General features: G+C 33.2%; 5 protein-coding genes across 11 annotated transcripts; 3 read left to right on the top strand and 2 right to left on the bottom strand.

The window, feature by feature from the left end:
• Positions 1-5,596: 5,596 nt before the first annotated feature.
• LOC144561971 (uncharacterized) lies at positions 5,597-6,237 on the bottom strand. The gene is made up of 2 exons (XM_078311080.1): positions 6,042-6,237; positions 5,597-5,870 (listed from the first exon to the last, which is right to left on the bottom strand). Exons 1-2 carry the CDS (start codon positions 6,158-6,160, stop codon positions 5,660-5,662), a joined length of 330 nt encoding a protein of 109 aa, XP_078167206.1. The 5' UTR covers positions 6,161-6,237; the 3' UTR covers positions 5,597-5,659.
• Positions 6,238-24,730: 18,493 nt separating this feature from the next.
• On the bottom strand, positions 24,731-31,314 carry LOC144561700 (putative triglyceride lipase). Of its 7 annotated transcripts, none has more exons than XM_078310761.1 (19): positions 30,898-30,979; positions 30,417-30,475; positions 30,201-30,290; positions 29,785-29,852; positions 29,596-29,650; positions 29,426-29,495; positions 29,266-29,347; positions 29,068-29,132; positions 27,958-28,995; positions 27,673-27,735; positions 27,543-27,589; positions 27,393-27,438; positions 26,567-26,646; positions 26,278-26,394; positions 26,098-26,179; positions 25,845-25,973; positions 25,429-25,509; positions 25,226-25,351; positions 24,731-25,062 (listed from the first exon to the last, which is right to left on the bottom strand). In XM_078310761.1, exons 5-19 carry the CDS (start codon positions 29,619-29,621, stop codon positions 25,012-25,014), a joined length of 2,103 nt encoding a protein of 700 aa, XP_078166887.1. In that variant the 5' UTR covers positions 29,622-29,650; positions 29,785-29,852; positions 30,201-30,290; positions 30,417-30,475; positions 30,898-30,979; the 3' UTR covers positions 24,731-25,011. The 7 variants fall into 7 exon arrangements, with proteins under 7 accessions (XP_078166887.1, XP_078166888.1, XP_078166882.1 ...); XM_078310762.1 differs by having other exon boundaries at positions 29,785-29,878; XM_078310756.1 differs by lacking the exon at positions 29,596-29,650 and having other exon boundaries at positions 24,731-25,064; positions 25,845-25,970; positions 30,201-30,282; positions 30,898-31,314.
• A 10,257-nt stretch (positions 31,315-41,571) lies between these two features.
• BAM1 (beta-amylase 1) lies at positions 41,572-44,997 on the top strand. The gene is made up of 5 exons (XM_078310643.1): positions 41,572-42,441; positions 42,749-42,959; positions 43,053-43,163; positions 43,834-44,366; positions 44,475-44,997. Exons 1-5 carry the CDS (start codon positions 41,858-41,860, stop codon positions 44,737-44,739), a joined length of 1,704 nt encoding a protein of 567 aa, XP_078166769.1. The 5' UTR covers positions 41,572-41,857; the 3' UTR covers positions 44,740-44,997.
• Positions 44,998-50,557: 5,560 nt separating this feature from the next.
• On the top strand, positions 50,558-52,159 carry LOC144561420 (putative serine/threonine-protein kinase-like protein CCR3). Its single transcript, XM_078310383.1, has one exon. It carries the CDS (start codon positions 50,558-50,560, stop codon positions 52,004-52,006), a length of 1,449 nt encoding a protein of 482 aa, XP_078166509.1. The 3' UTR covers positions 52,007-52,159.
• A 9,498-nt stretch (positions 52,160-61,657) lies between these two features.
• On the top strand, positions 61,658-63,580 carry LOC144562350 (putative F-box protein At2g16290). The gene is made up of 2 exons (XM_078311563.1): positions 61,658-61,778; positions 62,379-63,580. Exon 2 carries the CDS (start codon positions 62,437-62,439, stop codon positions 63,487-63,489), a length of 1,053 nt encoding a protein of 350 aa, XP_078167689.1. The 5' UTR covers positions 61,658-61,778; positions 62,379-62,436; the 3' UTR covers positions 63,490-63,580.
• Positions 63,581-72,089: the final 8,509 nt, after the last annotated feature.

The following is a 72,089-nucleotide window of genomic DNA, read 5'->3' on the forward strand; positions in this document are numbered from 1 at the left end:
AAAATAGGGATCAATTGACCTCATTTTTTTTTTTAATTTGTAACTTATTTTCTATGTAATTTATAGTAAACTATAACAAATAATATAAAATGACCTCTATTTATAATAAATTTTTTTTCATATAATTGATCATCCTCTACGTTTGACATCTATAATTTGAAAGTCTGACCCCGCTTCTGTCTTCCGAGGTAACAAAATATTTTTGTTTGAAATCATAGCCGTCCGATCAAAATTCGAATCAATCCAGTCTGAGATGGAGCGGACCGCGCAGGAATTCACATCCTTTGAGATATTTCATATTTTGCATGATTATTTGGAAAATCTCTGTTACACTTAGGGGCACCTCTAATTGCTCAAAAACTAAAATTAAATTGCAATTGAAAGTAAATAGATGAGTTTAGAGAAATTTGACACGCGGGATGATAACGGAGTTCGGCAAAACAAAGGCCTACGTCTCCGGGGCTTCGCAACCTTGTGTGGTGCGCCTTTCTATTACCCAATACGAAAGGATTACAACTTGTGAACCGTTGAGCCCTTACACACCAAGCGGGAAGTCAAACGGCCAACTCAAAGAGATGAGAACAATGTCTCGATTGTCTAGAAACACAAGAGAAACACTCAATAGATCACTCTAACCTAATCTATATCAAGATTAGTGAAGTAGGTTTGAGGTTGCTTGAGGGATTTTGAAGTTTTAAGCTTTCACAACAATGGAGTAGACTAAGCTCTCAGAAAATCGCTTTTAAAATGATTAGGGTCGGCTCAGATATTTGGGAAGAGATCCCATCACTCTATTTATAGTGTCAGCTCAAAAATGAGCTATTTGACATAAAACGTTACCAACGTTTAATTCAAATGCGATTTTAGGGTTTTAATTTTCTGACAGCTTAGCAAAACGTTATAACGTTTGTAAAACGTTATGGCGTTTTAACCTGTAAAAACTTGATCAAAATAGAAGTTATTTGAAGCTTAGATATACTTGAAACGTTACAACGTTTTATAAACGTTGCAACGTTTAATTTGAATTTTCAATCTTTGATACAGCTGTACTTAAAATTCTGACATCCATAAAACGTTACAACGTTTCATGTTGGTACTGTACAGCTGTGCTTCAGTAGTTCTGTAGCTATTAAACGTTACAACGTTTGTATAACGTTATAATGTTATAACTTGTTTCTTCTTTTGATCAGTTTGTTGTTTCTGACCAGTATAAAACGTTACAACGTTTTGAAAACGTTACCAACGTTTTATCCCAGTTTAATCAACCTCACACATACTTTACTAAGTTTCTGATTTTACAATTTGTATTCTTGATAAAAGTATTCGTGATTTCTTCAGTCCAAGCATATTATACTGCAGTTCTTACTCTTCTTGGACCTACATAATCTCAAAATAGAAGAAATCGTAAAATTCAATAATTGTATATTTTTGCAAATTAGTCAAATAGACGTAAAAGATTATTGTACGAACAACAATCTCAACGGGTCAAATTTTTTCTACACGAATCTTAAAGCTCAAATAATACTGGACCCCTGCGTTATCCGAGTAGGGCTGGCAAAAAAGCTCGTGGCTTGTGGCCCACTTAGTATCAGCCCGTGACTTGATCGGTAACAACTCGTTCGTTAGTGGACCGAGCTAAAATTAGCTCGCTCGCTACATACTCGAGCCATAATTAATGAGTTTGAGTTTCGCCTGGCTCGGCACGAGCCAGCTCGGTTATTAACGAGCTATTTAATACACATAGTTTAATAGTTTAATCATATCTTTTCACTTCATGTTGGGGATACTATGCTATGTATGTTATAGCCAGTGTTATGATAATTGCACTTTGGATTGTGCTTAATTTGATTAGTAATTTTGTATGGAATATGCGTGAATTAATTATAAGCAATTAAGTTAATTTGTTTGAATTTGTTTGATTAGATATGAATGAATTTATTATGTGAACTATGCTGGTATGAATTTAGACATTTAATATTTTTGTATGTATGAATTTAACTACAAACTTAATTTATGATAGTTGATTTGTTTAATTGCATTTGAATTAAAAACATTCCTCAATAATTAGTCATATAAATATTATCTTGTTTTAGTCATAATTGATAAGACATGCTATGAAAATTTAAGATATAGTTAAAAGAATAATATACAAATTAATCTACCAAACTAGTAAATAACTAGTTCGACTAGCACGGACAAGTCACAAGTCAATCTCGAGTAATAGTTTCAGCTCGAAATCTAAAATCTGAACTCGCTCGTTCAACTTGATCTACAAATAAACTGATTACGAGTGAGACCTAACTCGCTCTTTAGCAGTTAGTTGCCGCCCCTAATCCTGAGTAGGCACCGGACACGTCAGTCACGCAAAATATGAGATATCTCATAGGACACGCACTCACCGCGCAGGGGTCCGCTTTAATAGTTGTTGGAGAACGGTCCAGATTCAAACAGAAATATTTTGTTACCTCAGGTGTTACGAATTCATATGGAGCAACAGGTGGGGGCCTCTCTTGAATTGATTGTATAATATATTGATAAGAATTAAGAAATTTTAAGTCTTTCTTTATATTCGATCAGGATTGTACATTTGTACTTTATGGTGGATTTGCGTTATTCGAAGTCGTGCAAATATACAGTGAATTAGGATCCCACATATAAAGCTCTGAAACTCACTTGGGTAATAAAGCGTGAATGTCATTGACTCGCCACACAATAATAACCTTTCCTTTGCCACTGAGAATCAATGATTGTCCAACGAACCATTAAATAAGGTTTTGTCGTAAATAGATTTGGATTCATGCATTGACTCTCTGCACCTGCTTCTTTGACTAATATAATAAATACCATTACCGCCCCCGTATGAACCTCAGCATTATTCCTAATTAAGCTATCGTATAAATTAATACTTCACAATAAAAAAAATGTGAACTCCGAGTACACGTTAACTGGATGTTTTGACCATGCATTACCAAATTGTACTTCTGTAGTACTGTACTCAGGGGTTGGAACAAGAAAATTTAATTAGTTAAGAGAACTCAAATAAAAAAAAAACATAATTATTAATTTATAGTTAGTGTGATTTGAACTCTAAAATTTTTCAAGCATAAAATAGTCTTAACTATTAGACTACAAGCACACATCTAACATATATAAAAACTTTAAAGAAATAAAAAATCAATTAAATTTCAATATACGTAATTAAAATTTTCAAAATTATAATTAAGGTGGCTTAGCACCTCTGAATATAGTGTGGATCCATCCCTGTCTGTACTTTCTTTTAGATTAATGTAAAAAATAATGTAAATAAAAATACGTCTAGCTATTACGAAAAAATAATTAATTAAGCACATAACTTAAATACTAAATCTTTTTTATTCATGAATAATCTGTTGGAACTTTATTTGAAAACTCAAAATTCCAACTCAATATTTTCTATTTGATTCAAATATCAATTTGTAATATTTCTAAACTTGAGGGTTCAAATGTAAATCTTATATCTAATCATTTTCAATTCCGTGAATTACTCTGAATTGATTCATAATTAATAAGAATTATAATTAGTCCAAACGTTTAGTCTTTGATTGATTATCCATTAATATTCTCATTAATTGTCATATATTTGGATCCGTTTCCTTTCTTACATTTAATTCTTATTTAATACATTAAATCTCTATCTTTATTATAAATAAAGCAATCTCCTGTTTGATTGGTAGGGGTAAAACTCATTTTCATTTTGCTGATCACACCCTTTCTCCTCTGTTAGATATTCATAAAATAAAATCTCTTTGATTCATTTCTCCCACGGAATAAACTTCTTTGATTTATTCTCCATTTTGATTGTGTATCAATCAAATTAAATTATATCTGATCTATGCTGGATATTGTGGAGTTATCGTCAGTTGCTTCCATAGCATGTCTAAGGAGCAACAACTCCGGATTATCTTGGTTGCGGTTCCATCTTGCACGATGAGACGTAATATGCTTAAGGAAAGTGTTTTGTACACAATCTGGATAACTCTATTTCAATTTGATTTATTTTAATTAATTTCTAACTATCCGAATATTATGAAAATTTACGCCAACATAATCATTGTTCATTTTCTTTTTGTCAAGTGATCATTATGCTTCTAAATACACAGAGAAAATACTATGGACAGAATAAAAAAATTGAGATTCGAAGTCCGAGTAAGTTACTATAGTGTAATTTTATTTGATAAGAAAATCTTAAATGTTTAAAAAAAAAATGAAGTACTTGTTAAAATTATAAATATAAAGAACAAAATTGTTTACTTTTAACTTATAAGGATGACTTAGTCATTCCTAATCAATACATAAATCTATCCTTATACTATAACTAATTATAATATTTTCTTTTACAGCAATCATTCACTTGAAGAACATATTATTTGTGGAGATGGAATAGTAGAGCAGTTTATTAGAAAAAAAATCATATGATTGATTATTCAAACGTTGAAAATACGAGTTCTTCTCACTGACTTTATAGTTTATGTAAAACTTTCAAAAAAAGAAAAAGAAAGAAAGTACATATTACGTCTATATGCCAGCAGTATCCGCATAAGAATAAGATAGTATTCGCGAGGATAAGAGTGTTTTTTATAGATACTTCTATTGGCAATACTGATACACTCAGAATATCATGTTTTTTTTATTGATATACCCTCGACAATATATAATATATTTTTTTATCTCAATGAATACTATTCCATTGCTGTAGTATATCGTGATCATGACAACGAGACAGGATTTGCAAGGGGAAAAAAAATAGAAAATAAATGAGGCACGGAAAAAAAAATATATTGGTAATTAATGCATACTAGTCACGAGTAATTGTGCTACCTTACTAGAAGTCTACTTAATTTCCCATGGAATTTCCATAGCACATTATATAAAAAGGAAGCTAATTAAATGCCTTGTATGGGACACTTAATATATTAATCTCTTTGGTATTAGTAAACAAACATATAACGAAAATAACTATCTCTATTTCACAATCAAATTCGTCTCTCTTTCTCATGCACATCTAATTTATCATTTCTTTTCAAGAATATCTTAGAGTAGCAATCGAGTATAAATTAGTGAAAAAAACCAGAAAGAAAATAATAGATCAAGGACAAATGGACAATCAATAGAACCGGATCATCTGTCTGTGAGCAGGATTCTGTCCCTAAAATTACTAACACATGAATCCAAAATTGATTTTGATATTTAAATATTAGATACAGTTTTGCCTTAAAATTCATCTCGAATCCAGATTTTAAGAACAAGCATATTCTGCCCACAAGAGAACACCAAGGCTGAAGGATCAAGACAATTAATTAAGCTTATTATTATTTGATATATATATATTTCTAAAGATCAATATTTTTGACAAATAATCTAACCCTATTTATTAATTCAATGCCTAGTTCTTAACGTTTGGGTTGATCGACATTACGTTGTTAAATTGTTAATATGGTTAATTAATATAAGAACGAGAGAGAAGCTGTTAATGCTGTGCAGAGATATATATCATAAACTAATTATATTACTGTTTAAACTGACTACTAAACAGAGACAAATTAACATCAGGCATGCATGCACAGTGCTCTTGGCTAGTTCTAAAAATGTTGAATACAAATTAACAAAAAAAAAAAAAAACCTAAGAAGGATCAAACTTGTAGTGTTTATCTACTGCCACAGAAACTTCCCAAGTGCAACTAAGCCCCTTGGGAAATATTACAAGATCACCAGCACCAATCTCCACAAATTCATTTGAGCCTTTGACATGCGCTTTGATCTTGCCTCTCAAGAAATAGCATGTCTGTTGTGCATCAAATTTCACTGGAAACTTTCCTGGTGGACACCCCCATCTGATGTCAAAAGAAAAAAAAAATGTATATATAGAGAATAAAGAAGATCAATGCTCTACTACTACTGGTAAAAGAATTAAAAACACACATACAAGATTTCTATATTATCTATATATTTTTTTCAAAGTAAATTGATATAAAAATTAGAGGAATTATATATGGGTAACTTACTTTGGCCAGGACTTGATACCTAGCTGTTGTAGCCGAGCCTGAGAAGGATTTCTTTCCACTGAAATTGAAAGACTTGGTGCATCAGTATCCATGGCATCTGTGTTTGAGCTGGAACCCATGGATGAAAACAAGAAACTAGGGATATGTTCAGAGAGAGAGAGAGAGAGAGAGAGAGAGAATAGAGAGAGAGAGAGAGAGAGAGGAACTGTGGATAAGGGCAAAAAGGAGAGGTTGAATTCTTTAATGAGAATATAAGAAGAATCTTTCCTGCATTGAATGTAATAAATTTTGTTCAAAAGTTTGATGGCGCAATAATAAATTGCGGTGCCGGCCTCCTCAAATTTTTCATGAAGTTATAACTAGGGCTACAAACGAATCAAATCGAATCAAACTTAAATCAGTTCAAATTTGAGTTCAAACTAATTTCGAACTTTAACTGGTTCGAAATTGAAGTATGGTTTCGAACTAAAAAAGAAAAGTTCGAGTTTGACTCGGTGCGATTTGAATCAGTTTCGAACTGAACTAGTTCGAAATTGAAACATAGTTTAGAACTAAAAAAAGAAGAGTTTCGAACAGAGTCAAACTCAGTTCGAGTTTGATTCGAACCAATTTTAAACCGAACTGGGTTTGATTTATTTCAAAACCGAGCTAGTTTGATGTGTTAAAACTGAATTTTTTTTTTTTTTTTTTTTGAATCGAACTCAATCAAATCACAAGTTTTTGTGCACCTCTAGCTGTAACAATAATAATACCTCTATTTGGAAATAAAATATTTAAAATTTATATGTAAATAAAATATGAATGTATGTGTTTAAAGCTATTGGTAAGATAAATGTGTTCAGAGCTTAGGTCCCATTTGCTTTCACAGTTTAATATATTTCTGAAAAAAATTAATTGTTATAGACTATATTTGGTCTTGCTAGCTACTTGAAATCAGTGCATTGACAAAACTGTAAAAATTTATGGTCACAAAAATATAGGAAATCATAATTTTTGTTCTACCGAGACCATAAATTTGATAAATATTAATTACCTACAAATCAATTTTTAAGATATTATTATTATACTAAACAAATATATGTTTGTGAAAGCAAGACAAAATTAAAAAGTACGTACTATTCTGATCATTATGTAAATAAATACATTTTAAATTATATTATTATATTAAAATAGTTTCTAAATTACTTATAATATTAAAATACATTTTTGCCAAGTACTCGGCAAAAAGTTATCCCAATTTATATTTTTCTCTCGAAGATAGTTTCATCCTACATTTATTAATTATATATATAATTCATTTTGTTATAAAATAAATATAAACAAGCATAAGATGAATAAACAAAATAGAGAGGAAAAGATGACAATATCTTTATTCATATATTTCTCATGTGTGTACAATACAAGATTACAAAGCCTCTATTTATAGGCTACAAATTGTAAATGAAAGCCATACAAATAATAAATGGAGAAATGAATTCCAATAGTAGTGGGCATCAATATGCATGAAGTAGTGGAGAAATAAATTGAGGATTAATATGAGAGTTACAAAATGAATGACATCCACACATTTAATATATATTCATAACACATTTATTTAATTTTTTGACATATGGCATCATGGTTAATTTAAAATCTAAACTATAACGAGTGAGGCTATGATAATTTGTATATTATGAAACGATCCATGCTATGAATTTATATATTTATTTTCATATTTTGAATTGTGAATCTGAGCTAAATATGATACTTTTATGAAAATCTACTTGGAAACATCATTTTACATTTTCTTTAATTTGTTGACCATTTTTTTTAGATAAGTTAAATAATCATTACTTTTGGTGTATGTATTTTTTTTAAGAGTAAGGCTTGCATGTTATGAATAGCATAAGGTCATCCGTGCTACGGTTTTAAAAACTTATAATATAAATTTTAAATTTCGATTTAAGTAGCTCAGTAAATTGGTTATATAATGAACTTGTAGAATATCAATTTTTACTATTTTTTATATTTTTTTATTATTTTTTACAATTTATAAAAGATGATAAATAATAGTCTAAAATATTGACAATTTTCCTTTATTTTTAAGTAATTTTTTTTTTGCCATAAATCATAAAAAACCGTAAAAACATTTCAAAAATAATAAAAATTGATATTTTACAAGTTCATTATATAACAAATTTACTGAGCTACTTAAATCAAAGTTGAAAATTTATATGACATATTTTTGAAATTGTAGTACAGATGATGACCTTATGTTATCGATAGCATCCAATTTTTTTTCTTTAATACGTAAGAAAAAAAAATATCGCGATATGTCTACACCTCCGAGAAATAAGAAGAAGAAAACAACGAGGGAGAAATTGAGTTTAAAAGCTTGAATAACTCAAAGTTTAAAACTTAAATGTCAAAATAAAACCGTTAGATGTGATCTATGTTATTTTTTCTATGTGTCCATAAAAATTTATCACATTTTGATTTTGATTTTATGTGAATCAATAAGTTAAATAATCAACGTCTAGAAATTATCCACATTAGTATGCAGTTTTACAAGCTCAAGATGACAACCAAAACAAAATTGAAATGTCATAATTTTTTACACGTGCATAGATAAAATGATGTAGTTCATATCCAACGGTTTTATTTTAAATTTCAAGATTTAAATTTTGAGTTATTAAAGTTTTTAAAAATAGAGATATGATGAAGGCACGGAAATAAATCTGCCCTGAAATCCCAATCTGAACCGTTAGTATTTCTCGAGATTTGTGCATGAAAAATTAATTTTTTTTTAGATCTGTGCAGAAAATATTTGAAGGATTCATATTAGAATTTCAGGATCCTGTAATCCCTTTCGGAATTACAACAGATTCGGATTCTGAAGGCACAACAAATAGAGGCATTTCAACCCTCCACATAATTTATTACGAGGCAAACTGAACCTGGTGTTCATTGAGATTATCAACATGTGACCATTTGACTTAGTCTTAGCGGTGACATGACGACAAAAATTATGTTTCACGTACCTCTCTTGTCCGATTGAAATGGAGGTTTCCAGTTTGAAAAGTAATTAATTAAGTCACCAAATTTTATTTCTCAAAACATATTATGTACAACATGAATCTTACTTGGCATTTATTTACTAAAATGTTTAGCGTATATACGATGATTTATTTGTTGCAATAAATAATTATACGTGAAATATATATGATAAAAATCAATCTTGTTTAAAAAGAAAAGACTTGAATTGTTTATTTTTATAAACAAAATAGTGGCTTTAAATGTCTACTAATATTATCATTAACAAAAAAAATATATTACAACAAGTCAAATAATCCACCTTCCTATATCTAAACTCATCTATTCTCATAAAATCACATAAACTATTATAATCTATGTTGCATGGATACGGGTACGGGTATCGTATCGGACACGACACAGGTACAGCGACACGACAATTCTCAAAAATAAAGGATACGACACGGCTATTATATATTATTTTAATTATATTATTAATTCATCACTTGTATTATATAAAATAAATATAAAAAATTCTGAATAAGTATGCAATATAAGTTATATATATAATAAGCTAATACATAATTACAACAAAGTTGTTCTATTCCAGTGGTAAAGGCGCGGCTTTGGATCCTTTCGAACCTGGGTTCGAATCCCGCTGAAGCCACTTAATTTTGCCAATTTCGTGGCAGCTCACACAAAAAATGAAATGGACTCGGTTCACGCGCGGTTCACAGCATAAATCAGATGCTCTTGAGGCGTATCCCCTCCGTATCAGAAATTTCCAGCCGTATCGGCATGGGTCAACAAGGTGTCGGAGACCGTGTCAAGAGGATAGGGACACGCCAGCTGGCGTGTCTGATACGTATCGTACGCGTGTCAGAGGCGTGTCGGTGTTGTATACGTGTCGGACACATGTACGATGGCTTCCTAGGAGTGTCAGGGTAACATAGATTATAATAAACTAATCCTACTTATATGTACTCTTAAACACCCTATTACCTCTTTACCTCCATCTCTCTATGGTCGGATCGGCTTTTGTCTGATTACGGCTGTACTCTGATGATCGGAATTGTTCACTGTCGCGCTTTGATTGAAATAGAGTAAAGACTCTACACTTCGAGCTCCGATGATACCGTACAATCGGCTCTGCTCGGCTCGATTCCCTCCTCTCTCTCATTCTCCTCTCTGCATGAGGAGATAAAGACGAGAGAGAAAGGGAGTATCGCTATGTTAGAGGTGAAGACTAGAAGAGACAGAAGGAAACGCAATAAGAGGCGTGGAGGAAAAAAAGAAAATGATAATAGCTAGGGTTTACTTTATTGTTTCTCCGAAAAAAAATTAAATTGTTATTGAGATATACATGCAACTTCTGTAAATATAAATTTAAAAGCTGAAACAAACTTAATTTGTTCTTCTTCTTTTCTTCTTTTCTTCTTTTCTTCTTTTCTTCTTTACACTACAATTTGAAGTTGCTAAGAAATCTTTGACTTCCTGAGTGGAACGGAAGTGAAGCGAGCCAATTCCTATTAAGGAAATTTAAAATATTATATACATATTTATCTCTCTTTCTTTTCAAATTTTAATATCCTAATAAATAAATAAGGATCAATTCAGTGAAATTTAATGAAGAGCCTACTTAAATTGTGCTCTACAACCTAAAAAGAAAAAAGAAAAAAAGAAAAGAAAAAGGATGAACCAAATTACTCAAAAAAATTATATAATCAGGTAATAAAATTTAAAAGTAAAAAAAAAAAAAATACACACACGCAAACACGAAATAAAGTTATTTTTCTCAAATCTTAATTTTCTTTTGTTCTCCACCCTCTCCTTTTGAAAGGAGTCAAAGGACAATACTTCAACAAAACAACGGTCAAATGGAGAAAGGAATTGGCGTTCTGTCCCCTCATTTTAGGCGAATAGGACACGTGTAATGAGGGGACAGAAAGAGACGAGGGATCAATCAGACGGCAGGAAGCGGGACCATATCCTCCGTCCTTTTCTCTGATGTTGCGATCAGACAGTTGGCATCGCCTCACACGTGAGCCTCATGCTCTTTCCTGTTGTACCCCCATATATCTCCATTACATTATCGACACGTGTCGTTGCAGTACATGGAATCAAAAATCCAACCAACCACATAAAAAATGAATTCGTATCCTCAGGTTACCTGACTGAGTAGAATTGAATTGGACGGTCCTAAAATGGATCGACACGAATGTTAAAGCATAAATATTCTTGCCCCTCTGTCATCTCGAATCCCGACCGGCTGAAAGTAAATCTGAACCGTCCGTTTCAATTGTCTTGAATCAGGTACCTGGGAGGATACGGATCTATAAAAAATTAGGGAATCATTCAGGTGAGAATTTATTTGTTTCCTGTTCAACAAGTAATTATTTCAAATTGGAAATGTCAGTGCCTTGTCTTTAACACTCAGGTTCAAAGATTGAAAATTTAATTTCGTCAATAATATAATAATCAAAGTGATGATTTCCTGATGTTGAAAATAATAATTTGATAAGTTCTAAAATTAGTAATTAATATGAGGAGGGATTAAGTTACAATATTTTTTGAGTTACAATAAGTTACAACAAGTATTTTTTACATTTTGAAAGTCCAAATCGTTAGATGTGATCTCTACAATAAAATGTGCTTGGAGACCAAATTTTACATTTTTTTTGAATTTTTTTACTATTTATTAAGATGGGTACAAAATTCAATGATTTGAATTTGACTAGTTTTTGTACCCATCTTAATAAATAGTAAAAAAATTTCAAAAAAATGTAAAATTTGGTCTCCAAGTACATTTTATTGTAGAGATCACATAAATTGTTGTAACTTGTTGTAACTCAAAAATTGTTGTAACTTGATCCCTCCTCAATTAATATATATTACGGATATAATTTGAAATAATTTATTATTTTTAATACAAATAATACACAGAAATGATATATATTTTTGTTTTCTTAAATTGATATTTGATTTTATGTAAACATACATATAGCTGGAAGAGAATACATGTATTTGAATTGTTCAAGCCGAGAAGTATTATATAAACATATAACAATACTTTTAGGGCTATACAAATTTTCAAATTCGTCCATAACTCGCTGATTAATAGCTTGCTTGCTTCAATCCCAAGTCGATTGAAACCTCATACCTCCTTTATAATATATTTTTATTCAATTTTCTTTTAGATAGAAAGATAGAAGTTAAGCATTCTCATTTTAATTTAATGTCTATCAGTGTGGGAGGTTGTATATTTGAAATCTGAATGAGAGATTCTTTATGAATATTGAAAACAGCTGGGTAGCTTGACTTCTAACTTTAATTAAAAAAAAAAAACTTTAATTTAATATATATAAAGAATATTCTATTTTAGTTTTGAACCCACAATCTCGCACTAGAAGATATTTGCCCATTGCAATTAAATTAAATATTGGTTCTTTTTTTATTATCCAAATTACTTCTCTTATGATCTTCAAATAAATGTTTACAACCATTTAATATGCAAATTGCAAGTTTAGACCAGACTAATTAAATTATACACCAAATGAGGTTTTTGCAGGGGGTGGGCCTAGTAAGGACCATCCAAGCGACCAAGGGGAGGGTAATTTGTTCTCCCCCCACCCGGATTTTGAATTTTATGGAGATCTATAAATTCGGATCAATTTTGTCTCTTTCTGAAAATCTGTCTATTTTTTTTTTAATGCATACATGTCTCATTTAGTTGATTACAAAATTTTAGAAAGTAAATTCAGAAACAATTAGTTCTAATTAAATTAGTCGTTTTTCCAAATTATAATTGGAATTATTTGTCAATAATATATTTGCAGGAATAATTATCCTCAAATCAAAATAGAGGTTGACTAGTCTACTTATATAAGCACATGAGGGCATATGCTTATAAGTCATTTTTGTGTTTTTAAAATTAAAAAAGTTGATTTAAACCGCTCAACGTGTTTTCTATATTAAAATATACTTGGAGACTAAATTTCACATTGTTTGGAAAATTTTTACTAACTTTAGGATTTTTGAAAATCTATGTTTTTATATTTATATATATTTTTTAAAATAAAAAAAAGTAACAAATTTTCAAAAATAATGTAAAATTTAGTCTCTAAGCACATTTTAATATGGAGAACACGTTGAGCGCTTCAAATCAATTTTTAATATGTCGTCATATACTTATATGAGTAGAGTAGCCAACCTTATCAAAATATTATTTGCAAATTATTTGAAAATATATAAATAAATGTTATTTGCAAAATGTATTCCTGAATATCCTTGTCATGTTCTCTAATTTGAATTGCACGTTTTTCTAATTAACAGGTGGTGCAGTGCAATTGACAGAGACATCTGAATAATTTTCCTTTAGAAAACAGTTAGCAGTACCAAAAAGTAATTTTGTCTATCATCATTCATTACCAAACGGTCGGTGTGATTTTGATTAAAGAAAAGGTTAATGTTTATCATGTTTTGTCCACCATTTGTCTACCGCCTTATTCAAAACTACTTTATAATGTTTTTGAACTGTTGAACTCTAACTACCTTCCTTTTATAAATCGTCTCTCCATTTTTTCCAAAATAAATTATCGATCTTCACCAAAACAAAAACTGGCTAGATCTGATCTCTCTGCTCCCTCCGCCTTACTCTCTCTCATTTCCTCTCCTCCCAACTCCGTTGAAGTGGTGAGAGACATACTCAAAGGCAATCAAAGAGAAGGATCTCCACCGACGGCCTTCCCTTGATGGCCTCCTCTTCGACGGGTCTCCACTGACAGCCTCCTCTCCACGGCCTCCCCTTGACAGCCTCCTCTCCGACGGGTCTCTACCGATAGCCTTCTCTCCGATGGCCTCCCCTCGACGGCCTCCTCTCCGACGGGTCTCACATCCACCTCTCGCTTGATCTATCTAACACGATTGAGATAGAACCAGCGGTGACCACATCTGACCTGATTTCTCGCGACCTGCACTGACGGTATTGGTGCATATTGAAATGTTTTCATATTGTACTGTTAGTTTTGTGAAATTGTACATTTTGCAATATGTTATGAAAGTTTCTTGATGTTTGAAAATTTGAATGACATTTTTTTATAAGATTTGTTATTTAAGTTACAGCATTGAATGATGAATTTTACATGATTGGTGCAAGTGAAATGTATGTATAGATTTTTGTTGAACAGATGATGGATGTATGTATAGATTTAGAAATTTTACAGTATACATGGTATTAATTTATGGTTTATATTTTGAAATTTTACAGTATACATGATTCTTTGCAGGTTGTAGTTTAAGCTGAAATGTAGTATTTTTTACATTTTATCTTACAGTATACATGGTATTATTTTATGATTTAGATTTAGAAATTTTACAGTATACAAGATTCAATTGAAAATTTTACAGTATACAAGATTCAATTGAAAATTTTATTGTATACAAGATTCAATTTTATAGTATACAAGATTCAATCGAAAATTTTAATGTATACAAGATTCAATTTTACAGTATACAAGATTCAACCCAGTGCAGACGCTAATAACTAACTCTAACTGCCAATAACCGCTAATAACTAACTCTAACTGCCAATAACTTCCTATAACTGTAATTTCCGAAAGTACAGTTTGAAAATACATTTTTTTTCTCGTTGCAATCTTTTTCTAACTATCATGGAACCACTTCAAATAGTTGCTGGATATTTTGTGATTAACTGATATATTTTATGTGATATATTGTATAATTATACAGCATGTAGAAGTAATTTTACAGTATTCGCACAAGTTAAAGCTGTGGACAAATGGTAGACAAAAAGCTGTGAACAATTAGACGCTTCCCTATTCATTAGTCAATTGCATTATGTAAGCCTATATATAAAGGGGATTAAATTAATTTAAACAGGCGCTTTAATTTGACCATTTGATATGCATGTTCAATGTACCAGCTCATTTTATTTTGACCATGTTCAAAAGTTAAAAGCGAATTATAAATCATACTTAGAAAAAAGATTTTTATGAAACCAACATATATATATATATATTTATAAAAATCATAAGAACTAAAATGCCATTTTGATTTCAATTTTTTTTTCTTGGACCGAAATGACAATTCGGTCTCAAGTATTTTATAATTTTTCAACGTATTTTTTTCTCGAAATCTGTGAAAACGCTTGGGACTGAAATGACAATTCGGTCCCAAAAAAAAGGGAACCGATCGAAATAACATTTTGGTTCTTATTGTTTTTGTAAAAAAAAATAAGTAATCATGTTGGTTTCATAAAAATATTTTTTTCTAATTATGGTTTATAAAAAAAATTCTAAAGCGAAGCCGTAAAATAAAATACATCATTATTTTCAACATAAATATATTTTTCATTTTACTGAAAAGATGAAAAAAAAATATATCATTATAAAAAAAAAAAATCTGGATTCTTGTAGCTCCGCCAAACTGTAGCAACCAACAAATTGAGGCATTTGGATGAAGAGATAAAATTTTCTTATAAGGCTGTGTTCTAGAACGGAGGAGAAAATTTCTCATTAAAAAAAAGAAAGGGGAGAGATCGGAAGTAAGAATTACCTCCGCACAATAATTTTACACTATGATTTGGGAGTAACGATTGTTGTCAAAAATCAATACAATGCTGAGCTTTTCTTCCCTCGGAACAATGTTCGTTCACCTTTGCTCCCTCTCTAATTTTTCTCTTTTGAAGCAGGTGAAACCATCAGGCAAAAACAGTCTAGGATGAGGCTTTCTCCGCACAATGATTATCTCTTTCCTTTTTCTTCACATTCCTCCATCTGAAGCATAGTCTACCGAATTTTTTATTAATATCCAAATTTAATATTAAATTTCAAAAAAATAACCGCATCAGCAACGTTTCTCGAAATATACCCTTTCCGGAAATTTTTTTTCCGGAAACAGAGGCTACTTCCGGAAATTTTTTTTCCGGAAACAGGCTATTCCCGGAATTTTTTTTTCCGGAAACAGGCTATTTTCGGAAATTTTTTTTCCGGAAATATAGGCTGACTACAAATGGCGCTGGCTCGTCCCCGTCCCCATCACACCCCATCACATTTCAGCGTTTTTCAAGGTATTTTTTTTTAATTAATTTAATTAATTTAATTTTAAATGGTTTAAAATAATGTCCAAATAATTTAGGAAATACCGAATGGTCTAGAATAATTTAGAAAATACCAAAATGGTTTAGAATAATTTAGAAAATACCGAAATAGTCTAGAATTGTTTAGAAATTACCGAAATGGTGTAGAATAATTTAAAAAATACCAAAATGGTGTAGAATAATTTAGAAAAATACCGAAAAAGTGTAGAATAATTTAGAAAAATACCCAAATAGTGTAGAATAATTTAGAAAAATACCCAAATAGTGTAGAATAATTTAGAAAATACCAAAATAGTGTAGAATAATTTAGAAAATACCGAAATAGTCTATAATTGTTTAGAAATTACCGAAATGGTGTAGAATAATTTAAAAAATACCAACATAGTCTAGAATAATTTAGAAAATACCAAATGGTGTAGAAAATTACCTTAGTAATATAGAAAATTGTTCGATTAATTTACCTTAGATTTGCAATAGCAAACTCACGGCCTCTCCATAATTTGTTGTACTTGGGGGTTACCTTATCATATTTCATCATGACGATATCTCGAATATGATTTATAGAAGAGCACACGTCCCTTCTAATGGTCTTATCAATTGCAAGGGCAACCATCTCTGTTGTAAGCTGACAATGATCAGTACGTGTTGCCGATACTGTGCACGTATGGGAAAGTGCTTGTTTGGTAATAATCCAAGATTCTGAAAGACCGTTCTGCTTTGCGGACACCTTAAATTTACAAAAAGCATCTCTGCACCCCACCTCGTAACGTCTAGGTTCGCTCCTAATAACCCTGCACTCACAATTATTTTCAAGATGAAACTCATTGATTGCTATCTTTAGAGCCGTTTTCGACTCATAAAATACACCTTTAGCCAATGGATTATCTGTCATTTTTTTGAGCTGCCGAAAAAATCAACATCCGCAGGCCGAAAACCGGATATGTCATTGAAACTGTCAACCGGATGTGTCATATTTTCCCGACCAGTAATCGGGTACTGTGATTGACGGGACTGTGGTTGTGACTGATTGGGCTGTCCGATATCATCATCGGAACCCGACGACTCACCGGAGAGCATCTCATCTCCACTCGCCAAACTATCAGAATCAATTGCATCCACAGGTACATGCGAATAATCGCGTACATGTCTCCGGACCGCACTGGAACTGGGTCGGGATCTCATTGGTATATCCACAGAGTGCCGACCGGTACTAGGTCGGGATCTAACTGGTATTGGGTCTTGATCCACATGATTCTGACTGCTACTGGGTCGGGATATAACTGGTTGATCCACAGAGTTGCTACCGGTACTGGGTCCGGGTCTCATTCTTACATCCACAGAGTACCGACCGGTGCTAGGTTGGGATCTAACTGGTATTTGGTCGGGTTCCACAGGATTCTGACTGGTACAGTTCGGTTCCAATTCTACATATAACTCCATAATCTTGAACCTTTGTGAAAAAGACGACACAATTCCTAAAATCATTTCGAATGATTGTTGGTCCATTACCGGTACTAATTGATAGTCACGTTGTCCATCGGTGGACATATTAAACCTGGCTTGAATTTCCAGATTTGCTTGACTAGCATTGTACCCAACAAATTTATAAATCTCATTCTGAAGATAATCAAAATTGTGGTTCACGGTTAGCGGTAATGAGTATTTAGCTCGGGTACTGTAATAGACCCCGTCATCATTATATTGGATTTCCCCTCCAGTATAAATTTTCGCACAAATAGTTGTCATTTTTAATTTCGATTGGTCTGGCAATTTCAAAAATAACAACATATAATTAATTAAAAATTGTGTTGCCATTGGTAAAAATATTCTAGACAATTTTCAATAATTATTCTACACTATTTTGGAATTTCATAAATTAATAGGGCAACATTCTAAACTATATTGGAATTTTTTAAATTATTATAAACCATTTTGGAAGGTTGTAAATAATTCTAAATTTTCTGGACAATATTATAAAAAATAAATTTTTTTTTTGGAATGAAGTAATTAATTATAAATTAAATTAAATTAAAATTACCTCAATCGAAAACCGGTCGATCTGACTGTTAGAGCTCCGTAAGGAATCCGAAAAGCAAAAAGTTCCTAAAACAATTCTAAATCATTTCAGAATTAATAAAATTATTTTAGAATTAATAAAACTTTTAAATTTATTCTGCACCATTTTTTATTTTTTTCAATTAATATGACAATATTCAGAATTTAAATAATTTTAAATTAAATAGTTACATATTTAAATAATTACAAATTAAATACTTCTAAATTTAAATTATAAATAAAATAAATTTAAATTACAAATAAATTAAATTTAAATTATAAATAAATGAAATTAAAATTATAAATTAATGAAATTAAAATTATAAATTACTTAAATGTAAAATATAAATAAATTAAATTAGAAATATTAATTAAATTTAAATTATAAATAAATTAAAACTTACTGTGAGAAAGCGGGTGATGTGAAAGCGACGACACTCTGCGAATTTATAAACTAAATTCAATGCATTTCCGGAAATTCCGTCTATTTCCGGAAAAAAATTTTCCGGATTCGGAAACCGGAAATTTTTTTTCCGGAAACAGAGACAGTTTCCGGAAAATTTTTTTCCGGATTTAGCCGGTTTCCAGAAATTTTTTTTCCGGAAATAGGGGCTGTTTCCGGAAAATTTTTTTCCGGAAAGGGTACATTTCGAAAAATGATGGTCTGGCAGGTATTTTTTGAAATTTAATATTAAACTTGGATATTAATAAAAAATTCGGCATAGTCTAAGTATCCTCCATCTCTCCAAATTAAATTGTACCAAAATCAGCAATTTTTATCACGAGTATATAGTAACATTACACAGAAAACACTAATAGAAAGGGAAAATAAAAAATTAAAGGTATATATTGTATGCAGCAGTTAATTAGCACAGTAATAAGAATTGAAATTTTTTTTTTTACTTGTATTGCTTTTAAACAAGAACAATTGATCACCATTCAACGTCTTTTTCCTACCTGAACATATTGATCATCTTGTATCAGATAAGTATATGAACATATTGATTGTTTTTAAATTAGGGTTGTAAAGGCTTGATTGTTGTTGTTGATTACCGTAAACTACTTTATAAATGTAAAATACAATTAATTGATTAGTGCAAATAAATACCACAATTGACTGCAATTTTATTAAAATCCTTCATATGTTATGAATCCGTGATTTTTATTGATAGAAAAATTGAAAAACAAAATATTAAAAACGAGAATGGGTTCGTGAAAATTTTAAAAACAGGAAAGGGTACACGGCTCATGGCGTCCTTGAGAGACACCATGCCAAATTCAAGTCCGACGAATTTTTTTTTTTTTTTTGAAAAACCAGGGACGCCATGCCATTTTTAATCCCCATGGGACGCCATGCCCCCATTAGGTCCCTTAAATCCTCTCATTTTCATATTTTGCATGGATAAAAAGAAGACGTATTCGATTACCAATATTTTCTAAGGATATAAGTTTATAGGTATATGCAATTCGGACCGATTTTTTTATTTTTATCCAAAATTTAAATTAAATTTCAAAACTTAACCGGTTTGATTGTCATTTTCTAATTCTACCCAAACCGGTTAACCGTTAACCGGACCAAATTTCCGGTTAACGGTTAACCGGACCCTTTGAAATGGTTCGGTTTACCGTTAACCGGACCCAAACCATGGGTCCGGTTAACGATTAACCGGATTTGTTGGTCCGCTTAACCGTTAACCGAACCGAATTTTTTTTTTTTTTTTTTTTTTTTTTTTTTTTTTTTTTAAACAGAAAATTAAAAAAAAAATTTCTATTGAAAATAAACATGAAAATTCGTATTTAGATTTATCAAATTTACACCAAAAATTTCCACCAAAAATTTACATATTTAGATTTATTAAATATTCGTATTTAGATTTATCAAATTCGTATTGAAAACCACCATGAAAATTTCTATTGAAAATAAACATGAAAATTCGTATTTAGATTTATCAAATTTACACCAAAAATTTCTATTTAAAATTATAGAAAAATACACATACACATACACATACATACACATATACATATACATAAATAATATACGGTTACCAATTTTTTTTTTTTTACTTTTTTTTAAAACAGAAAATTTTAAATTTTTTTATTTTTCTATTGAAAATATACATGAAAATTCGTATTTAGATTTATTAAAATTTTTTTATTTTTCTATTGAAAATATACATGGAAATTTTTGGTGTAAATTTGATAAATCTAAATACGAATTTTCATGTTTATTTTCAATAGAAATTTTTTTTTTTAAATTTTCTGTTTTAAAAAAAAAAAAAAAAAAAAAAAAAAAAAAAATTCGGTTCGGTTAACGGTTAAGCGGACCAACAAATCCGGTTAATCGTTAACCGGACCCATGGTTTGGGTCCGGTTAATCGTTAACCGGACCCATGGTTTGGGTCCGGTTAACGGTAAACCGAACCATTTCAAAGGGTCCGGTTAACCGTTAACCGGAAATTTGGTCCGGTTAACGGTTAACCGGTTTGGGTAGAATTAGAAAATGACAATCAAACCGGTTAAGTTTTGAAATTTAATTTAAATTTTGGATAAAAATAAAAAAATCGGCAATTCGGACGACCAATTCATAGAAAATCATGAGTAAAGAACTTATGAAAATATGTGATAATAGATTGGTTAGTTGTACTTGAGGATAGAAAGTTTTCTCAGTCCAAATTCTTTACTTTGTTCCATTATGATTTCCATACAATTTTTGTATTAAAGAAAATTAGTTCATTTTATTTATCTACTTTTTGAGTTTTACTGAATGGAAGAGGGTAAAGGGATCTAATTGGGGCATGGCGTCTCATGGGGACTAAAAATGGCATGGTGTCCCATGAGGAATAAATATAGCATGGCGTCCTTGGTTTTTCAAATATATATATATATTTTTTTTTTCTGTCGGACTTGAATTTGGCATGGCGTCCCTGAGGGACGCCATGGACCGTGTACCCCTTCCTGTTTTTAAAATTTTCACGGACCCATTCTCGTTTTTAATATTTTGTTTTTCAATTTTCCTATCAATAAAAATCACGGGATATGAATAATTAATCTGAGCCGTTCGATTACAAGAATTGATATCTATTTAATTATTATATTCATAATCTACTATCAAAATTCCTCTAAATCATTTCCTTTAAATGCAATATACTTTATAAGAAAATAGCCAATAAACTGAGCAAATCCAATAGCCAATTAATCAGATAAATTTCATACACAGTTCCTTACCATGCATTAAATCTTAAAAAGATCAAACTAACAAAAACCTAATTCTTAGATATCGGAATCGTCGAAGTCATCTTCAAACGAATTGAACAAATTAATCAAGTTTAATACTTGAGGAATATAATTGGGTTCAGGAAATGAATCGCTACAATTACTATCCGAATCATCATCGCCATCAATTTGTATTATTGGAGTTGGTGGACTCTCAGTCTCTCTTTCTCTTCTCCAGGAATTCAGATCCCATGCTGCTCCTTTTCTGTGCAATTTGCTGCTTGAATGCCTGCTAGCCTACAACCGAAATTTTTATTTATACCATAATAATAATAATAATAAAAAATCAAACCACTCTGATTTTGAGAGAATTCCACATCTAGGCCCTCAAACCAACCTGTGACTCCATTGATAGAGGAGAGGCGAGGGTGCATATTGACTTGGCAGTAGGGGCAGACCCACCTTGAGCCAAAGGGGGACAACCGCCCCCCTCAGGATTTTGAAATTCAGTGAAAAAATACGAGTTCAGTATCACTTTGGTCCTCCCTGAAAATTCTTTTGCTCTTCTCTAGAACTGAAAATCTCGCCAGACCAGTTCAAAAGTATTGTTAATGAAAAATTGTGTTATTTTTATATAAAATTTATAAGTTTACGGGTTGTTTTTTAATATGTAAAATGATATTATTTTGTTCTTTTTATTATGTAAAAGTATGTTATTTATATTATTTTTTATTATGTTGATTGTTTTTTATGTAGTATCCGATAGTTAATGGATTTGAACCCTATAAGTTATTTGAATCCGATTCTTGCCCCTTCCTGACAGAAATCCTATGTCCGCCCTTGCTTGGTTGCCCCCCTAAAAATAAAAAAAATGCACTGTCATATTAAATATGTTTAAGTTTTGAGGGACCTCCAAACTAATCTGCGTCCCCCATGGATGAGCCTGCAAATTGGCTTGGCAATCCGTGTAAATGTGAGATTTCTTATAATTTAAGGTGTTTTGTTTTTTTGTTTTTATAAATAAAAATTTCGGTAAAAGAGATTCCAAGATAATAAACTGAAAAAAGATATATATTTAAAACTATTAAAAGTATATAAAACAAAGGCGAAAATGTCATTATAATGTTGGATAGTCTTTTTCAAAAATAATGTTGGATAGTTCTTTCCATGTTTTAAAAAAAAAAAAATCTGTAAAGATAATATGCTCTAGAATTACTGTTTTAACCTTTTTTTTGGTGTAAAATAAAAGGTGACGAGTCTTTTTTTAAAACCCATTTTAATACCGCCGTGTGATATCAAGACGTACCGATTCAAGTTGTGGAAGACGAGGAAAGCTCAGGCATGTAGAAGAGAGCTTTTTTTGCTTGGATATGTACAAAATTAAGTCAAAATTAGATAATTAGATTTTTTTTTTTTAGAGATAGAAAGATATATATCTACCTTTTCAAATTCTATTTTAATATCTAGAAAGAATTATCTCCTCTTTCATATTTTGAACCCTCTTACTCAGATCAAAGATCAAAGACTTGTACTTATTGCAACTATACTTCAAAAATTGTTTTCATTTTAATGTATTTAATGGTTTGCAAACTTTTGTTTTAAGTAAAGATTGGAGGTCAAGTCACTCAACTATATATTTAATATTCACAAAAAAATATCTTTTTAAGATTTTGAATCTGCGACTTTTTACACGAAAAATATTACCTTTGCCACTAGATCAAAAAATGATTCTCCACTTGCTGTATTTTATGTTGCTTTGTATTATTTATCATGTTAGGCATATGTTTTATCTGTGCTTATATAGGAGATGTAATACAAGAGTTAGGCACCAACCAATCTTGTAAATAAAAGTATGCGGTTGTTGGACAGATATGATACCGTCAAGCGATTAGTCGGAAATAATTGACCATAATCGAAAATAATCAGTTGACTAGTTAAAAAAATCCATAACAATTTGATCTCCACGTACCAACAACTAATCATCTGATTAATCGGCCTAAACGGAAGTTTTTTACAACACTGGTACCAACAACATGGTACCTATTACCTACCTCCAACAAATCGGTTACAATAAAATCGATGATTTTAAATCCCACTTTTACAAAACAGAAAAAAAAAAAAAAAAATCTAACCGGAGAGGGCTGATTGCCGGATAGCATATCAAGTAGGATTTCTTCGTCGTAGTCAGAAGTCTCCTGCTCTCCATTTCAAAATTCTTAATCAAACCTACTAATTTTCTCTTTGAAATATAAATAGCTTCTTTGTTATTAAAGAAATGCTAAACAAGGCTACAATGGTGTTCTTATTTCTTTTTATCCAAATCTATATATATACATGAAAGCCCATTTTTAGAAAATTAGAAAATGGTCTGAGTCGATTTTAGTCTTTTAATTTTGGTTCTTTTCTTCGCCGATGGCATAAATTAACATGTTAGTATTTTATTTTTGTAAAAGTGTAATTTTATTATTTTTGAAGTCATTTCTCCGTATAATTATTTTGAAAGATATTTTGTGTACAATTTCGTAATACTAAGAACTAATCTTTAGTCTAATGACAAAGACATATAGTCTCTGATGTGAAAAGTCATGAATTCGAAACCGAATAAAAAAAAATCAATTGTTGTAATAACATGGGTATGAGAACTATTTTTCTATTCTTGTTGATAACTATTTTTAATTTATATGATGTAACATAATAGAATGAGATGATTTTGTAAATATTTTTTTTCTTTAATACAAATGTTAGTAGTGTAATACCATCTAACTTCAAAAAAGAAAAACACGAGTATAAAGTTTGAAGAATTGATCTCCATCTTTCTTTCACAAAAAAAAAAAAAAACCCCTCATAATTTGCTAAATGGGTAAATTACTAAATCCAGATAATTTGCTGTCAGACACGTCTTTGGTACTATATACAAATGAGATAAACCCAGCTATTTCGATAGTTATGTTACAGTCAACTAGCTGAGTCTGAATCAAACCAAATAATCATATCAGAACAAGCCGAGCTAACTCAGCTAGTTAACAGATTGTTCTTAATTTTTTTTTGTCAATTTGAAACTATTACCTACACAGAGATTATATGTCAAGAAAGAATTTCATATTCTTCTTGCAACGAATTTCATTTTCTAATAATGAGCACAAAAGTCGAAAAGTAATTCCATCTTTCGCTTGCAACAAGATGAGAAGCAAACTGGATCAAACTTAAATTCGCTAATAACAAATCAAATCAAAATATTCATGAGAACATTAACCTGAAACTAAATAAAAAAATAAGCTGGGAGAAGAACGATCACAAGGACTGTAGCAGTTTTAAAATAGCAATGCCAATTTGCCTGACAGTTGATTTTAACAAGGAAAAATGAAAAAAAAAAGTTTCTAAAATTAAAGTGAAAGGTACATAAAAGAACTCTCATAATTATGAGAGGCCATTGTAAACTATTGTCTATCATAATAACTTTTCGTAAGCAGTTTCCCAACAGGGAATGTGCAAAGTATATGTACACATTCTAACTTTCTGAAATTTGTATTTTTCTCATTGTTATATCGAGCTAAGTATGAGTAATCAGCATCAACAATCATTAGATTTATCGTTCACTGTGCGCGGTAATTTGACCTTACGCTCTGCAAATGATGAAATGGACACTGAATTAGTTGAAACTATACCATTATTATTTATTTATGTAGAAATAGTGGTACTATGGCCAATAGGCAAAGAGTTTCTAAGTGATATGGTACGGATCAACATTTCAGTCACCGTGCACAGAAAATAAGAAATATCAAACCTCTAGAAGTGTGACATAGTAAAAATCTTCCATGTGTTGCATAAGAGCAGATCCATCTCGAAGAGAGAGGAGAAGATTTATCTCGGTTTGTAGAATTTTCTCCACTAATTGTTTCTCCCCTTTCATCTGATTACATCAGAGTTTAATTAGCTTCCATATGAAACCATACTTAGCAATTAATCTATCAATACTCATGGGCTTACAAATTCACTAAGAAGCGCATCAGGTGTGGATTCTCCTATCACATCACCTTGAGATCCATCCACTAGTATTTCTTTGTTTTGCTGCAATAGAATCAACACTGAATAAATTGATAGTAACACAAATTCACAAGTTACTAGTTACTAGTTAAAATTCATTTAAAAAAAATAAAATACAATTTTACATTTAATCCTAGAAAATATAGGTCAAAAACATGAACATGTACAAAATCGCTCCCAACTTTTCTTGATTAGATGCCTAAACTGCCCCCTCCCTTGTCACTACTTAGAAAGGTGGGCTACATATACAATTTTTATTCGGGAAGAAATATTCTCATTTTGGAGGGTTGTACATGATATTGATAGTTTTCAGGGGCATGAATCAGTTTTAATTGAAAGAATATACAGTAGATACGCACCAGAGTTTCTTTGACATTTCCAGTAGAAAGATACAAGGGTTTTGCCACATGGCAGTAACCCATTAGTCGGGGTACTGTTGGAATTATATCTCTGTGATTTACTATTCTCCAGCTATCTTTTACTTTCTGCTCAAAAACAGATCAAACAAAGAACATAAACAATACAAAATATGTTGCATTGGTATTTGTGACCATTTCTGTAATTTCCTACGTATGGTTTTATCTGCAAGCTTAATATATAACGAATAATTACCGCATTGTAAACCTCAGCAAATCTCCTATTTCCAACTCTAGGAGATCCAAAGTTGTACATTGTAACCGAGACTACACCATCCCTATATCCATTTGAAATTAAGTTATATATATCTTCTATTGGAAGTAAGACAATAACAAAAAGATGAAATACTAAACTCTTCAATAAGATTTAGTTTACCTGGCCATCTGGCTAGATGAGAGCTCAAGTGCAAGCAGTGTAGACAAGGCACCGCCTAAACTATGCCCTGTGATATAGACCTGCCACTTTGGTATCTCTACAACTCCGCAACAATCACTGAACAATTAGAAAGAAAAAGCTGACCAAAAGTACGTCTTTTCTCTGCTTTTGTATTGGCTAAGCTTGCTAATTGTTTAACTAAATAGCTAAACCTAAATAAAGGCCAGTGAATCATAAATTGGTTCGGCGAGTTTTTAACTATGAACTGTGAGCAAATTAATGTACTTACCAATATCCTATGGAAAATTTAAGGAGAGTAATGATGCGATTCCTGACAGAGTCATATGCGTCCAAAAATCCACTGTGAACCTAACACCCACAAGAAAAATACAGAAAAGACAGGTTATGATATACTTCTAAAACTAGAGGGGTATTTGTTGCAGTGTCCTATCCAATGCCCCTAAATCTAAAAAAGGAAAAAAAAAAAAAAAAATGAAGGGTTGAAATTCGTATCCACTAAGCTTCCTCATTATACAAGGCAAAAAAGATCAGTTTGGTGGTTTTATCTTGTTTTTATTTAGGAGGCCCTCTCCTCCTCTCCCAAGTACCAGATAAAAACCTTTACCTGAATTTCTTTCTTAATCTAGCTCCTTCCCCTCTATAAAACAATTATATTTTTAATCTTTATTAGTATTACTTTCACATCTCATCTAGCCAGACGACACAAGCAAATTGTACCAAATAGATCATCATACTTCAATAAAAAAAATGTAGTATAGAAGAAAATCTCATGTGCTCTTGTTTTTTCTGCTAGCTCCAAGGAATTCCTTCTTTATTTGTGTTGTTTTGTCTTTTGAAGAGACGATACCAGGATGCCAGACAAATGAGCAAAGGAGTGGAGAGGGAACTGATTATGATGACTGGATAATGGATCAATAGGAGATGGGTATAGAAATTGAACGCTTGACAGCTTGAACTAGAAAAATTTATACTGGATCTAAACAAGGACACCCCAAATTCAGAACTGATATCAGTGGTAACTAAAGGCTATAGTAAGGTAGCACCACATACTTCCTCTTTGAAATTATTCATTTACTATAGACTCAAAATTTTACCAGGACTTGTTCATTAGCATCTCCACCAAGTCTTTCAGGGTTTAACCTGCATTAAAATTCTTAAACAATGTAAAATCTTTTCATTTTTATTCCTTTAAGTTAGTACATTGAAATAAAAAGAGCCCTTGAAATCAAGAATATTAGGCATGCCTTTTTGGCAGAAGCAAAAGATCAGTTTGCAAATCCTTCCACTTTGTCTGAAAGATATCGGGAAGTCGATTAGTTTTCAATTCAAGCATCATGATGTGACAATAAAAGGTTTCTTTAAATTTTGGCTAACCTGTTCAGTTCCTCTAAAAGCTACAACTAGTCTCCTCCTGGAAGAATCACGCCAAATTGCAACCTGCATTTTCTTATGATCTGTTAGTTCAAACTATCAACCAAAGGAATATTACTGGTAGCAAACCAACTAGCGCAATACAAACTATCAACAATTAAAGTGAAGGTCTCTTATCCAGTATAAACATGTTTAGGAAACATCATCCCATCAGAAATATGACTACATTTTAGAACTTCCAGTAACATCCATACAAGAATCAAATTTTAAAAATTAAGTATAACTTGCCTGGGTATCAGTGGAAATATTGTCAAGAAAACAAATCTTCTCAAAATCTGATTTAATAAAACTGGAACGGCCAAGTGACATGGCAAGCATGGCCCATGCCTCCATTGCACTCTCAGCCTTGGAAAACAGCTGCCTCATCTCTTCGGCCCTTTTAGAATCCAAACCAATTTCTTCAAGTTCATCTTCAGCCCTTTTAGAATCCAAACCATTTTCTTCAAGTTCTCCAACATTACTTTTACCATCTGTAAGCATTTCTTCTGGTTTTCTTTCTTCATGTTTATCCTCCTTTTTTAATTTAGAAAGGCTCATGGTGAGAACCATCAATGTTCCAAGTATAGTCTCAGTCTGACTGATCACATCTGACGACACCTTTTTAATATCTAGAAATGGAGGAGGGCCAGTGTCCATTTTTTTAATTTGCTCATTACTCTCCTTGTTTTCTCCACTCTGGTCTGCCTCTCTATTCTCATTGTCTTTCTTGCCTTCTTTATTTTCTTCTTTATTTTCTAAAATTTCATGGCTGGCAAGTCCTGATTCCACATACTCCTTCTGAGCATTCTGGAGTGACTGCATGCTTAGTGTGTTAAGCAAGTCAAATCCATAACCCATCTTGAACTCGGGAAGAGTTAATCCAAGCCGTTGGTTTGCCATTTGTCCTAAAATCCCACTAAATGATTTCCAAAAGTCTTCATCTGATTGTGCTGAAGAACTTTCCACCAAAATCTCAGTTTTATTAGATTTCTCAACATCCTTGATTTCATCAGTTTTTTCATTAACTTCCACTGTGGCATCCATTTTATCAACATTTTCAACTTTATCAGAATCTTCAGATTTTGTGGGCTTGGGAAGGTACGTATATGCTAAAGAATTGAGCTGGCCGAATGCAGACTGCACAAATTGGCTCGCATTTATGGCATCAGAGCCGAGCACCGTTTTTAAAGCAGCCCCTAAGCTGCTTTTTGAGATGAAATCAGATATGAAAGGAAGTTGCCACCATTGTTTGTCTCTTTCAATTTCATCATAGGTCTTATATTTCACCTGATATATTAAATTAAATAAAATTAAATTCAGCTAACATGAAATTCTCTAACAAATAAAGAAAATATTTACCTCTAATTGGATTGTGCCGCCACCTGGATTACCCTCCAGCTCAACTGCAAGCTCATGCACTTCTCCTGATATATCAAATACAAACAGACTAAATATATTAGATACATTCAAGGAATTTACTAGTTTATTATTTTTCAAGTACTTGAGTTCTTGATAAATGTTTCTTAAAAAAAAAAAAGTTAGAAATAATACACTCACCATCACAAAGTAATTCCAAATTCACCATGGCTTTCCCCATAAGCTTGTGTGGGGTCACAAGATTCGCATCCCAAACTTCAACCTGAAATTGTTTTTTTTGTCCTTTAAAATACATGCATAAAAGGGAAAGTCAAGAATTTAATTGTTACAAGAATTACACCTGTAAAATATTTGTTCTCAATTTGTTGATATTTAAGGTAAAGTCTTCATTCCATACTGGCTCCTTGGTCCTGCATTCACAAAATAAAAATAAATGTCTTTCATTTTAGTTCTAAGTCGTTCCATAATAGCAAAGAGATAGGTGTAAATTTTATGCTTGGCAACACACACTTTTTTGTAAATATAAAAGAAATCATAAACCATTCAAACAGGTAGGTTCCAGCCCCTTAAGGACAAAAGATGAGCCAATTTAGTTTGATAGCTTGTATCGAAGATAATGTGCTCTGGCCTTGTTCAAATAATAATAATAATAATAATAAATAAAAATAACGTCTGCATAAGATAAGTGAAGACTCTTACGCCCATTTAATCTTGCTCTTCGCTACTGTATCTTCTATTTGTAGAACTACATATGGGTCACTTGTTCCCTAGAAATTTTGATTGAAGAATACATCTGACATTTTATATCATGGGATGAAGATTTTAAGATATCACACTTTTTGAATGACACAAATGATATACTACATTCCTCATTAGTATAGATATTGTTGTTTTATCTTATGATGACATGCTTTCTTATGGAATTAAATACACTTATTTTTATCGTGATGATGTGTACTTCTCATAAATTAAAGCTTCAGGATTCAGCAGTAAAACCTTCTGAACTAAATTCCCGAAAAAAAAATGTTTTGAACTCTAAATTAAAGGAAAATAAAATAGGGAACAATTTTTTGTGACATAAGTTCCTATCAGTGTTGCAAAAGCAAAATCCATACCCATGGATCCATTATGGGAAGACTAACACCTTTCTTTATCTTTATAAACAGCTGTCCATCATAAACTTCACGAAGAAATTCCCTGTAAATCTAGCATTGAAGTTCAGTAAAGATTTATGAACAACTTCACAGTTTGTCAAACGGGTCAATGTCAAACATCAATATTGGAACTAAATATAGAACCAACGATAATCCATGATATCTTTTGAGACTTACTCAGAGAGAAACACCGTCTGGCAGTCAACTGTATCAATTTCACGCCATCCGATCTTTTCCTGGAAGAAAATATTCAATGAATATTATGTTTCCCATTCAGGCATGTCTACAAGTCTATGTTTACATAATCCAGACTGTTAGCATACATGAATTAGTACTGTGTACATATATGTAATTAAGCTCCCACAAAAACATGTTTATGCAGAGTACGGTATGCATAAAATAAATTTCAGAAAACAATGGTTCATACAAATGGAAGACCACAATTTGCCATAATTCCTTGGAATAATTAATAAAAGAAGTGGCCCTTTTAGTTTTCACACCTGACCTGATCCAACCTGATCCAGGAGGCACCAAAACAGAAGCTCTCTGGATCAGATCAGATAAGTCAGCAAAAATCAACCCTTATGATAACACAATCCAATAGCATATTCATTCTCATTTCATAATATTATTTCTCTAGCATGAATGAGGCACTGACAGGAGGGCTGTTGTAGGCCTCAAATGCGAACCCGGCCAGAACCACCGCCAGATTTATATCAAACAGCGGGCGCGCATCATCATCCCGAGATATTCTCCTCCCATTCTCTGATTGTAGAGGAATCATAGACTGGTTCCCGTCTGCTCTCACGATCCATCTCAGAATCCTACCCCGCTTGGAACCAAAAGAGAGGGAAATCGGAAGACTCCGCTGGGAGAAGCTCAGAGGGAGAGAGAGAGGGTTGAAAGGCAAGCCAGCAAGGAGCGTTGGTTGAGCTCCGGCAGTGATCATGGAGAATTGTAACCGTTGATATATGTTGTTTAGAATTGTAACCGTTGCTTGGTGGGAGAAGAGGGGAGCCTCTGGAAAGGAGGGAGGGAAAGAGGGATAAGGAAGCGAGAAGCTTCTATTTTTCCCTGGCTGGAGCGGGAGATTTGTAGACGGGCCTTAACTGGGCCCATGTGGTACAATTTTATATTGCAGAGATATGGACGAGGCCGAGAGGTCCAGATCCATCTTTCTAGACGGTCGTCGAAACCGCATGTACCGCTGGTGTTTGCAAAAGGTCTGGTCTGGACCGATTCAAACTCTCCGGTCCACGGGTCTCTCCGGTTTCAATCGGTTCAGATTAGATGGTCTAAATTTGGAGAGGATAGCTTAAATCCGTGCTAAGGACTATGGTCTAGACCCATACGAGTTGATCCGCTCCATGGTTCGATTTGATCTGGTCCACGGGTCTAACATTTTTTTTTAACTTTAAAATTTGAAATTATCAATCTCCAAAAAAATCCCAGCTGTTTTGACCACGGTCCAGTCCGATTTTTCTCCGGTATAGTATGGTTTAGGCAAGGTCTAGTGTGGTTTTGACCACAGGTTAGCACGGTTTGACCATGGGATAACACTAGTTAGTACGGTTTTGACCACGAGTTAGCACTGTTTTGCACAGCTTAGCACGGTCCAGTCTGAGTTTAATCCTGTATGGTCCGGTCCGGTCCGGTCGATGAGTTTAGAACCGCCCGAATTAGTTTGGGTCTAGTAGAAAAAACACACCAAAAACCATGCAAAAATCCTCTTTATTCTCGATCCGGGTATTGACCACGGTCCGGATCGGTTCCACAGTTGGTCCGGTCCGGTCTTGGACCGGCCGGGTTTTTTCAAAACACTATAATATTTCAGTTTAGTTCCAGACCTTCCGATCAGAGTCCAGATTAATTCGGTTAATGCACGGATTCCTTTAATATTCGTGCAGATTCTAATCAGACGGTCCGGATCTAAGTAGAAATATTCTGTTACCTCACATGATATGATTTAAAGTACAGGAGGATCCCGATCTGTTCAGAATAGCTGAAAAGCATGATCTTACTTTATCTAAAATTTACCGTTATTTAAGAATTGGAAAATTTAATAATCTGCAGATCCGATGCATTTATTTAAGATCTGAACTGAGCTGGAGCCTAACTCGATCCTCAATTAACGAGTTCAAGTAGTAGTCTAGCTCGGTCATCTAGATACCAATTTGTGAATTTGTATGAATTTATGTGAAACTTAATAATTATTTTAAAACTTATTGATAAAACTTGCAAAAGCAACTCAATTCAAGTTGGTTCAAAAAATTTATAAAATTTATTTTTATCTTAAAACAAGATTAAGTTAAATCCAACAAACTAGATCGTGACGAGTTCAAGTTGAATATAACTCATGATGAACCACCTTGTTGCCACCCTAGTTTGACTAAATTACTTTTGGATTTCTGGTCATTCGGTTTGCATCGGATCTACACAACTCGGTTCGGTTCGGATTGGATTTTAAGTTAGCCGATTTTCAATCGACACGCATTTAAAATCATCATGATTTCATATCAGTCGGATTTAATTAAAATGGTACGGTAGCAGCACGCACTGCATGTTTGTATGAAAAATATTTTTTTTAAGCTTATTAGATATAGATACGAGTATGAATATAGATAAAAACTATTTCGTACTTATTATTCTCTAGAGTAATTATATAAAATAAAATTATATAATAATATTTGATTAATAATTAGAGATGATAAAAATTATTTTGTGATATTTTATATGATAATATTTGAGCAATAATTAATAATATATTTTTGTTATTTAGTGTATATTTTTTGTTATAAAAAAATATTAAACATATTATTTTTATTTACATATTTATTATTTAGTTAAATAATTGAATTTGTCTTAAAAGATATTTATGTACACTTTTTTTTTATTCCTCTTATTTGGTAATTAGTTGGAATTTGTCTTTCTAAAATGAAATCAGTTATCAATTTCTATTTCAAAACATTTTTACACTGGATGATATGTTAAAACTGTAGCGAGAAAAGAGTAGATCTGGTCGTAGAGAGGTGGAGAGGGAATATGAAGATTAGAAAAATAGTGAGAATAAAAGTGTAGATGTATATTAATAGAAGAACACGGTGATTTAGAGGAATTAAAAAGAACAAAATAGTAGATTTAGAATTATGCGTTACTTAATGTGTTGTAAATAATATTTTTTTATTAATAAAATTGTTAGTAAGTATTTTAAATTACTAACTTAAAAAATAATATATATATATTCGAGTCTTATCTCTTTTACTTAAATAAATTCTGTTAGTTTTGTCATACATGTAAAAAAAAAAATCATAATATTAAAATCGATCTGCTGTCGGATCATATTTATCTGAAATCATCAACATTTGCACATGTAAATAACGTCAAAGCTCTTATAAATAAGACCGATTTTTTTATTTTTATCCAAAATTTAAATTGAATTTCAAAAATGAACCGAACCGCATTTCAAATTTTAAAACTACCCAAACCGCTAAACGGTTAACCGGACCCTAGGTTCGGTTAACGGTTTAGCGGACCAAGGGTTCGGTTAACCGTTTAGCGAACCCTTGGTTCGGTTAACCGTTTAGCGGACCAACAGTATGGGTTCGGCTCTATAAATATCAGTCCGACGGAGAGATGAAACCAAAAAAAAAAAATTGTTGTTTGAGAGACGAACAGAAGAAAAGGAAAAAAAAAAAACCGCTGTTTGAGATACGAACTGAAGAAAAGAAGAAAAAAGAAGGTAATTGTAATTTATCAAATTAAAAAATATAATGGGCAAACCCCATAAACAGCTGACGTCCTCCAAAGTAACTGTAATTTATCAAATTAAAAAATATAAATTTCTTCATTTGAATTGTCAGTAAATTATCACAAAGAACAGATTTATTTGAAATGATTTCGAAGTTAATACCTGTCATCTCTCCGAAGGGAAGATGAAAGGTGTGTGTCTCGGGACGCCACCGCTCCACAAGTCCGTGTATCAGCGCCGCATCGATTTTTTTGTGAGGCATGCATGCGATCTGGTATAAACCCAATCAAATCAAGAATGGCGCGTATGCAGCGTGGTACGCGGTCATGCAACGGTAGTGCTTCACGTTTATAACCTCTTTTTTCTACATTACCGAAAATAAAAATTAGAAATTAAAACAAGATGATATTTCTGAACAAGTCAGAAAAAAAGAAATAAGTAATTGCTTACCTCCTCGGAAGCCTGACACACCCTGTGACTGGTATGCGGTATCCACAACAGATCACTAAAAGTATCCCGCGCCATAGGTACTTCATCATTGATTTCGTCGGCCATGCTACAAAATAATTCAAAGTTAATTCATTATTTCCAAAAATTTTAAACTAATCTAAAACGTTTTGGATGTTTCTAATTATTTCTAAACCAATTTAGATTACCTAAATTTTCTAAATCGTTTCGTAACCAATTTGCAATTTTATAAACTATTTTACACCATTTTGAAACTTTTCTAAATTATTCTACACTATTTTTGAAGTTTCTAAATTATCCGGGTACAACTTTAAAATTTTCGAAATTATTCTACACTATTTTCGAACTTCCTAACTTATTCAACACTATTTTGAAACTTTTCTAAATTATTCTACACTATTTTGCAACTTTCTAAATTATTCGGGCTACTATTTTAAAATTTTCTAAACCGTTTTGAAATTTTCTAAATTGAACTAAACCATTTCTAAACAATCTAAACAGTATTTCAAAACAATCTAAACAATATCCGGGCACCACTTTAAAAAATCTAAACAACATTTTCAAAACAATCTAAATCATTTCTAAACAATCTAAACAATCTTAAACAATATTCCAAATAATTATAAACAATCTAAACAACATTTCAAAACAATCTAAACCATTTCTAAACAATCTAAATAATCTTAAACAATATTCCAAATAATTCTAAACAATCTAAACAATATTTCAAATAAATCTAAACAATATTCGGGCACCACTTTAAACAATCTAAACAACATTTTCAAAACAATCTAAATCATTTCTAAACAATCTAAACAATCTTAAACAATATTCCAAATAATTCTAAACAATCTAAACAACATTTTCAAAACAATCTAAATCATTTCTAAACAATCTAAACAATCTTAAACAATATTCCAAATAATTCTAAACAATCTAAACAATATTTGAAATAAATCTAAACAATATTCGGGCACCACTTTAAACAATCTAAACAATATTACAATATTTCAAAACAATTTAAACCATTTCTAAACAAGCTAAACAATCTTAAACAATATTCTAAATAATTCTAAACAATCTAAACAATCTAAACAACATTTCAAAACAATCTAAACATTTCTAAACAATCTAAATAATCTAAACAATCGAAACAATATTTCAAAATAATCTAAACCCTTTCTAAACAATATCTAATCAACATTATATAAACTATTTTAACATTATTTAAATAATAAAAAAAAAAACCTGATACAATCTTCACTTCTTCTCCTTTGAGTCTCTGACTCTTCGATGCTCTCTCTCAAACTCAAAATGCTGCCTCTCTCTCAAACTCAAAATGTTGGGTTTATGAAAGAAACAAAAAAAAAAAAAAAAAATTCAAAATGCCTCTCCACGCGTCCACTCCCTGTCTCTCGCCCCCCACGTGTCCACGCCCCGTCTCTCGCCCCCCACGCGCCAAAAAAATATAAAAAAGTTTCCGCTAAACCGTTAACCGGACACTCTTTCCGCTAACCGGCTAACCGAACCACCTCTTTCCGCTAAATGGCTAACCGAACCAAATATTTCCGCTAAACCGTTAACCGGACCGAAACCATATTTCCGGTTAACGGTTAACCGGACTATTTTAAATGTTCCGGTTCACGGTTAACCGGAAATTTGGTCCGGTTAACTGTGAACCGGTTTGGGTAGTTTTAAAAATTGATGGCCGGTTTGGTTACTTTTTAAAATTCAATTTTTTTTTTGGATAGAAATAAAAAATTCGGTAGATGCGCACGAATATTAATACAAATCAGACGTTTTTGCCTCACTGGCATGATCAATATCTAGAGTGGAAATCTATATCTAAAGTGGAAAACATGCCATGCTGTGACTAATATAGTGTGACTTTGGTTTTGTGCTGTATCGTGATCAAAATATCAAGGAATGGTCACGCTGTGTCTAAACATGTTGTGACAAAACATGATTCACGTGATCATTTAATCATAATTTATATTATTTTATTTAAGATTCACTATTTAGTCAAGATCTACCAATTCTAATTACACGTGACTCGCGTGACCACGTGCCATGCCAAGTTTTTATAAGATGATCACAACACGCAAATAGTCACAGCATAGAACTCGCAAGTCACGGCATGTAACCAACACACATGTCGTGCCGTTCCGTATCATTCCATTCCATAACTATACCGTTTCGTAACAGAGTCGGCTCTGCCACGTCATTTTCCCCACTCTATCTATATCTCTTTCTTAATTCCTTCTTTGAACCAAACAGATGACACATTTGGTGCCAATTTATGATCCAAATTGATGGCCTTACAGGTTTCCAGCCAATTGGCAAATACAAGACCACACCTGTTTGATTAATCCCTATTGGATTACATTGAAATTTGAAACAAAACAAACTTCTGATGTGATGTTTACGGCTCAATAATTCAATTGATGCTTCATCAAGTTGTCCAACATGATGTGTAGAATTCATATTGAAATCTAAACTTTTTTTGGAAGAAAATTGTTCGTGTTAATATCTTTATAAAATTTGAACAATAATCTGTACTAGATAAGGTAAATATAAAATATAAAACGAAATATGAATATGAAATATAAAATGAATTTATTTAGTATCAAGTCAAGCGGTTCAAATATAAGAGATTTTAAGTTAATTTTAATATATTTATTTTTCAACATTTTTGACTGCTTGACTTAGTACTAAAATAATTCAAAAATATATAAATTTTTCATGTAAATATATCACTCATACAATAAATTAGGTTGAACGGTTTGAATTCATCGTTGAAATCTATCCAATTAATTTCGAAGTTATCATATGACACATATATTATACTAGTCGAACTCTTTATAAAATTCTAAAAAATTCAATTTTAATCTTATACTAAGATCTAAATCTGGGAATTTTTTTTTATATACCATAATTAAAATTTTTTTTTATGAAACCAACATTATTAATTTCTTTTTAAAAAACTATAAGAATTGAAATGTCATTTCAGTTCCGAATTTTTTTTTTTGGACCAAAATGGCAATTTGGTCCCAGGTATATTCACAATTTTTCAATTTTTCTAAAAAATCTGTGAAAACGGCTGGGACCGAAATGGCATCTCGGTTTATATATTTTTGTAAGAAACAAAATAATAAAGTAATCAAGTTGGTTTGGTAATTTTATTTATTTATTTATGATTTCTAAAAATAATTCTAAATCTGGCTCATCACGAGCAGTGTTGTAAAAAAACGCTTGTGATGGCAGATTAATTGGTGACGGTGGCCAAACCGTCACGCATACCCTTAACGGAGGCATGTTTGCAGTGGAAAATGTTTAATCGGCTGATTATTCCTGTTTATTCCCGTTTATTCCAATTTATTTCAATAATTTTTTTTGTCACATTGACTTCTTTTTTTATGTGATAGTGTGTGATAATAAGTTTTATAAATCATGTATTACAGTTTTGTCTGTGCTTGAACATACATTAAATATTTTTTATATATGTTTTTTCTTTTTACTTACTTTAAAATTGATTAATTCTTCTTCTATTTATTTATCATATATTTTTCTTACTAATTACTACAATTAGTACGACATATTCATTTATGAAACTAAGTTGTTATTATAAACTAAATTTAGTGATTTTATGTTGGAATGTTTCATTTCTTTCACATAATATATTATTAGTATTTGAAAAAAGTTTACCTCTTAAATTTATTTTTTTATTAAATAAATGTGTTACTGACACATATAAAGTGCTTATGCGTTAAAAAAAATAAGTGTAGTGTTATGTTATAATAATGAAATTAAGTTAAATTAAGTTTATTTGATAAGTTTAGTGAGTTAAATAAATTATAATATATATATATATATATATATATATATATATATATATATATATATATATATATGAGGTAGGCTAATATACAATCGATTGTTCCTGAGGTCCCGTACAACCAAGTCATTTTTCGATTTTTAAAGTCCAAATGATCGATCCAAACCGTTCATCTTGTTCTCCATATTAATATGTGCTTGAAGACCAAATTTTACATTTTTTTGAATTTTTTTACTATTTATTAAGCCACTTTGAAAATCGCTGATCCAACGGTAGCTTCTGGTTTTACTGTTTTGTTAAGCCACCGTTGGATCAGCGGTTTTGAAAGTGGCTTAATAAATAGTAAAAAAATTCAGAAAAATGTAAATTTGGTCTCCAAACACATATTAATATGGAGAACAAGATGAACGGTTTGGATCGATCATTTGCACTTTAAAAATCAGAAAATGACTTGGTTGTACGGAACCTCAGAAACAATCGATTGTATATTAGCCTACCTCTATATATATATATATATATAAATTTAATAAAAACGTTAAATTGTCTGTATAATTCTGATTAATCGGCCACATACCGTTTAATTATTTAGCATTATCCTATCTGTTTGAAGACCGCATACTGTTATTTATAACACTGATCACGAGTCCTATTCGCAAATTGTGCCATTCAACAAACCTCACAAACGCACTTGACAGCTTCTGTCAAGCTTTCAAAAAAAAAAAAAAACAAACCTCACAAACGATCTGTCCGTGATTGATATCAAGTCACGGAGCGAGTCGGCAACTCGGCAAGAACAGTGATTCCATTCCTTTCAAAATTTTCAACGCGGTCATTCTAGGAGCATGGGCTGGTGGAGCCATGCAACAGGTCGACGTGTCTCCAAAGGGAGCATGTAGTGACGCGTTGAGTGGCCCAAACGAATCGGCCGTGAAAAAAATTTATTAGCTGTAGTGCTCCGATCCATTCATACAACTATGCCACGTGTCAATGCGTTCACGGATCCACATGTGACCGCTTTAATTCAACATTTCAACTGGAAGCAAATTGTTGAGACAAAGAAACGTAAGGGCTGTTTGTTTGTCACGAAATTTTGCGAGATAGGATTGCACGGGTACGGAAATTTACTGTTTAATTTACGGGAACTCATGTTCATGAATATGCACATGAATTATTGTGAAAATTAAATTTGTTAAAATGAATGTTGGGTTGTATTGTAAAATTAATTGTAAATTTTTTTAAATGTTTGATATAATATAACTATTTTTATAATAAAATTATTAATAATGTAATTAAATCAAATTGATGAAATAATATTTTATATTACTTATTATTTTATAAAATATAAATATTTTTTATAATTAAATAAATAAGTATTTAATGAGATAGATGCACTATGTCATTTGCATTCAATAATCTATAAATTTATTTAACAAATCATCACTTTTGTTAAATAACTAAAATGGATACAATAGTATATGATACATCTCTTTCAAGAAAAAAAAATTTAAAAGAAAAAAAATAATTGTATTAACAAAACCTTGCATTAGCAAAACCTTCTCACTGATAAAAATTAGCCTTCATTTATGGGTCAAGAAATCCTTTAAGATTTTATTAAAATATGAAAGCTAAGTGATTTGGAAAAATGAAAATTCAGTCTTAAGTGCATAATTTTTTTCCCATCACTTTTGATGGAACAATTTGAGGAAAAATAATGAGAGGTTTTGAGGGAAAAAAAAGGGTTTGTCGAACAGTTCAGGAAAATGTCTAAGGAACTCATTTATTTTTTCGTATAAAATTTTCAGACGAACAGGCTCCAAAAGAGTTTGTTTTTCACAAAATTAGTCGTTGTATCTTTTTGGAAGGATTTTCAAATCGTAAAAAAAAAGTTGTTAATTACTGTTATCAAATTTCGCATGAGAAATGTGTGTTGGGCTTAGGGGTGATTAATGAGCGAGCATGAGCGAGTTAGGGTATGATCATGCTCGCTCATTTAGTAAATGAGCGAGTTTAAGCGAATTGATAAATGAACGAGTCGAAAATAAGCGAGTTATGAGCGGCTCACGAGTTATGAGTACTAAAACTTAATAAATTGTCATAATTCATTTAAATAAAATATAATAAAAATTCAACAAAAATATAATCATATTTCAAAAATCAACAGTATCATCAATACTTCAACAGTGATTAACAACTAGCGTCCTACAAACAACAATAGAATATAACAAAAATCAATAGTATCATCCAACAAAGTGTAATACTTTCACAGTAGCATCAATAGACAACAATCAACATATTACAAAAATAGAATAATCCAACAGAAACTAACAACAGCACTAATAAAAATCCAACATCTATCGTGACAGAAATTATGAATATTACACAGAATTTAATGAGGCAAGGCTGATGTGGCAGAAATTTATTTGTGATTGAATGTGACAGGAATTAAATGTGGCAAATCTTAAATGAGCGAGTTATGAGTGAGTTGGAGCATGCTCATGTTCGCTCATTTAATAAATGAATAAGTTATTAATGAGCGAGTTGATAAATGAGTGAGTTTAAGTGAACATTTAATGAATGAGTTATGAATGACTCACGAGTTATGGGCAATCTAGTCACTTTGGACTTATCTTTGAAGGTAATAGATAAAAGTTTATTGAACACGCTTTCAACTTTTTAACAGCAAAGCAGAAGCTTCGAGCATCTGTTATTTTTGAAAAAATAACAAATATCTAAAATTAGGAAATAGCAGGGTTACGATTCTTTCTACTGTTATAGCATGAACAGCAGGGAAAACAGGGGCTTCTGATTTCTGACCGTTCGATTCAGATCCTAGTTCTCATCTTATTTCATGAGAATGCTTGTGATATAGTAGGTGAATTATCGTCCGTCCATTTTAGATCGGATGGATTGGATTGGGATAGCAGCGATAGTTCGTAATTCTTAGTAGCAGAGATGGAGCCTTCAAAATGAAATAGCTTGTACTGGAAGGTTCTGGTCAAACCGTAAGATATGGAATGAAGAAGGTTAAAGATCCGAGTAAAAACACATTCCATGTGACAATGCACCGTCCAATCCGTTTTTATCCGTTTCACGGCCAAACCAAGCCAGCCTCTCCTTTCCAACTAATCCCAGCCACACTCCAGTGTTTCCTCTCCCCAACCGTTAAGGGTCCGCCACGCGTCCCATGACACGCGTCATGATCTACCGAGCCTTCCCCTTTCAATGTAATATTTCGTGAGGGTTGTCTATACAATAACACTGGACCGATGTTCCAATGACTTGTGGGGTAGTGCCATGTATCATTCAAAGTGGGCCCTGATTGTCATTGATAACGTTCTACAAGGTCGGTTTTCCATTCCAATAATTCGTCGTTATCTACCTTTTTCCTCTATTAAAAACCTCTGCTTTCGTTCCCAAACAGAAGCGAAGTCATTCGAAGTCATTTGAAGTTAACAAATTAAAACCTCAAAAATCTTTTGGCGAACAAGAGGGAAATCAAGAGCACTTTAGATACCGTAAGAGAGAGAGAAAAATCTGTGAGAGAAAGGTAAATCGAAGGAAGAACTAATGGCGTTGAACCTATCTCAGAAGATTGGCGCTCTTACCACCGTAACACCTGGTGACCAATTCGGGACGACTGCACGGAAGACATCAATCGCTCAGGCGTCAACACCTGGTTCTAACCTGCGGTGTCGAATCTCCTCCTCCCCAGGAGAGAGAGACCAATTAACACCACCCCTCAGCCCGTGCCGGTCACCGCTCAGAACCGATCTGGATGTTGCTTGCAGAGCACTCGCTGCAGATGCAACGGCTGAGGCTTTCCCAGATGTGGAAGAGAAGAAGCACCTAGTAGAGATGCCCAAGGGGGAGGGAGTACCAGTTTATGTGATGCTTCCCCTTGACACGGTTAGGCCGGATGGAACGCTTAACCGTAAGAAGGCGATGTGGGCTAGTTTGATGGGGCTGAAGAAAGCGGGAGTAGAAGGGGTGATGGTGGATGTTTGGTGGGGCCTCGTGGAGAAGGATGGACCTGCGGCGTATAACTGGAGTGGGTACACCGATCTCATGGAGATGGCAAAGCATGTGGGGCTCAAGGTCCAGGCGGTCATGTCCTTCCACCAGTGCGGGGGCAACGTTGGCGATTCTGTTACGTGAGTATCTTTTTCCTTTTCTACTCCTATTAAATATTTTATTTATTTATTTTTGTTGGAAAGAAGAAAGAATTTTTTTAATATAAAATTTAATTTATGCTAGATATTTTTCAAAAGCATTGTTTGTAAATCGTTCATTTTTTCACGTGACAGATCACATAATTAATCCATCATGTTCCACCGTCCATTTTTAAACCTTTGAAAGCTCAAAACTTGCGTTCTTTGTCTGACACGTGTCCCTCGCTGTGCACCATCTCTTTCAATAAAAAATTATATTTTTAATGGTTGGTTTTTGTGTGTTGTGCAGTATACCACTGCCAAGATGGGTTGCAGAAGAAATGGAGCGGGACCCGGATCTGTGTTACAGTGACCAGTGGGGCCGACGCAACTATGAGTATGTGTCTCTAGGCTGTGACACCCTTCCTGTGCTCAAGGGACGTACCCCAGTTCAGTGCTATGCTGATTTCATGCGGGCATTTAGAGATCAGTTTGAATCTTACCTTGGCACCACTATAGTTGTAAGAAATCAAAGCTTATTTATAACATATTACTTGGGGTTTTGGAAAGAATTTATGTGGTTGATTTGTTAATTTATTTTTGGCAACTATTAGGAAATACAAGTTGGAATGGGACCGGCTGGAGAGCTAAGGTATCCTTCATATCCTGAATCGGATGGTACATGGAAATTTCCGGGCATCGGAGCCTTCCAATGCAACGATAAGGTGAGCAAACTTTTATTCTTGAGTGAATTTTTTTAGAAATTCTGTAGATTTTATTAACAGAGCTTGGGGTACACCCCAAAATAATGGGTAAATTTGTGACAAAATTCGGGGTAGGACTAACCTGATTGTTTGAAATATTAGATTGAATACATTGGTAGAGGCTAAAGAATTAAGAAGTTACAAACTGAAAGATGATTTTTTCTTTCATAAAAGATTATCTTTAATTTATGATCAAAATGGTTCTGTAATTACAGAATAAGTAAGGGCCACGAGTAATTCAATAGATAATTAACATGCCTTGATCCATGATCCTCCTTTTAATGTTAAAAGATGTGTGTGTTTGTGACAAGTTGATTGTCTTGTAGTTCCGCAAATATAGTCTGCGCATTGGATTGAAATGATAATTTGGTTTGTTGCGTAGATGTTTTAGATAGAATGATATTTTTTTCTGGATCAGAAGGGGGTGTGCATTAACTAGATAATTAACTATACTAAAACTTGGATGTTCTGCACATTACCAGAGTTATATTTTGACTGAGTTACTGTTTGATAATTAACTACTAAAACTTAAAATGCTCTTGTGCACTACCAAATTTATAGTTTCAGCTGAAGTACCGTTTGAATTGAAGAATTATGTAATTTACATGTTGTTTACAATCAAATTTTGCAGTACATGAAGAGTAGCCTGAAGGCAGCTGCTTTATCAGCTGGGAAGCCTGATTGGGGCCACGGTGGTCCCACCGATGCCGGTGGCTACAACAGCTGGCCTGAAGACACCGCCTTCTTCCGCAAAGAAGGTGGTGGTTGGAATGGGCCATATGGGGAGTTCTTCCTCTCATGGTACTCCCAAATGTTGCTCGATCATGGCGAGCGTATCCTCTCTGCCGCTTTCTCGATATTCTCTGACCGTCCTGGAGTAAAAATCTCTGTCAAGGTTGCTGGGATCCACTGGCACTACGGGACACGGTCTCATGCAGCAGAGCTTACTGCTGGATATTATAACACAAGGTTTAGAGATGGGTATTTGCCCATTGCGAGGATGTTGGGACGACAGGGAGCGGTATTTAATTTTACCTGCTTGGAGATGCGGGATTGTGAGCAGCCGGGAGATGCATGTTGTCGGCCAGAGGCATTGGTCAAGCAAGTTGCTGCTGCAGCTAAAGAGGCCGGGGTACGCCTGGCTGGGGAGAATGCACTGCCAAGGTATAATTTATTTCCATCCATTCTTTTAACAGTAGTTGCAATGAAAAATAGTAACAACATATATAATGGATGATAGAATCATAATAAAATACTGGTGTTATATTTTAGGTACGATGAGACGGCACATGGACAGGTAGTGAATGCAGCAACTCGTGGCGATCAAGATGACAAGATGGTGGCGTTTACATATCTGAGGCTCAACCCGCAATTATTCGAGTATGAGAACTGGAGGAAGTTTGTAGCTTTTGTGGAACAAATGCGCAGCAGCGGGAAAGACCGAAACCGGGAGGTGCTTGAAAGGAAGGCTGAACAGTTTGTGCAAGCAACTAGTCCCCTCGTGCAAGAAGCTGGTGTTGCTCTCATGAGTGGATGATGAACTAACACAATATTTTACCGTAGATGCAGAGATATAGAAGGATAAATTTCAAAAATGGATAAAAATAGCGGGGAGTTTTTGTGTATCCGCTAATTAATGGTGTGTATTAATTTGTGGGGTTCAAACTTGCAAAAAATGTTGGCTTGTGGTTATTGTTTAATGCATGGTTTGTACCTACTATAATGCATATGCCTTTCAATTATTAATTGTAAAACTATATATTAAGGAAAATATTAAAAAAAATTATTGAGAGAATATATTTGTTGGGCTTTAATTTGTTCTTTTACTTGTTTCATTTTGGTGTTTTGGGGTTACTGGCTATAAATTCATAATTCAAATCAGCCCCATAAACCTAAATAATAAATTTAAGTTATGTAACAGTTCTTCTCCAGTTTTAATCTTTTAGAACTACCAAAATTAATTTGCTTGTGCTTTGAAGCGACTGATCCACTATCGGCAAGAATGGGATCTGTGACCGACACTATGGGTATTACTTTCGTGGATACTATAGTGTCATACTCTTGTGGATATTATCGTCATTAATAGAAAAAAAATATTTTGTAGATATTACTGTCGTTAATAAAAAAAAATATCTTTTTGTCGGTAGAAAAAAATATCTTTTTGTCGGTAGAAAAAAATATCTTTTTGTCGGTATATTTTCATGGATAGTCAATTAGTCACTGTTTTTTCTCGTAAATACTCTTCCATTCATTGCTAATAAAAAAAAAAAAAAAGCTAGCTAGTTTCCAATTATAGGTTTCAGGCGGTCTACTCAAGTTGGAAAAATAGGAAAAATGAACAGTACAACACTTGGTTGCGAAGTTATATACAACAATGTGCCTGCTAGCGGTTAAAAGCATGTGTAAAACATGATATATAATAATATAATTCATTTGTGGGTGGCAAAAATTGGAAGGATATGACAAGCAAAATGTGTAACTGATGACGTGTACATTCACTTTAATTTGGTTGCGAAGTTTTACTGATATTTTATTTTAATAATGGCTTTTTTTTAACTTATTATTTACTTGTTAATCTAATTTTTTTATAATTTTTTTGTTATATTTATTTTAGAAGTTTTAAATTTTCCCGTGTTTATATAATGTTTCAAGGATTTATTCAATTATTTTGATGTTAATAATTTACTTTTATGTTAGTAGAATTGTTAATGTCTAAATCATTCAAATTAAAAATTTAAGGTATTAATTGGTTTGCAAAACTTATTACTAAATTTATATTAATTTTATCATTAAATAATGATTTATGATTAATTAATCATTTAAAAAAATAGGCTATTATCACACGAGTGTGTCTCCGGTCCTTTGACGTCAGCCCTAAATCAGTCTCCATGTCTATAAATAATGCTTAATTTTTTCTTAAGCGCCGCACAAGTTATAAAAAACATTGTGTCATATAAGAACTTGGAGCGGCGTCTTTTTGGAAGTGAAAGGGATTGTTTTTAGTCGAGGAGGGACATGAGATCACTCATCATAAACAAGTCTTTTCTATCAAGCATAATGTATATATTACCCCTCACAAATACATTGTGAATTAACTTTTATATTAATTAACTCTAATATAGTTCCATTTGAATAATATGGAACAACAACATTTTTCGCTCCTAATATAAAAAAAAAAATGAACATTTTGGAATTCTCAAAAAACCTATAATATATTGTATAAATACGTTAATTGTTGCATGCAACCGATTAATATATAGAAGGATTTTATATATTTGTAAAAGTTTTATCAAAAATTTAATTCTTTTGTAGACATTAATTTACTATGATATTAGAAAAAATCAACATTATTTTACCAATAATTATATAACATATTTAAAAATTTAATATTTATTTTCTCTCGAGCATAATATACTATTCTAACAGTCTGATATTATTTTTTAGATATTCGAGATGTTCGAAGAGCAGTTTTCTTATATCTCAATATCTGTGCTAGTTTCAGTTTGACAATAGTATCGTCAATTTATTTTTTCTTCAACCGGTAAGAAATATCTATTTTTAATTTTTTAATTTTTAAGTTTATTGTATATATTTTTTTAATTTTTTTTTTGTCAAAATTGGCAGAAACGACAATTTCAAAACTTCTCGTTCCTGGTGGTAAGGTATTGAATATGTTTTAAGTATTATATATATATATAGAGAGAGAGATGGGCTATGGTGCATTGCAATGCATGAACCCTTTTGTGCATTGCACTATAAATCATGGATTTAAAGTCCAAACGACCAATCCGAACCGTTCATCTTGTTCTTCATATTAATATGTGCTTGGGGACCAAATTTTATATTTTTTGGAATTTTTTTACTATTTATTAAGCAATTTTTAAAGTCGCTGATCTGATGGTCCAGAAAATTTTACTGTTTTTTATTGTTCACAGCAAAACAGCAATTTTCAAAAATGCTTAATAAATAGTAAAAAAATTCCAAAAAAATATAAAATTTGGTCTCCAAGCACATGGATTAAACATCTAACGGTTCGGATCGGTCGTTTGGACTTTAAATCCGTAATTATAGTGCAATGCATAAGGGGGTTCATGCATTGCAATGCACCATAGCCCATCTCTCTCTCTCTCTCTCTCTATATATATATATAGAGTTAGGCTGGGGTGCTATGGATAGCATAGTGGCCTCTATGCTACGGCTCAATATTCGAGTTTTCAAAATCCAAACGGTCGATCCGAACCGTTCATCTTATTCTCCATATTAATATCTGCTTGGAGACCAAATTTTACATTTTTCTGAATTTGTTTACTATTTATTAAGTATTTTACAAAATTGTTGATCCAACGGTGGCTGCACAAAACAGTAAAACCGTTGGATTAGTGATTTTCAAAGTGGCTTAATAAATAGTAAAAAAATTCAGAAAATTATAAAATTTGGTCTCCAAGCAGATATTAATATGGAGAATAAGATGAACGGTTCGGATCGACCGTTTGGATTTTGAAAACTCGAATATTGAGCCGTAGCATAGAGGCCACTATGCTATCCATAGCACCCCAGCCTAACTCCTATATATATATATATATATATATATATATATATAGAGGTAGGCTAATAAACAATCGATTGTTCCTAGCCTCCCGTGCAACCAAGTCATTTTCCGATTTTTAAAGTCCAAATGATCGATCCAAGCCGTTACATGTGATCTCCATATTAAAATGTGCTAGGAGACCAAATTTTACATTTTTTAGAATTTTTTTACTATTTATTAAGCCACTTTGAAAATCACTGATCCAACGGTAGCTTCTGATTTTACTGTTTGGTTAAGCCACCGTTGGATCAGCGATTTTCAAAGTGGCTTAATAAATAGTAAAAAAATTCCAAAAAATGTAAAATTTGGTCTCCTAGCACATTTTAATATAGAGATCACATCTAACGGCTTGGATCGATCATTTGGACTTTAAAAATCAGAAAATGACTTGGTTGCACGGGAGACTAGGAACAATCAATTGTTTATTAGCCTACCTCTATATATATATATATATATATGTTGAGGTCTTGAGGAAGGCTCAAATGCTCTCATTGTTTCATACTCTAATCGTACCCTAACATCTTTATTTTTAATTTCAAAGTTAAAACATACGATCCGAATTGCTCAACATGATATCCACGTTAAAATATGATTGGAGACCATATTTTATATTTTTTAAAAACATTTTACTATTTTTTAAAATAAATACAAAATCATTGTTTTTAGATAGTCCATAATTTTCTGAAAAGCAATGTACCTATCTTAAAAAATACTAAAAAATTTCAAAAAATATAAAATTTGGTCTCTAAACACATTTTAACGTAGATATCTTATTGAGCAGTTCCAATCGCCTGTTTGAACTTTAAAATTGAAGATAAAGATGTTGGAGGTATGATTAGAGCACAAAGTAATGAAGCATTTGAGCCCTCCTCGTATATATACGATTATACGTTTATGTAATTATATAAACAATTTGCTATATATTTCTTCTAGAAAGTTGGTATCATAGGTTACCGTCTTCATACAAACTTCCAGCCAATATTGCAATCAATAGCATCAACACCGGTACAGGGTGATATAGATGCCCTGCAAGATGAGATACGCGAGTTCTTTATTGTGGAGATACAATGAAGTATATCAAGCAATATAATTTTTGTAAGATATATGGTATAATTTTAATTTTGTAGTTTATAATAAGGTAAAATAATTATTGCTATTTTTTTTTATATTTTTGTACTTATTTTAAATTATTTATTATAGAAACTATTAAGGACAATACTAGATTGTTTGTGAGTGGAAGTAATCTCTTTTTACTTCTTCTGATGGCTGATACTCTTTTGTTGCATGAAAATAATTATCGCCATTTATCCAATATAACTTTAGTATATGTCAAATATACCCAAAACTCAGATGAATATGTAATATATAATTAATCTGAGTTTTGGGTATATTTGATATATACTAAAGTTATATTGGGTAAATATGTGAGTTATTAGATTTTTTAGATGGTAAATATGTAATTACAAAAGTTTAGAAGGCAAATACGTAATTTCACAGTTTTTGAGTGGTATATATGAAATTCTCCCTATTTTAAAAAAGAGAAGTTTTTTGTTTTTTTTTTCTCTCTTGTTGATAGTTGTAAAGAAAAATTATCAAAACTGACATGTAAACTCCGGTTATCAATTTTTCTGATGTATATGAGACATTACTGATTTTTACAATAAAATCAGTAAATTGATTAAAAATATATGACCAAACACAAATAAACGCGATTTAAATGCATTCAAGAAGATTTTTATGAATATCATTTGTTGTGTCTTTTTATTTTAGTACAGATAAGTACATGCCCAAATAATAGACACAAGTTAAATTTATTTGTGAATTATGATTAAATGACTTAAGTATTCAATTAATTTGAATGTTTTATCATGGAACAATTTTTTCAAAGATCGATACCGATGATTGTACAGTGTCTAAATATTTCCTTTTATAAATTTGGGTTTGCTGGATGAATGACCCAATAAAATATTTTAGTTAAGACTAATAGGTTCATATTTCTAATTTAGCGCTTCAAGTCTACTGCCACAATTTAATGAAAAATCTTTTGTTTTTTCATTTGAGCTCAAATAAACTTGAGAGGGTTCAAATGTCTTCATTTTTTTTTTGTCTCCATCATACCTTCATTTAAAAAAAAAATTAATATTTCAAAATTTAAAACTTAAAAGTCAAAATAAAACCGTTAGATATGATATACATCATTTTATCTATGCACATGTAAAAAATTATGACATTTTTATTTTATTTTGATTGTCATCAAGAACTTGTAAAAAAAAATGTGGATGGTTTTTACTTTTTAGACGTTGATTTTTGAACTTACTGATTCACATAAAAACAAATTTGAAATGCGATAATTTTTTACGAGCACATAGAGAATATAACATAGATTATATCTAACGGTTTTATTTTGACTCTTAAATTTTAAATTTTGAATTATTAAAGTTTAAAGAAAATTGAAAGCAGAGGCACAAAAAATAGAGGTATTTGAACCCTTCACAATAAATTTTCTGGACTTTGCAATCCTACTGGGCTTAATTTTGTTGCAAACTGGTAACTTTCTACACTAGCTCTGCACTATTTATATTTGGTTGATAAACTTATTATCCCAAGTACACATACGGATTTTCTATTATATATCATTCAAATTAAACTTGGGTTCTTAGAAAGGTTTAGCAAGAACCCTCTATGTTTTTCCAAGAATGTGCGCTTTTAGCTTATAACCTTTAAGAGCAAGACCCCTCTCTGTTTTTCCAAGAATCAAAGAAAATCAATGGCTCCTTCGATATTGCTTCTCCTTCCTGCTCTGTTCTTCTCTCTTGTACTCGTGATGGTCCCCACCTCTACCACACTAGCAATCAGACAAGCAAGATCAGATGAGAATGGAAGAAACCGGTCAGCCGTTACCCTATCCCTGTCAAGAATCCTGCCCGTTGTTTGTGTCCCAGATGACACCTTTTGTTCTTGCGGGGTTTATCCCGACTCAGGGGATTTGTGCGGTGGGTTAGGGGTTATTTGCATGAGGTCCGATTCCGACTCCGACACAGGTACAACAGACTCTTACCAATTTTCTGCAATAATCGAAATACTGCGTGCTCTGTCAAAGACAATATGGGAAATGCTCGGCAAAGGGTGGCTTGTTTATGTCATTTTTGGTATAGTATTTGCGATAGTCGGTACATATGGTATGTACATCTGTATGAAATGGTTGAAGTTACGCTGGTTTGGAGTACAGGCGAGCAGTTCATCGCCTCAACAAGAAACTGACTTGGTTGTTCCCATCAACCCCCCTGCGCCGCCTTCCTTCCCAGACTTGGACAATGTGGAGGAATTTAGCTTCAATGAGTTAAAGAATGCAACTTTTAATTTCTCAGTGTATTTTCAGATTGGTGCCGGGAGTTCTAGTGTAGTGTACCGTGCCCGGCTTTCTGATGGCCGGAAGGTGGCAGTGAAGCGCTGTAACACCACAGGTTCACATCGGGAGGCAGTATTTAAAGCGGAGGTGGAAACACTAGCCAAGGCCCGGCATATGAATGTGGTGAGTCTTATCGGTTATTGCACAGAAAACAATGAGCGGATTTGTGTCTTTGAATACATGGGAAACAAAGATCTGGTAGAAAACCTTCACCCAAGAATGTGGCAAATGAGGACCCGGCTTTGCACTTCTTGGAAATTGAGAATTAAGGTTCTGCTTGATGCAGCAAGAGGAATCGAATACCTGCACCGGTATTGCGAACCCCAAATCATACACGGTGATATCAAGTCAGCAAACATACTGCTAGATGAAAAATGGGTTGCCAAAATCTCAGATTTCGGGTTTTCTGTGTTTGGGCCTGAACCAGGGAGTGACCGTGTTGATGTTGACACGGTGAGTGGGACAACCGGGTACGTGGACCCAGATTGCTATGGTGATGCCCCATTTGTAAGTCAAAGAACCGACGTGTATAGCTTTGGGGTGGTAATGTTGGAGATGGTTACTGGCCGAATGGCATATAATGCAGCTGATAACAAACACTTGACCACTTTGGCAGCTCCGAGAATTGCCGCAGGAAAGTTTAGGCAACTGAGGGATAAAAGGCTATCTATGCCACCGGAACGCGAGATGGAGGCCGTAGAGATGGTGGCGCGGCTCGCACAACAATGCATGTCACCTGGTTTAGAAAGACCGAATATGAGCGTCGTTGTAACAGAGCTTGAAAGTGCAGTTGCACGGTTTGATTAGCAAGAGGCTACCACCAATTAGATATACCAAATGATTTGTACCACTAAAATTTTCATCATTTTTTGAATGATTTGTATGTATGGTTTGAATAAGAATCTGTTGAAAGCTATAAGCTTTAATTTCTTTGTCTAAGCAACTTTGCTAATTGAGATGTTTGTGGTGCTCAAGCTTCTAAATTCTTTATTATCTATTTTAGGTAATCAGGTTTTTGTGTTGTACATAACACAGGAAATAATCATAATTTAACCCAATTTTGTATAGCACTATAATTTATTTTTTTTGAGAAAAAGTAGGGATCAGGTTCCAATTTTAATATATTGATAAAGTTAAATTGGGTTTGTAACATACAGAAAAGGAACTTAAAATGTGTTCAAAACATTTGAGCTGTTGAAAAACAAAGAATATTAATAATAGTACTGGTAAATGCTAAATAGGGAAACAAAACTGAAATCAGAAAACATTGCAGGACTTGCTGGTAAAATTCAACTTTGTGCTTGAGTGCTGTATCTTAGTTGCAGCATGATTTCTTCCATCAGCTCTTGTATCCGTTTATGTTGCCCCCGAAAAATTCTCGAATATCTCTCTCCAAGTGATGAACTCCGCAATTAGTACACTGTTCCCCTCTCCTCTTTTGTGTACCTGGTCTGGTACACAGCTTGTACCACATCTGATGCTGCATTTGGCAGCCTAGTCCCTAGAGTTTCATTTATTGTTCTGTACACCCCTTGCGTGTATGTACAGTTACTAAATAAGTGTCGAACATATTCAGAATTAACTCTGCACATGTAAACCAAGTTCTAGCCTTTTTTCGTTAAATTTTCAATCGTCAGAAGCATTGTAACTTCTAGCAATTGCAAAAATCTAAAATCATATGAAAAATTTGCAATATAATAACCTAAAAGGCTAATCCATTCACTCTCAGTCAATATGTTTGTCTGTCAGGCATTACCAGTTTTACACCAAAATGATTAACATTGATTAACAAATATGAACAGACATCGACACATACAAACGCAATTTAAATTCATTCTAGAAGATTTTTATAAATATTATTTGTTTTGTCTGTTTATTTAAGTACGGATAAATTAAGTTACATTTATCTCTGCGTTATGATTAAATGTCTCAAGTATTCAATTAAAATTTGAATGATTTATTATGGAACGGCAATGATACTGATGATTGTACCAGTACCACTGAAGGTAGCTTCTGAATATTTCCTTCTATAAATTTGGGTTTACTGGATGAATGGCCCAAAATATTATAGTTAAGACTAATAGGCTGTAGTTAATAGGTTCATGCTCTAATTTAATGAAGGAACCCTATTTTTCAATTGAGCTCAAAAATAATTTCTGGGTTTTCAATCCTATAGTAAATATATACTGAGTATGAACACAATTTCTGGGCTTAAAGCTGTCGCAAATTGTTCACACTTTCTAAACCACGATCTGCAATTTTTTTTTGTTCATAAACTTACGCCCAATAATGTCCCAATTATTTATACTTGCGGCAATGTAATTTAACGTAATTTAGCTTATTTGCGTGTAATTTAGCGCAATTTAGTATTTTTTTTTAAATATTTTAAAAAATAAAAGAAAAAACAAATTCATAAAAGACGTGAGACAAATTTACTACTAGTGTCTATATGTAAAACATTAATTCCTTAAACACTAAACATCTCTAAAAAAATTTGAAAACAACCCCACTCTAAAAATGTTAGGTATGGAATTAGACCGAAAAAATATAAAAATTATAATAAACCACCCCACTATGGGCTGGTTAGGTATGGAAGTGGACCGTCGTATAGTGGGGCGGTCAGAGTATTTTTCAAATTTTTTGAAAATCGAGAGTATTTTTGTTATTTTTTATTTTTTATGGTATTTAAAAAAAAATCAAGGAGATCTACATGGAGGTTGGTAGTATTTTAATTAATTTATATAAAAAAAATATTGATGTCCGGATATCCGGACCCCTTAGTCCCACAAGGGATAAGGAAAAGCATTAGAGATTTTTATATATAAGATTCTACCTTAGAGGTTTGAAGGAGATTGACAGTAAAGAAAGCCGGGAGAAGAGTGAGCTTCAGGATGGATATTATTGGATATCTATCTTGGAGCTCGCTCTTCTCCCAGCACTCTCTACTGTCAACCTCCTTTTTGTTTTATTTGATAGCAAAATAATTTATAATAGAATTGGATATCCATTATGTTCCACTGGTCTTCGTTGCCTGCAACTTTTCACAAGCTTTCCGAAAAGTGGTCATTTGCTGAAATCGGATACTCGAGCGCCGTTTTATGATCGTTTAAAGTTTCATAAAATTAATAATTGAAAATAATATATGAAATAACTTGAGACATTTTATTCAAAATGTATGAAATATTTAAAGACCAAATGTTATTTTATGGACAGATTAACAAGACAATAAAGTTAATATGTGATTAACAATCAAGTTAATGTATGAAAGTCTAATTAATCGACTAAAATATGTATAGTGTTAATTTAAGTTTTAAAATATCAGAAATTTATATAACCCGAAAATGGAAAATTAATATATTGTAGTAAACAAGATCAATTTGGAATAGTATACATCAATTTATATTCAAAGAAGAAATAATAATTATATGTGAGATTAAATTATAAAATCTGGAAACTTGAAGGTTTAAATTGAAAAAAAAAGTACGACACTAATGAAATAATTAGAAAATTTTGGATGTCTCAAACCGTGAAATTATTATATATTTTGAATCGTCGTTTTTCACCTTCTAAGTGAAGACATCGTCTCTCTCTCAGTGTAATTTAGCATAATTCAGCATATTTGCACGTAATTTACCACAATTTAGTATTTTTTTAACAAATATTTTAAAAATAAATTCATAAAAGTAGTGAGACAAATTTACTACTAGTGTTTATATGTAAAACATTAATTCCTTACACACTAAATATTTCTAAAAAAAAAATTCAAAATCTCCCCACTCTGAAAATGTTAGGTATGAAATTGGACCGAAAAATTATAAGAATTATAATAAACCACCCCACTGTGGGGTGGTTAGGTATGGAAGTGGACCGTCGTACAGTGGGGCGGTCAAGGTATTTTTCGAAATTTTTGAAAATCGAGAGTATTTTTGTTATTTTTTTTATGGTATTTATAAAAATCAGGGAGATCTAAATAGAGGTTGGTAGTATTTTAATTAATTTATATAAAAAAAAATATTAGAGATTTTTATATATAAAATTATACCTTAGAGGTATGAAGGAGATATATTGACAGGCAAAATTATATTTATACGAATCGCCGACTGCTACACCACTTTAACCATAACTTGCATTCTTCCACAATTTTATCACATAATACTTTTGTCGGCAAAGCCCGACCTCCAAACACAACCTGATTCCTCTGCTTCCAAATGCACCATATATATTTTGCCAAAAACCATGTTGCCCATACCTTATTCTCAACACCACCTGAAGTTGAACGAAACTGTGACCATGATCCATCCCATATTCCCATGTCTCTTGAACAGATTGACCTCTATGTGTCAACTTCATCCCCGTTAAAGTAGCTATATATGCTCTGCCACACCTCTATCGCATAAGAATAGAGAAGAAAAAGTTGCTGGACCTTGTCAAGCATAATGTAATAATTAACCTTTACAGGAAGCTTTTTCATGTCTGGAGTGATATATATATTGGATGATTATTTTGTTGTTTAATTTTTTAGTGCTCAACTATTTTATAATTGAGCATATAATTGTTGCTTTCTCATGTTTGGAGTAGTATATATGTTGATATATTTTTTTATGATTATTTTGTTAATTATTTTTTAGTACTAAGCTCTTTTAATTTATAATTGAGAATATAGTTCTGCACATAGTTAGGAAATATGTTGTTGGACAAAATTTGTATATATAGATATTGCATGTGAATTATTGTTGCATTATAATACCTCCATTTATTTGGGATTTTTACCCGGCAAGTTGTATAAGATTGAAAAGTTGAAAAGTTGATCAACTAAATTATGAGGAGGGTTCCAATGCCTCATTTTTTTTATAACTCATCATACCTCATATTTTATATCTTTATTTTCTTCATATTCAAAGTCTAAATTGTCGATCCGAACCGTTCAACATAATATCCATACTAAAATGTGGTTAGGGATGAAATTTTATAATTTTTGAAATTTTTTTACTATTTTTTAAGAAGGGTAGAAAATCACTGTTTTTTGAACGGTTCAAAAACAGTGATTTTGTAGCTATCTTAAAAAATAGCAAAAAAATTTCAAAAAATATAAAATTTCATCTCCATGCATATTTTAGTATAAATATTTTGTTGAACGGTTAGGATCGACAATTTGGGATTTGAAAACGAAAATATAAAATATGAGGTATGAAAAAAATGAGGCATTGGAACTCTCCTCAAATTAGATATACCAATACTTTAGAAATCTCGAATGCAAAATAATACGATATTTCATATACATAAGATAACCATTTTGAAATAAGAGGTGTAGAGATAAAAAAAAAATTCAATTTAAATTGTGTAGCTCAGAATAATATCTCATGTAGATGAGAAAAGAGAAAAAATTATATGTTGTGATTTTTTATACTGCTATATATATAACAAAATGTAGTTTCTTAATTCTTATAACTGTTATTATTTTTGTAGAGATAAAATAATATTAACTGAATCAATAAAACATTTACATGCACATAATGGTCCAGTATTTCCATGAGCCTTTACTATAAAATTATATAAATTTAATAACTAAAACATTTCCAATGGTAGCTCATGAAAATAATGTCTCACTACTTCCAACTTATTTCCATGCGCATAGGGTGAGTATTTTCATGGGCTATCAATAAAATATAATATTTGATCTGTTTGGCGGGTCATAGTCATGCAAAAGTATTTCCAAGGGCGGATAAGAAACATTTCCATGCGCCGGAATTTTCATGCGCTACTAGTTCCATGAGTCTGCCGTTGAAAATTGTTAAGTGTGTCTGAAAAGACGATTTTATTTCCAACCGCCTTTCCTCCCCTGAAAATAGCATAGGTTGCGCATGGAAAAAAATAGAAATTCTAGTAGTGATATACTAATATCACAATGTTCTTTTGTAAGTAAGAATCATAGGAACAAAAAAACTAGCATCACAATATTCTCTTAACCTTGCAATTAATATAAGAGCCTGATTGGCGCAGGAATGGATGATGAAGATTCTATTAACTGGGATGGGATGAGATTCAGGGGCGGAACTTATTTAAATAGGGTGGTTAATTTATAAAATGTAATATGTAAAAAAACAAAAATAGTGTAGTTAGTGAAAATTGAACTTATGGTCTTGTACATACCAACTAGAACTCAGACTATTGAACTACCAGCATACATTTGTTATTTTATAAGGGGGACTAGATTATATATAAGTTCAAACAACTAAAAAATTTAATTAAATTTTAATATACATAATTAAGAATTTTAAAATTATAGGGTGGCTTAGCACCTCTTGACATATACGTAGCTCCGCCTCTGATGAGATTGAATAATATATATGTTGTGTGTTGGTTTGTTTTGTAGTTTGCTTAGTGCTCTGCTCTTGTTTGGTATAGATATTTTTTCAGTTAGTTTTTGGTGGGTTTTTGTAATTAGTATGATGCATAGACTAATGTAAGAACTATCCAAGTTCTGACATAACATTAGATCAAATTAAGAGAAAATAATCAAAGAGCCTGGTTTGTTTTAGTGGATGTGAGCACATAGAAAATGATGACAGTATGCAAAACTCTAAATTTAACCCCATGCACTAATTTTAGGCGTTTTAAATCCTTTATATATAGGCCAACAATCTCCAATCAGAACCTCAACCAAATCCAAGGAAGCTAATAATTAACTCTTTCATTCTCTTACAATTTCAATACACCATGTCAAACGAGCAGATCTTCAGCTCCGGCAAGACCACGGGCAAGGCCGAGGTGAGTTCCTTCACCGAGCAAAATAAGTACTATACAATTGCTTTATAAATTTTGATTTCTGTTATCCCCTTGATTTTATGCAGGAGAAGGCAAGCGGGTTTATGAACAGTGCAACTGAATCCGTTAAGCAGGTCTAAAATACCCTTCTTTTAGGCTTGTTTACAATTTTTAAGATCCTTATAGATCCATTTTTTTTACTTCTCCAAACATGCATTTTGATTTATATCCATCAAAAAAGAAATGTGGTCTCACCATTTAACCAACCAAGGTTAATGAATATATATATTGCAGACTGGAAGCAGTGCAAGGGACATGGCCTCTGGTGCAGCAACAAATGTTAAGAACACTGCAACTGGTGCAGCTGATGCTGTGAAGAACACAACAGTAGGCGCTGTCGATGCTGTCAAGAGCACCACTGCGGGTGCGGTCGGCAATGTGAAGAGCACACTCGGCATGAACAAATGAGAGCTCCAAGCACTGAATCAGGAAACTCGATCAATATGCAAAAATAAAATTTAAGTCCAGGGCTGTTGCTTTTTTTTCTTGTTTAAATGCATTTCCTGTTTTGAATTGGTTCGTCAGTTTTGTTCATTGGATTTTTTTTTTGTTTTTTGTTTTTGTTTGTTTAGCATTTGATGAAATTTGTAGGCCTTGGCCATCCATTTAGTAAGAAATTTTGTTTGTCAATTCATCTCAAAGTATTTCACTGGATTAGTGGATTTGTACCGCTGCTTTATTTACAATGAAATAATTTTCTTAAAATAGGTTTAAACTGCAAATAAATTTGTACTATAGTCAAACGAGCAAATTCATCATTACATGCCACTTGGTATGGTCAACTTCCACATAAAAAAAATCATTTAATTATTCATATTATAGGTAGCTTGTAATTTCCAATTGATCTCACTGATTTGGTTTGGACATGAAACATATATATAAAAAGGAGTCCACATTGTCTGCATTAACTCAAAAGAGTATTTTTGAGTTAACATATCTGAGCTGTTTGATTTTAAATAGAGCTAATTCAATCACAATTTATAATTCAAGAGGCTCTTTAATATTAGTGTGGATTTATACCGTACAAATTTTAAAGCGGATTGAACGGTCCAGATGCATTAATTCAAAATATTATTTTTTAAGTTAATGCAGATGATACAAATTTTATAAAAGAGATTGCATCATCTGCATTAACTCAAAAGAGCATCTTTGTAGTTAACGTCTTAAATTTTATAAACAGAGTCAATTCGACCACAGTCTAATGTGTGCTGCCTGATGTCATCCAATGTTAAGAAAAGAGCCCAAATTTAGAATATGTCTTAGGAGGAACCAGATGACCGAGTAATATATTGGAACAAAGAAATCACAAGATACCAACAAACAAAATCAAATATTAAATAACAAATAACATTCTTTAAATAATATAAAAAAAATAAAAAATAGAGACATTATCAATAATCAATCAATTCAAAAATTCTTTAAATAATATTAAAAAAATAGAAAGTAATCAGAACAAATCAGAAAGATGATACAATTGCCTGTGTCAAGTACGTGTCTAAATAAATTTAGACTTCTGCACGTAAAAATACATTAAAGATGCATAGAATCAGAATATTTGATCGGAGGACTGAAATTTAATCTGAAATTTCATTTTTAATCAAAGCCGTTAAATGGATCAGCATATCTATATGCTTAATATAAGAATGAAGATATACGTACTGGTAGATGGAATTTGAATTGAAGTCTTCATGATCATAAAGTGAAATTCTAATTACTATTAGTATTTCATTAGTGAGACTGAATAATAAAAAAAATTGTAAAAAAACAAAATTTAATTAAATTTTAATATACATAATTCGATTGCCGTAACTTCAGTGTTTGATCGTGTTTTGTTCAATTATTGTTTTAAATTCCAAACAAGAATTGCGAATTGCGAATTGTTAATTGTTAATTTCTTTAATTCCTAAAATAATGGATTTATATCTAAAATTGAAAAATTCGTAATATGTTTACCCTAAAATTAAGGAAATGAATATGGTAATTTGTGATTGTCTTGTAATTATTATTCTATAATTGATAGTTACTGCGCTGTTTATGATAAGAATATATATTTATTTTTTTATTCTTTCTTCACGAAAATCACTCCTTACCATTGAATTCAAAATTTGACAATTACGCCATTATTCCCTTGCCATTTTCTCCTGTTTAATTTAACCACAATTTGATTGTGGAGAATGAAAATTGAATTTAAAATACATTTTTTTTAATAAAATGTTCTAATAATTGTCATAATCGTCACACAAAAAAAACCAGTCCAGAGTAGTTTAGCTATCACAATTTTTTTTATAAATTTAACCCACCATCTAACCGTTAATTTCCTCCAACTGGGGTCATAATTGTCATTTCATAACGTCGTAATAAATTTTCAGATTTTAAAATGTTTGTGTAATAAATAAATCAGGAGCTGGACCGGTTTCTGGAATTTCATCGCATCGATTTCCTACAAAATTATTCTCCAAATTTTTTTTTTTGAGCAAAAAATAGGGGTCTGACCCCATTGGCATATTGATTTGAAAAGTTTTTTTAATTAGGTTTTACACAACAAAAACCTAACAAAAAAAAAACAATGTTTTTCGTTTTTTTAGTAATCTCCAATTTAAGTTTGATTAAATAATAAAATTTGGATTGCAGTCGTTGTTCTTTGAATTCTAAATAATTACTTATAAAGTTTACTAATAATCAAAGTTAATTTTCTTGAATTCCGATGAACATTAAAATCTTCTAGAGTCAACATGTTACCATGAATGATATTTCTTGATATTATATTCTTTGAAATTTTAATATTTTATAAATTGATCTATAAATAGAGTGAAAATGGAGCAGATAAATCACATCCATATCTTTTTATTTTTCGGATACGGATACGGATATGGGTCAGATATCAGTTGGATACGGATCAGATCTGATATTTATTAAAATAATATAAAAATACTAAAGTTCATAATTTTTTATTTAAATATAATTGTGAATAACATAAAATTTTCATAATATTTATTAAAACATATAATACATATCTACGATTCGGATACAGATAATCAAAACGTAAAATTATATCATATCCATATCCACACGGTATTCGAATATCTGATATCCATATTATCCATGTCATTTTCACCCCTATCTATAGAACTAATTAAAAAATATATATATAAATGTGCATATAAATGAGACATTTTTCAAAGAAAAAAAAAACAGTGGAATCATTTCTACTATCTGACAGTGTTGTAAAACATTCGTTTAAACTGATTAAATCGTCACGAATTTTTTAATTTATTGGTTGATTATTTTCAATTATTCTTGATTAATCACTTGATGGTACTTGTCTGTTCGATAACCGCATTAATCACTTGGCGGTATCTGTCCGTCTGATTAATCAACTTGTCCATTCGCATACCGTTATTTACAACACTGCTATTTGATAGAACTATATTCGATCAAACAAGTGTATGGCTCTCATATTATTAGTGAGAATGAGAAAAGATAGCTTCTTATTACCGATGAATTGATGAGGATTGCAAATGCGATTCATCATTGATCAAATAAAACAACAGACCCGACCCGATATCTCATTATGTATAGATCCGAACTCCGGTGTACGCGGTCCATGTCCACAACCCAAATTCTTGCACCGCGGGAAAATAAAAAGCCCTAATCCTCTTCCCTCGTTTCTCCTGCAGCATGAGCAGGGTGGGAACCATTGGTGAGTTTTTAGGAGACGCAAAATGGCCATAAAATCCTAGTAACCAAAATTGAGGTATATTTTTCATGTTTCTCATATATTTTAAGGTACTTTATTATGCTTCATACTTCGAATTTACAACAAGTAACCGCACCATGAAATTTCCCGGCCTTTTGGGTCATTTATACGTTATAAAATAAGTAAAGTTTGCAATTTCTGTGCTATTGAGTTCGATTTTGCTTCCTTACCAAAAACATTTGGGTATAGTATTGGATTCTTTTATGGGTTTTTTCTTTACGTACTAATTCAAATTTCAAAATTCTGTAACAAATCTGATGAATCGTTGATTCTTGTTCTATGTCGCCAGCAATGCTTTTGTGTTGAAAATTATAAAATTTAGAATTCATTTGGCACAAGATCAAAATATGAAGATATTAGCACAAGGAATGAATGACAATAAATTTTTTATTGTTCGTCAACTTGATTTTATACAAAATGAACTCTAATTTTACAGTTTTAACAGATGCATTTCTCTTGAAATATTGACTTATAAAATGTCAGTGGCTCAAGATTTCTAATATAGAATTTAGAATTTTCTAATTATGAGCTTTAAGCAAGGTTCCTTTTCATTCGTGCTAACATTGCAATTGTTTCACTTTATGACATTGTTGTCAGGAATTTGTTCTAGGCCCCAAATACCAGCATCAACAATTCATATAAAATCAAAGTCACAATGAATCCTAGCACGAAAAATTCACATGTTGACTGGGCAGAGCTAGACGCCAATATACTCCACATCATTTGCATAAAGCTTGTGCTAATCTTTGATTTCATCCATTTCCGTGCTGTGTGCAAGCGGTGGCGCTCGGCCACCACTCCATCAGACCTACCTCTTCAATTCCCTCTGCTCCTTGAGAGCCATGATGGCAGACGCGACACTAAGCTAGATGTGTTCTCCCTACAGACCCATAAAATTTACACCCTTGATGTCCCTCAAATCCGTGGTAAGTACTTGGCTGGACCATCGCATGGTTACCTACTGGCATATAGATCTGGAAAAACCCCATCTCCTTGTCTCTTGAATCCGTTCACCGGTTCTCAGCTTCACCTCCGTTTGACAAAATATAATTTCTTCAATCCTGTTCATCTTGGGCCCAAACCAACTAGAGAAGTTGGTGACGCAATCATCTATATGGTGGGGCCAGAAGTAAAACCTAACGGCAATGCCACCCATTATGTTGGTTATTGGGATTCTGAAAAGAAGAAATGGACCACAGTTGAGGTGCCCTATGGTAAGGCCATGGCATACTACAAGGAAAGGTTATACCTCTATGATCATAAAACACACGTCATCAATATTTCCACTGGAGAGGTATTATCAGATATACGGTCTCCAGCCGGTGTGTATTTTTCCGACTTGATTGTGACACCAGGTGGTTTGCTGGGAGTTGATCGCCTCTTTCCCTTTAATAGTGGTGGGAAGCGCATGGAGAACTGTTGTTTTGAGGTTTACCGGCTTGAAGATGAAGATGAAAAGCCCCATTGGATGAAGCTGAGCAATATCGGCGATTTAATGATCTTCATCGACTCTAATAACGGCTTCTGTTTGTCTGCTTCTGATTTTGATGGGTTCAAAGGGAACTGCATCTATTTTCTGAGATCAAATGATAAGACTGGCCGTAATAGTAGGTCTTATGTCGGGAGATATGACTTGGGCGAAAACAGATCTGAAGTGGTGGCTTGTACTAGGTCAGGTGATGTATGGATTGTGCCTAGTTTATGCTAATGTTTTATTGCGTTAACAAGTAGACTAAAGGAAGTTGTGGAATTTGTTGGTTAGGGCTTTTGTTTTTCTTCTTTTTAGATCCTTTGTTTTGGTGGCGATGATAGCGACCTTGAATGACTTGCTGTTTGTTGTTTTCATTATCTTTTGGCACTAATCTTGTATCAATTTCTATGCTATATCATGTTTGCTTTTGCGAACATAACCTTTTGTTTTGCATTTGACAGAAGTCTCATTGCATCAATTGTTCTAGTCATACCTTTGTTATTTAATCAGAGGTGTTTGGAACTTCCGTTCTATAAGTTCATGAATAATGAGTTAACTAGGCTTCCAAATTTAAATAAACGGAAAAAAAATATCTTTGATAATTTGTTATTGACGAAGCCAGTGGAGTTGTGTTATCTCACTTATCGCACTCTAGCAATTTTTTTATAATGGGTATCTCATTGCAACTGATGACGGTTTGTTTGCTGTGGAACCCTCTTTTCTTTAGATTGACATGAAGAAGTGCCATTTTGAGGTGTACCGGCTTGAGAATTATCCCCAGAATTCTCATTGGACCAAATTGAGTGGAAAGTAAGAGTGAGTCTATGGTACTATGCATATGACGATTTGTTACCGTGCTACGGTTCTATATTCGATTTTTCAAATACTAACGGTCGATCCAAACCGTTCATCTTGTTCTCCATATTAATATGTGTTTGGAGACCAAATTTTACATTTTTTGAAATTTTTTTAGATTTATTGAAAATCACTGTTTTTGGATGGTCCAGAATTTTCAGATCAAGTGATTTTCTAAATATCTAAAAAAATAGTAAACAATTTTCAAAAAATGTAAAATTTGGTCTCCAAACACATATTAATATGGAGAACAATATGAACGGTTCGGATCGACCGTTAGGATTTGAAAACTCAAATATAGAGCCATAGCACGGTAACAACCCGTGATATGCATAGTACCATAGACTCACTCCGAAAGTAATAACGGTACAATATTGCTGCACGTATATTGTTCTGAATTATTGCACATAGTGATGCAAGTAAATTATGACAGAGGTGCCAACAATAAAAGATCCTATTTTTTTAGTATATGTTTAAAATTGGATATATTGCCGGCCTAAGAAGATTCATACGTTCCTAATATATACACATTATATATGTTTCGGGGACAAAATTACTTGTTAAATTTTTTTTGAAAAAATGCTGAAAATTTATGATTGTATTTTAACCAATTAGCACTAAATGAACATTGTGGAGAACCTTCTTTCATAAATTAAAATGTATTTGATCAGACAGCCACATAAAATGAATTACATCAGCTATTCGGATCCTTCTATTCGGATCGGATAGTCATCCACATAAAATGAATTACTCACACAGCTATTCGGATTTGATCAAAAAGTAAAAAATTTCAAAAAATATAAAATTTGGTCTCTAAGCAAATTTTAACGTAGATATCATATTGAGCAGTTCGGATCCTCTATTTAAACTTTAAAATTGAAGATAAAAATGTTGGTGTACGATTGAAGCATGAAGTAATCGGGCATTTGAGCCCTCCTCGTATATGTTTATGTGATTATATAAACAATTTGCTATATATTTCTTCCAGTAGGTACCATAAGTTATCGTCTGCATACAAACTTCTAGCCAATATTAAACATATAAATTTTCGAATAAATTTATACCGTTTTTAATAATTTGAATTTATCGTTTGAATTGATCAATTCGATAAATTTTAGAATTAAGTTGTTTAAGAAACTTGGCGAGCTCAATAACACCTTAGCAATTATCCAAATCCGGTCTACGTGGACCATGTCCACAACCCGAATTCTTATACCGCGTGAAAATAAAACTGATTTTTTTATTAATAGAAAATAAATAAATAAAATATCGTTAAACGGAATGGTTTAAATGCAGGAGTAAACCGGGATGATTTATCCCATTAGACGGGTGATTTTAATCCATTCCATTTGTCTCCACTAATCAAATTAACTGAACAGAACAGCAAAACTAGGGACGGTAAATTCAATCCCGTCCGACGGTGAAAAAAAAGAAATCCAAACGTTGAAAACTGTCCCATTCTAGAAGCGGAAAGAGGGACGGTGAGAAATCATGGTACAGTGGATCCGGATGCTTGACACGTGGAACTGTTTATGTTTGCATATTGCTCTGGCAGAGAGCGTATCCTCTGCGGAGGTTTTCCTGCGGTGGGCAGCGGTGGTTTTGATCTGGTCCGTTCGTTTCGGATCGGACGGGCTGGATTACGGGTTCACCAAATTTTGAGTTTTTTTAAAATTCGGGCAAGATCTGATCTGGTCCGTCCGATCCGAAACAAACGGACCAGATCAAAACCACCGCTGCCCACCGCAGGAAAACCTCCGCAGAGGATAAGCTCTCTGGCATATAAGGGATGTATCAGCTGATGAAACTTGAAACGTGAAGCTCTCCAAGATATCTATCAGGTATCAGCTAATCCCCCTTCCTCGTGTCCCCTGCAACAGGGCGGGAACAATAGGTGAGCTTTTTGGATTGAGACGCCAAAAGGCCATAAAACCCTAGTAACCAAAATTGAGGTACATTTTTCTCATCTCTCGTATATTTAAGTCAGTTCATCATGCTTCGTACTTGGAATTTGATGAATCTTCCCGGCCTTCTGGTTTTGGGTCGTTTATGCATCATAAAATAAGTAAAGTTCGCAATTTCTATGCTATTGAGTTCGATTCTGCTTCCTTAGTTAAACATTTGGATATGGTCCTGAATTCCTTAGACATGTTTGGTTAGATTGAGAATAGGCTATTTTTGGGGTTAGATTATTCAGAATGGCATATACCATGTTTGGTTAGATTAGAATAGCTAGAATAGAGAATCCATACTTTTTGGCTTATTAAAACAGGCTATTGTTAAGGGTTTTGAGATTTGGCTATTCTAATAAGATAGACAATTGTTATACTTGATTTGGCTATTTTAGCTATTATTGTTTTACAACCAAACATACTTATGGTATTATGTACTATATCCATCATGCAACCATCGGTTCATTCTTTACTTTCCATTTTTATAATAACCATCTATTTTTCAGCATAGACATCTGTGTATGTTAAAAAAATGTTTATTTTCTGTATGCACATTTGACCAGTCACCATAGCTTATTGAAGTACACTGACAAATCCTATTCGAGTTTAAAGTGTTTTGGGATCATTATTTGTCAACGTTTCTCTTGGATTTATTAAACAATATAGAGATGTTATGTTATTAAACAAGAGTTTGTGTGCCACATCATGACATTTTTTTTCTTACTAATTCATATTTCAAAATTTTATAACAAATCTGATGAATCGTTGATTCTTGTTCTATGTCACTAGCAATGCTTTTGTTTTGAAAATTAGGAAATTTAGAATTTGTTTGGCACAAGGTCAAGAGATGAAGATAATAACACAAGGAATGAATGACAATAAATTTGGGTAATATTTGGGTAATATTTGGGTGCAGCTTCATAACCTTCCGGTTTCGGTAATATTTCCGGAGTCACCTCTCACTCAGATCTTCAACCTAAGCACATCGGTTTCGGTAATATTTGGGTGCAGCTTCATAACCTTCCGGTCAACTGTCTTACGGAGGAGGGTATAGACATAGTAGCATCGGAGTTGGGTACTCCGGTTACACCACCAGTAGAAGGGTTCGTGAACGGAAAGCGGTTTATCAAGGTCAAGGTAATGCTATCTCTCACTGCACCTTTGAAAGACCATGTCAGCTTTACACACCCCACGTTGGGAGATATTAAGGTGTTATGCTCGTATGAAAAAGTTACTCGGGTATGTAGGTTCTGTGGGGTTTTGGGGCATGAGATTTCAGGGTGTCCAGATCACCAAAGATTGACTGTGCTGTCACAAGATCCAAATGTAAGCCTTCCAATTACACGTGGGGAGCTGTTAGCACCAAAAGTTGGGGCCTGGATCACTAACCCAATTCTTGTGCCAAGAGAGAATGATAGAGGGGGGTATAATGCGCCAATGGCCCAGAAAAGACCTTTTATGTATGAGGGGGGCTCGGCACAAGATGCCCAAACAAGCCCTTTTCCTCTCATGGGGTATAGGCAGCAAGTAAGGTCCACTGAAGATGACAGTCCAGTTTCTATTGCAACTAAGAGGCCGAGGCCGGCAGGGCCGATACTGCCGGCACAAGATATATGAGTCTATTGTCGTGGAATTGTCGGGGTAGCGGGGGCACGACAATCTCCACGTTAAATCAATACCTCCGTTGCACAAGGGCAAAATTAGCGTTCATTTCTGAAAGTAGATGTAATGAGAAGATGGCTATCCAAAGAATAAAGTCACTGTCCTTGAGCAATTATGTGGTGGTACCGGCCGAAGGGCAATCAGGGGGATTATGGTTTCTGTGGGATGACGAGTTCAAGGTAGAAGTCATTGAGAAGGATAAAAGTTTAATTGCTGTAGAGATCAAGGAGAAAGGTGCAAAGATGCCTTGGATCTTAGTGGGAGTGTATGGAGACCCGGCAAGGGCAGGGAATCAAAGGTTATGGCAACGATTGGAAGGGTATCTAACGAATGATGAAAAACCGGTGTGCCTAATTGGGGATTTTAATGCGATAGCCTCAGAGTCGGAGAAATGGGGAGGTATTTCACATATGTCAAACCCGAACAAGGCTTTTAAAGATTGGATCAATAGAGTTGGTTTGGTCGATCTCGGGCACAATGGGCCCGCGTATACTTGGTCTAATATGAAGCAAGGAAGGGCTAATATAGCGGAAAGATTAGACCGGGCGTTAGTCAATGTGACATGGGCTATGAATAATAAGGAAGCGGGGGTATTTCACTTGCCGAGATTTAATAGTGATCACCTACCCGTGCTTTTGAAGGTGCATACTACACGACTCAAGGCTAGGAAAAATTTTAGATGTGAAAATTGGTGGCCAATGGTAGAAGGGTTTAGAGGGGTCTGTCAAAGGGCCACTACAAATGTGGAGGGCAAAGGATGGGACCAGGTGCTTTGTGGTTTTAAGAAGGAAGTGAAACAGTGGGTTAAAGTGGCTAAACCACCGACAGTGCAACTCAAAGAAATTGAAGATGAAATGCTAAGATTAAATTCACTGGAGCAATCACAAGTGGTTAGGAGTATGGAGAAAGACCTGCAAGAACAACATACAAAGTGCCTAGCTATGTTGGAAAAATTTTGGCATCAACGCTCTAGAGTGCAGTGGGCCCAGCTAGGAGATCAAAATTCCAGATTTTTTCACGTGTCAACGGTTACAAGAAGAAGGAGAAACGAGATTAAATGTCTAACACTGCCAAATGGGCTCCTCGAAACGGATGAGAAGTCCATTAAGAGAGCCTTCATAAACCACTTTCAAGGCATTTATCAAAAACAGGCCTTGAGGCCTGTGACAGAGGTGTATCCAGCGGCCCTGATATCTGCCCTGCCGAAAATTCCAGACTGGTTCCAACTGCATCTCGACGCTCAACCAACTTCCGAAGAGATTAAACGGGCTCTATTTTTACTGGGCCCGGATAAAGCACCGGGCCCCGATGGGGTCAACGCTAGGCTGCTCCAAGAGAAGTGGGACTATTTCGGCCCGATTATAATTCAGGAAGTAACCAGATTTTTCACCACAACCACTCTCCCAAGTAGTATTGCAAGATCCAATTTGATTTTAATTCCAAAAGTAGAAGACCCAAAAGAAGTTGGTGACTACAGGCCCATCTCCGTTTGCAATGCAATCTATAAAATTGTTTCAAAGGTGCTTGCTATGAGATTGCAGCCAATAATTTCACACTGCATATCAAGAGAGCAGACGGCTTTTATTCCAGGCAGGGAGATCACCGAGAATACAATTCTCCTTAGGGAAATTCTCCACTCTTTTCGATCAAGAAATTACAAAAAAAGAGAATTTTGCCTTAAGGTGGATCTGTCGAAAGCTTTTGACCGTATGGACTGGGTCTACTTGCAATCCTTGTTGCCTCTGTATGGGTTCCCAACCAATTTCTCAAACTGGATAATGGCGTGTATTAAATCGGCAGAGTACTCCGTGGTCGTTAATGGAGTCGGTGACGGTTTCCTCAAACCCAAAAGTGGACTCAGGCAAGGATGTGCGTTATCGCCATATATGTTCATACTGGGCATGGATTTATTGACTAGGCACCTGCAATTTCAGGTGGATAGAGGGGAGATTAAAGGAGTTAAAATTGCAGCCTCGGCCCAGCCAATGGTGAGTTGTGTGTATGCTGATGACTTATTGCTTTTTGGTGCAGCAACGGTGGAAGAAGCACAACATATCAAGCAATCATTGATGCAGTTCTCAAGGGTTTCGGGACAAATTATTGGACCTCAAAAAAGCAGTATATGGTACAGTGCCTTAACGGGTCCAGAACAGATCCGATCGGTATCCGCTATCTTAGAGGTTCCAACTGACAAGCAACCAGGTAGGCATCTAGGGGCCCCAGTCAATCCGGGTCAGGCATCATATGATTTTATTCTGGAGAAATTTTCAAATAAACTCACGGCTTGGAAGGCGAGGCTCTTAACCCCAGCAGGAAGAGTGGTGCTTATTAAATCAGTACTACAGTCCCTTCCTGTGTACTATATGGCCACTGAGAGGCTGCCAAAGAAAGTACTTTCGGCTCTCACAAGCATAATTCGAAGGTTTTTTTGGGGAGCAAATGATAAAGATCGATTCATGGCATATGTGGCATGGGACAAGATAACACAGCCACTTCAGAATGGTGGGCTAGCGATAAGGGATCTGAATGTGGTTAATGAGGCACTCCTGATGAAGGCTCTGTGGAAACTTGCTTCTAACTCAGATGCTCAGTGGGTGAGGTTAGTCCAGGCAAAATACCTACCTCGCTCACATCTTTGGAACTCCAAAAGAACCTACAACTGTTCAATTTTCTGGAAGGGATTGATGAGTCTAAGGGAAAAACTGTGGTCAATGATTCACTTTGAAATTGGAGATGGGGAAACTTGCACAGTGTTTAATCAGCCGTGGGTAGAAGGAGGGGTACCATTACTGCCAAGTAATAGGGAAGCTAGAAATATCAAGGTATGTGAACTCACGGACCATCAATCTGGCAATTGGGACATCAACCGCCTTATACAATTAGTGGGATACTCATGCTGTCTCAAAATCGTGTCTGAGATCAAACCTCCAAATAGCGAAGCAGGACCAGACAGGTTAGTGTTTGACTATGCAGCAAATGGGAATTACTCGGTCAAAGGGGCATACAGGTATCTGATGGCACAATTGAAACCACAGCCTCCAATGAGTGCCGAGCAGAAGCAGTACAATAAAGAGGTGTATTCGATGGTATGGAAGAAAGGGTGGATAGTGCCTAGAGTGAGATTGTTCATTTGGAAGGTTATTTCTAAAGCCCTACCACTTGGAAAAACAATAGCGGACAGAACTTCAAGGGGAGACCCATCGTGTCAGATTTGCGGGCAGGGCCAAGAGGATGCGAACCATATGCTATTTCACTGCCCTTTCGCAAGGGGGTGCTGGTTAACGGGTCCACTACCACTACTCTCTCAATTCCTGCAAGGTTCAACTCAAGAAATTCTACACAAGGTATCCTCGGCAACATCTGATGAGGATTGGACGACAATAGCGAATGTCCTTTGGGCACTATGGAGGTGTAGAAACGACTGTGTGTATGGAGGGAAGGTCCCAAAGAGAGAAGAATTTTTAAAATTTTTGGAGGCAATGCAGAGGGAGGCAGGATTACTCAGAACCGCCTCTAACAAGAAGGGGCCTCAAGTAGAAGTGGTACCGGTACAAGAACTGTTAAGCCATAACGGGTTTAATTGCACCACTGATGGATCCTGGGTAGAAAGGTGCAAAGGGGGAATAGGCTTTGTATTAAAGAAAAACAATGAACTGATTGCGTATAAGGCGGAAAGTGTTATGGCATGGTCCCCCCTCCACTCAGAGGCAATAGCACTTCTAAAGGCAATCCGGTATGTAGGAGAGAAGGGAATCAAAGAGTGTGTTTTTTACACCGATAGTGAGATACTGGTACGAATTTGTGTAGAACTGGGACCGCCTGTCAATGTGGAATGGAGGGTGGCAGATGAAGCATATCAGTTGTGGGAAATCATGAAGAGGAATGAAGGATTCAAATGCTTGAAGATTGACAGAAGCCTCACTGAAGAGGCTGACCATTTGGCAAAGACAGGCAGGGAATTTGCTCTGAATTATGAGGGATTTACTTATCCAATTTTTAGTAGATTCAGGGTAGTGTCTCTGTAATTCTGGGTGGTAAAGTCTAGGTACCGATTCGAATTTTATTTCCTATGTAATGTACCAGTTGACAGTTGGAATGAATACAAAACAGCCTACGGGCGTGATTCAAGCAAAAAAAAAAAAAAACAAAAAAAATGACAATAAATTTTTTATTGTTCAATGAACTCGAATTTTACAATTTTAATAAATGCATTTTTCTGGACATATTGACAAGTAAAAAGTCAGTGATTCAAGATATCTAATCTAGAAATTAAAAAAGGTGCATCATGATGTGGCACAATAAAAATATTATGATTTAATGCCCTCCTGTTTCTCATTCTGAACTCAAAGTTAAGCATCCTGACATGAA

The sequence above is a fragment of the Carex rostrata genome, chromosome 11 (genome assembly GCF_964058835.1).
Source record: "Carex rostrata chromosome 11, lpCarRost1.2, whole genome shotgun sequence".
NCBI classification, from domain to species: domain Eukaryota; kingdom Viridiplantae; phylum Streptophyta; class Magnoliopsida; order Poales; family Cyperaceae; genus Carex; species Carex rostrata.

Coding starts and splice junctions, on each gene's coding strand:
- LOC144562350 (XM_078311563.1), top strand. CDS start 62,437: ATGAATCCTAGCACGAAAAATTCACATGTTGACTGGGCAGAGCTAGAC.
- BAM1 (XM_078310643.1), top strand. CDS start 41,858: ATGGCGTTGAACCTATCTCAGAAGATTGGCGCTCTTACCACCGTAACA. Junction 43,164..43,833: donor CCTTCCAATGCAACGATAAG/GTGAGCAAACTT, acceptor CAAATTTTGCAG/TACATGAAGAGTAGCCTGAA. Junction 44,367..44,474: donor GGGGAGAATGCACTGCCAAG/GTATAATTTATT, acceptor GTTATATTTTAG/GTACGATGAGACGGCACATG.
- LOC144561420 (XM_078310383.1), top strand. CDS start 50,558: ATGGCTCCTTCGATATTGCTTCTCCTTCCTGCTCTGTTCTTCTCTCTT.
- LOC144561971 (XM_078311080.1), bottom strand. CDS start 6,160: ATGGGTTCCAGCTCAAACACAGATGCCATGGATACTGATGCACCAAGT. Junction 5,871..6,041: donor GGTATCAAGTCCTGGCCAAA/GTAAGTTACCCA, acceptor TTTTGACATCAG/ATGGGGGTGTCCACCAGGAA.
- LOC144561700 (XM_078310755.1), bottom strand. CDS start 31,188: ATGATCACTGCCGGAGCTCAACCAACGCTCCTTGCTGGCTTGCCTTTC. Junction 29,133..29,265: donor TTTGGAATTACTTTGTGATG/GTGAGTGTATTA, acceptor TTGATATATCAG/GAGAAGTGCATGAGCTTGCA. Junction 27,736..27,957: donor ATATTTCCACTGATACCCAG/GCAAGTTATACT, acceptor AAGAAAATGCAG/GTTGCAATTTGGCGTGATTC.